Source organism: Sarcophilus harrisii, chromosome 4, assembly GCF_902635505.1.
Source record: "Sarcophilus harrisii chromosome 4, mSarHar1.11, whole genome shotgun sequence".
In the NCBI taxonomy this organism is placed as follows: Eukaryota; Metazoa; Chordata; class Mammalia; order Dasyuromorphia; family Dasyuridae; genus Sarcophilus; species Sarcophilus harrisii.
The window spans coordinates 254,014,532-254,084,925 of NC_045429.1; the positions used below are offsets into that span (position 1 = coordinate 254,014,532).

The 70,394-nt window shown below is 32.7% G+C and overlaps 1 protein-coding gene across 1 annotated transcript; it reads right to left on the reverse strand.

Moving 5' to 3' along the window:
- Positions 1 to 14,490: 14,490 nt before the first annotated feature.
- On the reverse strand, positions 14,491 to 55,563 carry GFRAL (GDNF family receptor alpha like). Its single transcript, XM_031968614.1, has 6 exons — positions 55,551 to 55,563; positions 53,832 to 53,960; positions 45,196 to 45,348; positions 33,790 to 33,846; positions 28,277 to 28,607; positions 14,491 to 14,770 (listed from the first exon to the last, which is right to left on the reverse strand). The coding sequence occupies exons 1-6, from the start codon at positions 55,561 to 55,563 to the stop codon at positions 14,491 to 14,493; spliced, it is 963 nt and encodes a 320-aa protein (XP_031824474.1).
- Positions 55,564 to 70,394: the final 14,831 nt, after the last annotated feature.

Sequence of the window (70,394 nt, forward strand, 5' to 3'; positions counted from 1 at the left end):
TTGGAGGGATATGGGAAAACTGGGACACTGATGCATTGTTGGTGGAGTTGTGAATGGATCCAACCATTCTGGAGAGCAATTTGGAACTATACTCAAAAAGTTACTAAACTGTGCATATCTTTTGATCCAGCAGTGTTACTACAGGGCTTATATCCCAAAGAGATATTAAAGAAGGGAAAGGGACTCATATGTGCAGAAATGTTTGTGGCAGCCCTTTTTGTAGTAGCTAGAAACTGGAAATTGAGGTGATACCATCAATTGGAGAATGGCTGAATAAATTGTGGTATGTGAATGTTATGGAATATTATTATTCTATAAGAAATGACTAGCAGGATGAATGCAGAGAGGCTTGGAGAGATATACATGAACTGATGCTAAGTGAAATGAGCAGAACCAGGAGATCATTATACATTTCAATAACAATACTATATGATGATCAATTCTGATGGATGTGGCTCTCTTCAAAAATGAGAGGATCCAAATTGGTTCCAATTTATCTGTAATGAACAGAACCAGCTACACTCAGAAAAAGAACACTGGGAAATGAGTATGGACCACAACATAACATTTCTACTCTTTTTATTACTATTTACTTGCATTTTTGTTTTTTTCTTCTCAGGTTATTTTTACCTTCTTTCTAAATCTGATCTTTCCTGTGCAACAAGATAACTGTATAAATACGTATACATATATTGTATTTAACATATACTTTAACATATTTAACATGTATGGGACTATCTGCCATCTAGGGGACAGGGTAGGGGAAAGGAGGGGAAAAGTTGGAACAGAAATTTTTGCAAAGGTCAATGTTGAAAAATTACCCATTCATATGTTTTGCATATAAAAAGCTATAATGAAAAGTAAAGTTTTAAAAATTATCAACTTGAGTACAATTTGCCATTCTTGGTTTTACTTTCAGACTTCCCAGTGAAAGACTTCATATGACTCAAAAAGAAAACTGAATATTGATGCCTTGGAAACATAGCACCCCTCTATTCATTTTCCTGATTCACAAACTAGATTTTCTGGAAATTCTTCACACTAACTTCCTGGTTATAACATTTTCTCTTTTCCACATTTGCTTAAATTTCTGTGTGGGAATTTAAGAAGACTGGGATAGAATTAGCTTCATTCTTTCCTGATCATATTTACAATAACCCACATCTAGAGTTTCTCATCTTTCTAAGGAAAGGGAAAGTTTTATCTTGATTTTAAGATTATGGTGATTGATATAGAAAGAACTACAAAACAAAAATGTATATACACATGATTATCTTTTTATCTTCTATGAGACTATGACAAGATAGATATATATTAGGTAGAGATTCTCTGCAGTATTTTTAAAGACACACATGTGCTAAATTATAGAGTGTGCTGTATGTTCAATAATTGACTGAAAAAATAATGTGTATATATATGTATATATACATATATTATATAATATATATATACACGCACATAATTAAGTTTATATTACTAGCATTTTCTCCATCATTTTCTTAAGTCTGGATAATCAACAAAACAATATATCTAATGCTGATTTAATAATAACAAATGCTGATTTCCCTGGTGTAAGTGCTCATGCTGAAAATTTAAAAATAATCTCTCCCAAGTCAGTATATTACAGTTCCAGCACTTGAAACCTTTCTATTATTCTGACTCTTTTCTCCATGTCTCTGGAAAATGTGGTAGGTGGAAGATAAAGGGTTTCATAAGATGAGATGTGTTGTTGTGTCAAATCTTTTGGAAAAATCCTAGGGAATAGAAATACTATGGGTAGAGGGGAATAGGAGGAGCATTAGGATTTGAGTGATACTTGATGTTTTTGCTGTCTGCTGCTTCCCCAAGGATCTGAAACTCTGTAACCTCTTCTGAGAGAGGAGCATATATGAGTTGCCTCTAATTTCAGCCAGCAGCAAGATTCCTCCCCCCATTAATTCTACCTACCTTTGACTATTGGAAATGAAAACAATCAACTTTCACTATCATTGTCACTCTCCACTTCTCTTCAGGTCATCTTTCATTTATTTATTAATTTTTAATTATTAAATTTGTTATGTTTAAAAATTATATTTATTTTCAAATATATTTGCCTTTCCCCTTCCCTTTCCAGCATTCTCTTTAAAAGAAAAGAACTAAAATGAGAGGAAAAGATAGTGCCACAAAATCAAACAAAACATTACCTGACTCTGACAGTATATGAAATATTCTATATCTACACTTCCTTACTTTTGCAAAAATAAAAAAAAATGTGGAGAGTTACATTTTCTTATAAAAGATGATCTCTTTAGGCATCATGTAACTTTTTGAAAAAATTCTTAGACTTCTAGCTTTGACATTAGGGCAAATGGTCAAGATTCAAGGAGACTGAAAAAATCTCTTGCTTATTTTGAATTTTCTGGAGAGAAGTTCCTTCAAATCTGTTGTAGCTATTAAACAATTTTTTAAAAGTGAAACGTCCCTTATTTTCCATGTTTTCCTCCAAAGCTTATATATCACTTTAGTTTCTGTGCATTTTTTATTCCCTCTCCTGCTGTCTTTCTATTGCTGCTATTTGTCATCCACTGATATTCCCTTTCCTTGTATGAGCTTTAGTGGCCACACACATGTCATAAAAGAAATATGCCAATAAATCAAGATACATAGGAAAAAGAAAATCCTACTTGGAGTTAAGGAAAGTACCCTTGGACTGGCATTTCATTCTAAGAGGAGAAATGTATGTGCTCAGGGAACTGACTTGGTAATAACCAACAGGCCCTCTATTTGTTCTGTGAAGCTGTTTAGATTATGAGACCAATTATTGTAAGTAATAAATCAGTTTTATCCTTGTATTTACATAATAGATGTGAGGTATTGAACATGGGTTATGGTTTGTTTAAATTTTTTGAAATCTGATAGTTGGTACTATGAAATATGAAGCAATTTTCTAAAAGTATTACTTAACATTTTGGGAGTCCCAATAGGACTAGTAGCTGAGTTTCCAGAGTAGAAGATGGTTAAAAAAACATGCTACCAAAAAGGAACCAATGCAATTTCTCCTTCTTTGTCTCCTCTTAGAATGCAAACTCATGAAATAAATTCCAAACATTAACTATAGAAGACTTGACATTAAAGAGCCCTAATATAATTAAAATGACAACATAAAATTATGTAATTAAAACTAAATACTCTGGGAAAGTTAGCTTGGTTACATAATAGGTCATGAAACAAATAGAATAGCAGTCTCTAAAGAGGATTTCTTGGAAAATGGGTCTCCTAAATAGATTTAAAGAAAATTATGACAGAATACAATTTCCTACTCTGGCATTTGCTCTCTCTTTATAAGTTTTATTTTCTATTTAGAGATTATATAGAGACTAAAGAAGTTAACTATATCCTCTTATATAGTATAACTGCAATCTAGGGAGCTACTACCATATGGGTGGTGCAGCTTTAAGGGTAACTCTTATCTGAATGCTCACTTCTTACTTTTTAATTTTATATATATATATATATACATATATATATGTATGTATAATAAATTTAACTTGGCTCAGTAATAGGATTTGAAGATTTAGAATTAAATATGGTTTAATAGATAATATATATAGTCTTGCCATTTTGATGTATAGTTGTAATGACTTGCCCAAGACTATACAAGTAGTGAGTAGTAGATCTGAGTCTTCTGACTCCAAATCTAAGGCATTTTTCATAATCTTACCTTTCAGAAGGGACTCACTTCTTTTTTCCCATTTTTTAAAATTATAAAACTTCAAACATAGTATACATAGTACATACACATTTCAATTTGATATGTTTCATACTTTACCTTGGACAAGGGATTTATCTCTAACTATAAAGCCTACTGATATTTGAATCCGATTATTCTTAGTTAGATTGGACCTTAGAAAACACTCATTCTATTCCTGGGACTATATTCACACAGTGGAAACAATTGGGTGAATGATACCCAGTGTCCAGACTGATACAAAGGTATATTCATGCCTCAAAAAATTTCTTTCTCTTCCTTTTTCTCTTTGTTTCTTTGACTCCATCTCTGTCTCTGTATACACACACAAATACATATGCATACATGTGTAGATTTCTAAATGTATGTTTTGGGCAAATGTATATTAACATGCATGTAAGACACACCTGCATATTATCTACATGTGTATATAAAAATGTATATATATGATAGAGAATATACAAGAAAAAATAATTGATCCCATAATTGGGCAGAGATAACAGGATTATCTGTGTGAAATGTCTTCAGTGTTTTAAATGGCACTAAACTTCTCCTTGAAATAAAGGCTCATCATATAATTTAACACCAATATTATGGTGGTAACCTATGACCTATAACTATCATATTTTACTTGGGTCTCTGAAGAATTAGTTACAGATCACCCAAAATCACACAGATAGTGTGAATAGTATGAAACACATTACCAATCAAGAAATATGCAAGGCAGGTAGTTTAAAAGAGAGAAAAGAGATTTAATTTGAACCTTAAGAAATGGGACAGTCATATATTTTGAGTGATAGCTAACTAATGAACCAATACATTTACCAAGCAATATCAAAAATACTTTAAGAAGACATCTCCCATCTCTGCACCCTGTTCATCTAAGGAGGTTCTATACATCATTCATGTCAGAAGGTAAGTAAGAATGTCATGGATAAGAGAGTTTCACAGAGTTACATTATTTATTGTTATACAAATGTCAACATTTATGGAATCACAAATACACTGAAATATCAATGTAAATAATTAAGAAAAATGCATTATTTCTTGACAGGAAGTGACTGCTTATTAGTTAAATACTCATTTACACATCAGTTATGCGTGTCTAACATGAACATTGTCTGGTAGAAAATAGATAAAAAAATACCTTTTGAGTTTAAGAGTGGAAAAGCTATTCTCTAGAATTAAATCATACTCAAGTCTGACACTTCTAAAAAATTGTCACTTAAAAGAAAAGAAAGGAAAGAAAATGGATATGGAAACAGATATCATAAGTTAAAGAAAGTTAAATAATTTCTTAAGGTAGGTTCTAGGAGAAGACTAAGACAACCTAGAAATCTCTAGTGCTAGCAACAAATTATGTGTTTTGCATCATCATTATCATTATCATCATCATTGTAGTATTTATACACCATTTAAGGTTTATAAAGTGCCTTACAAGTATTATATAATTCTATGCTCACAAAAGCCTTAGGATGTAGACACTATTATTACCCCTATTAATACAGATAAGGGGATGTAGGGAGACAAAGATTAAGTGATTATTTGATAGTCACATGACTAGTAAGTTTCTGAGGCTAGATTTAATAGTGCTGCATAAAACAGTTAAAATGGCATTAAAGGAAACAAATAGAAACGAGTCCAAGCTGGAGGTGACATAATTGGGAAGGTGTTAAAGTGTTCTTCTCATGATATCCAAAAGAGGAAATTGAACTAGATGCTGGGAAAATATCATAACATTTTTTACTACCACAAAAGAAAGACTGATGAATATCAATAGCAAAAAAAATATGTCTACTTTCTTATTTTGTAATCTTTAGGAAGTTTCACTTTGTAAACTTTCATCAAGGATTTCTGATGATTTATAAAACATAACCATAGAGAGTGGAGAACATTTCATTTTTCTTCTTTTCCTCCAAATATTCATTTGAACTTACAATTACTAGGTTGATTTCCTACCTTTTTTTTTTAGTAAAACAATATACAATATTAATAACTCATTAATCAATCAGTAAGTATTTATTAAACCTTTTCTATGTTCCAAGTTCTATGTTATGCACTAGAAATGAAGATAAAAAAACTGAAGTGTTCTCTACTCTTTAGGAGATTGTGTTTTATAAGTATCGAGTTTATTCTTGGGGAAAGTTTGAGAAGAGAATGGGATGGCTTTTACAAACAATATACTATAATTGGTCATAACTATATAGATATTCATTTAACTGAGAAATATACAGAATTATATCTCATAGTGTTTATTGTTTGTTGAATATCTTTTGGTCTCTCTATCTCTATTTCTGTCTCCATCTCTCTCTTTCTCTCTTTGATAAAATTTTTACCATAAAGAAAAGTGTACCTCAAAAACTGTCCTTCCAACACATATTAAAATTTAACATTGAACTGAAATATATGACAACAGAAATAGTTTTTCTCAGTGATTTTCTCAATATAAATATTAAGTGTTGCATGAAAGGGGGAAGCTTATCCTCCCTGCATTTTTTAGATACTGTTGTAGAGACTGCATAGTTCAGGAAAAAAATTGAAAAGATCTTCCAGAAGCTTGTGTGTGTGAACAACACTATTCTGATTGAATCCAGATTCAAATAATTACCAAATCTCATATACATATATGCATTTAATAGACACATAAACAGAAGGCATATATGACTCTAAATAAACATTAGAAAAAGTAAGGAAATAAAAATATCTTTTGCCAAGACTCTGCTAGGCATTTTGTATAGATAGGCCATAGAGATAATGTATATATAAATAAATAAACAAACAAACAAATAAATAAGCAGATAAATAAATGAATGAATGTATATCTCTCAGAAAATTTTTGTAGCTATACAGTAAAATGGCCTCAGAATGGAAATGAATGAAGATAGTGCTTTTCTTTGAAACAAAGATTCCTTTTTGTAAAACATAGTATTACAATTATGCTAAATTACTCCAAAAATATATATACTGTTTCAGAAATTTATATTGGGGAAAGGAAAAAGACCAGTCATGTTGTGTAAGAAAGAAAGCTTCCAATAGAAAGATTACATGCTTCTCCAGAATCTGTGCCATGTCAAGACCTAAAAGAAGGGACCTGACATATTGAACAGATGCCCTGTGGAGGCTTAATGGGAAGACATGACTTAGAATTACAAGAATAAAAAAAAAAAGGGGGGGTGGTTTGAGATCCACACCTTTGGAAACAAAAGATTCATTGCTGTATAAAACTACATTTTTATAATCCATCTTTTGCAATGCCAAAGAGTAATAACCAGAATGGGAATGGATGGGTATATGGACATCTTAACTAAGCATTCCTTGGGTTCTTGTTGGCTTGCTATTGGTTACCCAGAGTGCCCAAGTGCAGACAATATTGAAATATAGATGCCAATATGACAGTGAAATGGAATGGAAGGATCTTAACTACTCAGTGGGACATAAATATAATGAGATGAATAAGCTATGTATTTATAAAGTATCCTAATTATACATTGAATTCTAGTTAGCAACTTTTTTTGAGCACCTAATATGTGCAAGGCACTATTTTAGATTTATAATCCAGACAAGTAGGATGTGTTGTATCTGGAATGGTCCCTATTTCTTTAAATGATTAAAAAAAGACAGATAAATAAAAAATAAAGAAACAAACAGGTAAGGAATTTTGATTCAGATCACATAACTAATTAGTACAGAGAATTCTCTAGAACTCAGGTCTTCATTCCCAGAATAGCATCAATTCCATTTGCACTATCTTGTTTCCTTGGTTTCTGACAAGATTTTTATTTAAATATTAATTTCACTTGCATATTGAAATAATCCATTCTCAATATGATCCATAGAAATATTAAAGAAACATTGAAAAGGGATGTTCTATGTTTGGAATTTAATTCCATAAGAATTTTCATTACCAGAAAATTTAAGTTGCCTAATATTAAAATTTTAACATTGGAAAAAACATTTTTTAAAAGGGGAGCTTATTAATTTTGGGAGATGGAGTCAAAATGGCAGCCTGAAGTCAACCCTACCCCTAACCCTAAATTCACGCTCAAGCTTTCTTAGTGTCCCTTGAAAAACACATGAAAGCAAGCCTCTGAAAAGAGTTTGATGGAATGAAACCACTCTCCTGTTCAAGATAGAAGAATTTCAAGAAAGATTAGTCTCACCACAATGAAAAGGGTGTTTAGCCCCTGTCAGATGGTGTCCTGGAAAGCCAGTAAAATGGTCTTAATCAGAGCAGATCATCAACTGAGACCCTCATTGTCACTCCTATAGGACACCCTCCAATCCCAGAGCAGAAGGCAAATTACCAGCCCAGGAAATCAGGCTTTTGCCTAAATAGAAGAGATAGAAGCTATCACTTCTGTAAACAAAATGCCAAACACAAGGGACTTGTGCTCAAAGTCAAGGCTCAGAGCTGCACAAGATACTTGGGACAGTGTCTCCTGTATCTCAGGAGAAAAGGTTGATATTAAAAGTCATACAATAAGAAGGAAGGAAGGAAGGAAGGAAGGAAGGAAGGAAGGAAGGAAGGAAGGAAGGAAGGAAGAAAGAAAGAAAGAAAGAAAGAAAGAAAGAAAGAAAGAAAGAAAGAAAGAAAGAAAGAAAGAAAGAAAGAAAGAAAGAAAGAAAGAAAGAAAATAATCTTAACCAGAGAAAGCTACAATGGTGACAGGGAAGACCAAAACACCAATTTAGAAGAGGACAAAATGCCCACATGGGAAATCTCAAAGGGTGATATGAAAAAGATTTTAAAAAGGCAAATAAGAGAGGTAGAAGTAAAATTGGGAAAAGAAATGAAAGATATTCAAAAGAGAAACAACTTGGGAAAAAAGGACAAAAATGGACTGAAAAAAACCAATTTCTTAAAAAATACAATTGACCAAATGCAAAAAAAAAAAAAAAAAATCCAATGAGGAAAGCAATTCTTTGAAAAATTAGCCAAATTAAAAAATAAACACTGAAGAAAACTACAATTTGAGAAGTAGAATTGATGAAATGGGAAAATACATACAAAAGCTAACTGAAAAAAAATCATACATCAAAAACTAGAATTAGGTGAATGGAAGCTAATGATTATAAAAAATCAAAAATCAGTCAAATAAGAATGAAAAAATGGAAAAAAAATATAAAATACTCATTGTAAAAACAGTTGAAATCATAAATAGATCTAGGAGAGATAATGTAAAAATTATTGGTCTACCTGAAAGATGCCATGAAAAAAGGAGCTTGACCAGAGCATTCTTTAAGAGATCATCAAGGAAAACTGCCCTTATATAGTAGAACCAGAGGGGAAAATAGTAATTAAAAGAATCGATAATTCACCTCCAGAAAAAGATCCCTCAAAGAAAACATTGAGCAAAACTCCAGAACTATACTCAAAGAAATACTTGAAGCTTCCAGAAAAAAAAAAAAGCACAAAATAACATTAACAACAAGAAAAAAAATTTAAATATCCAAGAACCACGGTCAGGATTACTCAGGATCAGGCAGCTTGTACAATAAAAGATCAGAGTTGCTAGAATACCATATTCCAGAAGACAAAGGATTTAGGATTATAGCCAAGAAGCAATTATCCAGTGAGACTAAACATTTTTTAGAGGAAAAGATGAATCTTCAATGAACTAAAGAACTTTCAATCAATTCTATTGAAAAAAATAGAACTAAACAGAAAATGTGATCTTCAAACATAGAACTCAGAAGAAACATAGAAAGATAAACAGGAAAAAAAACCCATTATTTAAAGTTTAAACTGTTTACATCCCCAGATGGGGAAATTTTGTAATTCTTTGGAAGTGCACTTTTATAAGGACAGTTAGAGGGCATACATGGATAGTGGATGGATATAAATTGAGTCCGATGTGATGCTATTAAAGAAAAAGATATCAAGGGATTGTAAAAGGATTGTACTTGAAGAAAAGAAAAAGAAGATAAAATGGGATAAATTAGATCACACGAAGAGGCACAGAATGTTTAATACAATAAAGGGAAAGAAAGAAGGGGAAGAGTGAGAATTGTCTGAAGGTTAATTTCATCTGTTTTGACTCAAAGAGGGAATAACATAATCACTTAATTGGGTATCGAAATTTATCTTACCCTTTAAGGAAGTAGTTGGAGAAAGAATCAAGGAAGGGATTGGAGAGAAAAGGAGGCAGAAACATTAGAAGAAAGAGGTAAGAGGGATGATAGAAGGGAGGGCTGGTTTAATGCAGTGTGGGTTAGAAACAAAGCACTATTAAAGAGCGACAGAGTGGAAAGAGAACAGAAGTATATACATGGGAGAAAAAAGGATGGAGAGAAATACACAGCTGTTAGTCATAACTGTGAATGTGAATGGGATGAACTCTTCAATAAAACAGAAGAAGTGTGGGGCCTCAACTCCCCCTTCTCAGAATTAGATAAATCTAATCACAAAATAGTCAAGAAAGAAACTAGGGAAGTTAAGAGAATCTTAGATAATATAGATCTCAGGAAAACACTGAATAGGGATAGAAAGGAAAATACCTTTTTCTCTGCAGTATATCGCACTTACACAAAAATTGACCATATATTAGGGGATAAAAATCTCACAATCAAATGCAGAAAGGTAGAAATAGCAAATGCTTCCTTTAAATATCATGATACAATAAAAATTGCATTCATTTAAGGGCCAAAAGAAGAAAGACTAGAAACCAATTGGAAATTAAATAATCTAATTCTATAGAATGAGTGGGTCAAACAACAAATGATAGAAACAATAATTTCATCCAAGAAAATGACAATAATGAAACAACATGACAAAACCTTTGGGATGCAGCCAAAGTATTTCTTAAAGGAAATTTTATATTTCTAAATAGTTATGACTAAAATAAAGAAAAAAACAACAATGAATTACACATTTATTGTAAAGTAAAAAATCAAAAAAAGAAAAAATTAAAAGCCTCCAATTAAATGCTGAATTACAAATTTTGAAAATCAAAGGAGAGATTAACAAAATTGAAACTAGGAAAACTATTGAACTAATGAGCCAATAAGAGTTAGTTTTATTTAAAAAAAAACAAAATACATAAACTTTTGTTTAATATGATTAAAAAAAAAAGGCAAAAAGAAACCAAAAAATTTACCAGCATCAAAAATGAAAAAGGTTAACTTTCCACCAATCAAGAAGAAATTAGAGTAATAATTAGGAGGTATTTTGCCCAACTGTATGCTAACAATTCTGACAATTTAATTGAAATGGATAAATAAATATTTAAAAAATATAATTGCCAAGATTAACAAAAGAGGAAATAAACTAATTTAATAACTTTATTTTAGTAAAAGAAATTAAACAAACTATCAATGAACTCCTCAGAAATAATCTTCAGAACCAGATGGATTTCAAAGTGAATTCTACCAAACATTTAAAGAACAAATAATTCCAATACTATGTAAACTATTTGGAAAAATATGCAAAGGAATCCTTCCAAATTCCTTCTATGACCCAAATATGGTGCTGATACATAAACCAGAAAGACCTAAACAGAGAAAGTAAGCTACAGACCAATCTTCCAATATTGATGCAAAATTTTAAAATAAAATATTAGCAAAGAGATTACAATAATTTATCAGCAAGATAATATATTATGACCAAATGGGATTTATAACAGGAATATTAGGAAAATTATTGTCATAATTGATCATTTCAATAGTAAAACTAACAAATAATATATTCTCAATAGATGTAGAAAAAGTTTTTGACAAAATACAACATCCATTCCTGTTAAAAATACCAGAGAGCATAGTAATAAATGAAGTTTCATTTAAAATGATAAGCAGCATCTAACTAAAACCATCAGCAAGCATTAGTTGTAATGGGCAAAAGCTGGATACTTTCCCAATAAAATCAGGGCTGAAATAAGGATGCCCATTATCACCTCAGAAAGAAATTAAAGAAAATAGAATAGGCACCATTATTCAATGTTGTGTTAGCAATGTTGGCATTAGCAATAAGAAAAAGAAATGAAAGAACCTGGAAGAAGCTATGCAAGATATCAAATAAACCAATACAGATCATCAGCATGTCTACATTTCCTAACAAAACCCAACAAGAGATAGAAAGAAAAATTCCATATAAATTAGTTCAGACAAAATGAAATATTTGGGTGTCTACCTGCCAAGATAAACCCAGGAACTATATGAACACAATTACAAAATACTTTTCACACAAATAAAGTCAGATCTAAATAATTGGAAAAATATCAGTTGTTCATGGATAGGCCAAGCTAATATCACAAAAATCATAATTCCACTTAAATTGGTCTACTTGTTCAGTGCTATACCAATCAAACTGCCAAAAATTATTTGATAGAACTAGAAAAAATAATAACAAAATTTATCTGGAAGAAAAAAACCTCCAGAATTTGAATGGAATTAATGAAAAAAAAAATACCTAGAATGGTGGCTTAACAAAACTAGACCTAAAAATCTATCATAAAGCAGCAATCATCAAAACCATAGAAGGTGAAATAGAGGAGTAGATCAGTGGAATAGATTAGAAACACCTGACACAATAATCAATGACTACAGCAATTTAAAATTTGATAAACCCCCAACCTTCAGTTTCTGGATAAGAACTTTTTATTTCACAAAAATTGCTAGGAAAACTAGAAAATAATAAGTCAGAAATCAGCATAGACCTACATCTCATACCCCATATCAAAATAAGTTCAAAATCTATGCATTATTTAGGCATAAAGGGTGATAATATAAGCAAGGGATAATTTACCTATCAGACCTTTGGAGAAAAAAGATTTATGTCCAAGGAAGAACTAGATAACATTATGAAATGCAAAATGGTCAACTTTGATTACATCAAATTAAATTTTTTGCACAAACAAAACCAAAACAGCCAAGATTTGATGAGAAGTAGAACATTGGGGAAAAAAGAAAATTACAGTCAATTTTTTTTGATAAAAGTCTCTTTTCTAAAACATATAAAGAAGTCAATTTATAAGAACATGTCATTCCTCAGTTGATTAATGGTCAAACTATATGAACATTTCAGATGAGGAAATTAAATCCATCTGTAGTAATCTGAAAAGAATTTTTTAAATCACCAGTGATTAGAGAAATGCAAATTAGAACAAGTTTGAAGTAGCAACTCACACCTCTCAGATTGATTAAGACAGGAAAAAATAATGATAAATGTGGGGAAATTGGGACACTAATGCATTGTTGGTAGATTTGTGAACCAATCCAACCATTCTGGAGAGCAATTTGGAATGATGTCTAAAAGCCTACCCTTTGAACCAACAGTGCTATTACTATATCTGTATCCCAAAAGTATCATAAAGAAAAGGAACCATATGTGTAATAATGTTTGTGGCAGCTCTTCTTGTTGTGTGAAACAATTGGAAAATGAGTAGATGCCCATCAATTGGCTGAATAAATTATGGTATATGAAAGTAATGGAATATTATTGTTCTATAAAAATGATTAAGACACTGATTTTAGGAAGACCTAGAAAAATTTACATTAACTGATGCTGAGTGAAACAAGCAGAACCAGGAAAACATTGTACATAGCAACAGCAAGATTGTGTGATGAGCAACTATGATAGACATAGTTCTTCTCAGAGGCTCAGTGATCCAAGGCAATCCCAATAAACTTTAAATGGAAAATGCCATTCACATCCAGAGAGAACTATGGAGACCGAATAGAAATCAGCACATTCTATGTTCACTTTTGTTTATATTTCTTGTGTCTTTTTTTTTCCCTTGCTTTTCCATTTTTTCTGATTTTTCTCTCCCAACATGATTCATAAGAAATATATAATACAAAATGAATGTATACATATAATCAAAAAAATTTACATGTTATTTGAGAGAATTAAAAACAAAGATGGGCTTATTTTTCTACAAACCATCTTCTAAGTTCTGTGATGTAGATTACTTTGTAACATGAGAAATGTAATTTACTTTCCCTAAGCTTGATGGCTTTTTCACTTGTAAAATGATGAGAACAGGCTAGATTTGAGTGCCTCAGAGTGAGAGTGACTCAATTTCAAAAGTATTCTACTTTCTTTTTTATCTTTCTTTTTAGTTAAAACACTACAGAAAACTGACTTTTCAAAAAATCATTATAGCTAGGTCAACCCGCATTATAGAGTCGGGAAGATAAAATAGAGACAAATTTCACATAGGCATTGATGTTAATAAATACATTGAGGGTCCCTTTCAATTCTCAACCTGTATTTATGGCTCAAGCTAGACTGATAATTATTATTCTAGAATAATAACTGTGATCTCAACTAATAATTGATAATGGGATGATTTAACCAATGAATAATGACAATTTTTTCCCTCAGAAAAACGCAGTAATTAGATGTTTAACATTAAAAAAAATTAAGTAGGCATAAAGTTTTTATGTAAAATTAAGTAAATTAAAAATTAATTAATATAAAATAAATACATATAGAGATAGAAAGAGATAGAAATAAAGATGGAGATGAGATATAGGTGTAGGTATCTAATATATGGAAAGACACTTTACTGTATTAAAAATCAATGACTTAAAAATCCCATGACTTAAAAATCAATCATTCCCCATCCTTAAGGAGATCATGTTTTACTTAGTGAAACATGAATATAGATTTTTTTTCTCAGATATAACCTCTGATTTCATTGACACCGACAAGATGTCATTTTCCATGTTAATGCAGATATAAGTATAGCTATATTCAACTATCATGTACATGTATATACATATATACACATATACAGATCTAGTGCCATAAAATTGGACATTCTTTAAGGGTCATGTTGATCAGATAACTTACTGAAGCAGGACTTGCTCTGAAGCATGTGATAAAAAATCTCACATAATGGCTGTTCAGTGAATGGAATGGAACTGCAGGTGCATTGGACATGAAGGATGGTCCCCAGAGTATCAATATAAGCAGCTTTGCATGTATCATCTGCTGAGCAAGTTATATCTTCCTTATTGAAGGTATTAATGCAAGTCTCATCAAAATAGCATTTTTCAGTGACATGACGCCAACATTTTGACTGAAATGTTTCATAGTGGCTTCTGGTAAGAAAAAAAAAAAGTCAAGAATAATGTATTCACATAAATTCAATTCAATTCAACCAACCAATCAATAATAATTTCTTAAACATTTACTCTGTTATAAGTACTATGCTAATTAAAAGACAAACAAATAAACAATTAAATACCTATGTGAAAGGTACTGTTTTACATGCTGGTGATAAAAAAGCAGGAGAAATCAATATTCTTCATCCTCAAAGAATTCACATTCTATTTAGGTAAATAATTTATGTATAATTTTTCAAAAGAGGACTTTTGATTTCACTGGTGTAAGAAGATCATGCATTCATGTTCTCTACTAATGTAGATTAGTTGTTCAGTACTGCTGTTTGATTCTTCAAAAACTCAGTTGGGGTTTTCTTGGCCAAGATACTAAGATGGTTTGCTGTTTCTTTCTCTACATCATTTTACAAATGAGGCAAATAGGGTTGAGTGACTTTTTCAGGATCACATGGTTAGTTTCTAAGGTCAGATTTGATGTGTCTTCCTGGCTCCAGATATTGCACTCCACCCAAGCTCCCCAATCCAGATTAATACTTGTTCTTAATTAACCCTCTCAGAATTGCCAACATTAGAGAATTAAGTCTTTATATGCCCAGGCTCACACAACCAGGACGGAATAGAGCTACATATTTTTAACCTAGGTTTTCTTGACTCTAAGACCAGTCCTGTATCCACTAAGTTTTACTACCAAATAAGTTAAAATAAAATATATACAAAGAAGTTGCAAAGCAGATTTAAGTAGAAAGGGCACTAATAATTTGATAAGAAAAAGGGAATTAGAATGTTCCTCAAGTAGGAAGAAACATTTGAGCCGAACCTTGTGAAGGGAGTTTTCATGAAATATAAAGAAAGGAGAAACAAAAGAATTGCAGACATGGAAATTAACTGAAAATGAAATACTGGGCACAAGGAAGAATAAGTAAGTGGTCCAAGTTAGCTTGAATAAAGAATGCATCAAAAGATAATAAAAATCTTATTTTTGTACCACTAGGTTTGTGTCACCTTCATTTATTTTTCCTGAAAACTAATTTAAAATAGAATGCAAGGAACAGATAGGTGGCACAGTGGATAGAGTACCAGCCCTGAAGTCAGGAGGACCTGAGTTCAAATCTGGACTCAGACACTTAACACTTTCTAGCTGTGTGACCCTGGGCAAGTCACTTAACCCCAATCTTCAACGAAGAAAACAAATAGAATGCAGAATTCTAGGAACTTCTTACATTGTAAGTGGAAGGTAAACTTATATGGAAAATACCTCCAATAGAAAAAAGAAGAGATTCTGTTTTTGATTAAACATAGATATTAATTCTCTTTCATTTTTACTTCAATTGTGGGTTCAACTGGGGAAATGAAGATTTATAGTATGGCATTAAATACTTTTGATAACACTATTCTTATGGTAAGCAACCAGCCATTTTCATATTGAGTTTGGTCTAAGTCATTTAACCCAAATTTCTAGTAGAAAAAAAATGGACGGTTGCCAATTTCCTTCTCTTGGATCCCAATGTCTCAATTAAAATTTACAAAATATTTTTAAGATTCCTAATAGATTCTAACTAAAAGTAAACTTTGAAAAAATCACCAGAACAAAAGATTTTTAGCTGTTTGTTATGTTTGCTTTTAAATAAGTTGATAATCTATTATAAAGAATGTTTTGACAATATATTTGATCAATTTTATGGCTTTACTTCAATTTTTTGAAGCATTTAGGACAAAAGAATATAATTTTTGCAATTTCATCTGCAACATAGAGCTTTCTCTTTATATTTTTATCTACATTTTTAGTCTTTCTTTAATAAGTTACATCATGCCTCTTGTATATACAACTTTGGGTTATTTATCTTGATACTGCTGGCACACAAATTTAAAATATAACCTCTGAAATTCCCAAAGTATTCAATGCTGAAAGGCATATAGGTGGCATAGTGAATACAGTGACAGACCTTGAGTCTGGAAGACCCATATTCCTGAGTTTAAATCTGATTTTAGACACTTACTAGCTGTGTGACCCTTGGCAAGTAATTTAACTTTGTAAGCCTTAGTTTCTTCATTTATAAAATGACCTGTAGATGAACATGGTAAATCACTACAGTATCTTTGCCAAGAAAACTCCAAATGTGGTCTTGAAAAATGAGACATGTTTGCAATAACTAAACAACAATAAAATTCAGTGCTAAAGAACATGTTTAGACTATCTATTTTTTTATCTACCTATGCCATTTCAGAGTTGGTGAGTAAACTCTCCCTCTTCTCCCTTGCACTATACTTCTCAGCCCTCATCATCATGTCCCTCTTCTTCTTCACTCTCTGAATAATATGTGATCCTTTGTCTTTATTAGAGGACTTTTGATCCTATTCCCTCTCATCTTGTCCAGAGGTTTGAACATTTAATCATTTCTTTCTTTATTTTAGTTTCAATCCTTTATTTATTGCTTCTTTCTTTGATAGTTTCCTCCCTTCTTTAATCTTCATGTTTTTTCATCTACTGGTTCCTTACATCCTTCCTATAACTAAATGTATTTTTATTTACCTTTCCCCCTTTCTTTATGTCTAAGGCAATAGTAAGTTTTTAGGGGAGACTTGTTAATTCAAAATCAATTTTGAAAATAATAAAATGATTACAAAATGCTAAATGATATTCATACCATGTTTTATTTTAGATAGTTAAGTAAATCATGTTTTTAAAAATTTATATGGATGCAGTGAATTTCCTTTTTAAAAAAAAATACCATGTGTTGTTTATTACTTTGCCTCTATTTTGTTACAACAGAAACTTGATTCTTTCTACTTTGCCAGAAAAAAGTTCCAGCTTCCCTCAAAGTAGAATCAACCTGGCTTAAAGGAAAAAAATAAACTATGCTCAATTTAAAAGAAATATTAAGCTTTTTCAAGAGGCAACTGGATGTATTAATGGAGGTCTCATTTTAACTTGAAGTCTCAAGAGTTCTCTTGCACACATTATTCCTCTGACCATATATTCAGAAACAAAACGATTCTCTCCTTTAAGCAAGAATGATGCTCACTGGGGCAGCTAGGTGGCACAGTGGATAGAACACCAGTCCTGAAGTCAGGAGGACCTGAGTTCAAATTTGATCTTAGACACTTAACACTTTCTAGCTGTGTGACCCTGGGCAAGTCACTTAACCCAATTGCCTCAGGTCAGAAAACTTGCTTGTGTTTTTTCAACCTGTGAAAGATTTACTATCATAAGGGTTCCTGTGGAAGAAATATAATCAAAGAGTATTTTCCCACCTAGACCCTGAAAGGTGTTATACTCTCTCTTCATTTAAAAGGTCTCCTGTTACTGAGTCTGCAGTAGGAGTCCCAACTGCTGTTCTCATTCCCAGTTTCGTTTTAAAGGGACTAATTTTGTACTCATTAATTGAAAATATAGCATCCATATTGATGTATGGCTATTTGAGATACGAATTCAGGATTTCTTATAGCAATATAAGAGAGCTGAGGAACTGACATTTCATCTTATATAACTTTTTAAAAGTTATATATGTGCAATCATATCAGTCATAGTTCCACATTAGTCATTTGATAAAAGAAGAATCAGAACGAAAAGGAAATAGCATGAAAAGAAAAAAAAAAAAAAGAATAAAAAATAAAAGTGAAAATAGTATGCTTTAATCTGCATTCACACTTTGTAGTTCTTTCTCTGGATGTGGATAGTATTATTGTAATATATCCTAATAAAACTTATTTCACTTAATAACTGTTTGTTTCAGTCATTTCCTGCCCCACTGTAATTGAATCATAAAATATATCTGACAGTTTATCAAATTAATATATGTCTATTTATTTTCCTCTGGTGCAGTAAGGGTGAATTGATTCTGCTTATCTCTCCTTTTTTTCAGTATCCATTCAATATACCTTCTTCTAGTAAACATCTTGTATTGGGTCTTTTGGAGTCTAGGAAAGACACTCATATGTCTTTTTCATCTTCTTTCAATTTTCCACCTCCTTCCTTGGCAGCTGAACCAGATTAGGCAAATTAATCTGGAGTTTCTTCAAGATTCTCAATAGCTTTTCAGTGACAAGGATTAGGGGCAGAAGTGGCACCTTTTACTGAGACTTGAAACACAAGCAAGAATGGAGGAGGGGTCAACCCTGCCTCAGTAACTAAGGTGCATATTCCTATTATATTTACAAAATGTTTTCCTAGAATTAACCATGTGAAGTAGCTGATGCAAATTCCTATTTTATAAATAGATAAAAGTGAGGGAATTAGAGAGGAGAGGAAGAGAGATGTGAAGACAGTAGATCAGTATAAAAAAAAAAAAAGGGAGGGGAGGAAAGGGAAGAGTCATGGATATGAACGCTTCCTTCACTGATTTAAAAACTAAATTTTTGAAATCTTAATAGACAATGTTCATGAAAAAAAATTGCTAAGCTTTCAATCTTTTGGTAGAAAGAAATTTAATTTATACATAAATTAAGCAAACCAAATTTCTTATATGATTTGTGTATGTATGCTATATTATATTTATGTATGTATATATCTTGATAGTGGGCATATTATTAAGCAGTAAGTGGTAGGAGTTGTTTGCTTGGGCAACTGGGTCAATAGTCTTATTGTCAGTAGGAGAACATATCAAAATCTTTATATAAGATACTTTTAAGAGACTTGTAAAGTGACTGGAAATTTAGGGTAAACTTAAAATATAGATTAAAAGAAACAATTAATAAGGAATTAAAATGGAGAAGAAGGAGTTAATAAGGAATTAAATTGGGAGTGAAGAACTCAAATTTCAGTGCAATATCAAAGCCGTTATCCTAAAAGGCTAACATTCCTAAAAATTTCAAAAGTTGGAAAGATGGTTCATATTATTATTTGGTGAAGCAGGCAAAAGTCTTTCTGACTTTTAGGAGAATGATGCAACACAAAAAGACTACATTTAGACATTTTAAGGGAAGTGGTCTAGACATAAGATTTCACTGATCTAAGATAGTCCTGCTGTAGAAGTTCTGTCCACAGATGCAGATAGCAATTCCTATATAATTTAGAATCCTAGAGAATTGCCTGAGGACACGAAATAGTTAAGTGAGTTGGTTTGGGTCACAGACTTTTTATATGCTAAAAGCAGATTTCCTTAGTCTTAGGTCGCATCTCTATTTTTTAAGTTAGGTGTTCTTAAGAGTGTGTGTGTATGTGTGTGTGTGTGTGAAAAAGAGACACACAGAAACAGAGAAAGACAGAGACAGAGACAGAGAGATAGTCTGAAGATTATTGATACCTTTTCAGAATGTTTTTAACTATATACAATAAAATACATAGCATTACTAAAGAAAATGACTGTATAGAAAGATGTAATTTTTTCCATCCAAGTTTGTAGTCCCACTGAAAGCCTAGAAAGAGAATCCCTTTTTTTATGTTATTTGTTCTCTGTGTACATACAAGTAATACAGTCAAGAGAATACCAGAATGCACTTTTTTTTGAAGTTCAATAAGAACTAATAAATGGATAAATGAAAAGAGTCTTAGATTTGTAATCAGAGGACATGGATTCATATCTAGCCTATGTTAATTAATGTCTAGGTAACCTTGGATATTTACTTAACCTATCTTCAGCCTCAATTACCTAATTTATAAAACAAGATGATTGAATGAAATAACTTCCAGGATCCCTTCACCTATCATATTCTAATAATGAATAGCTTGATTTGCTTATTTTAAAATAGGTAGCATTTGATAGATGGCCAAAGATAAAACTATGGAGAAAAAAAGGAAGAATGAAGGTTATGGAAGTTGTGACAACTGCACTAGCACCCAGGATACCTTAGAATCAGCTGGAGTCAGGATAAGCAAAAGTCCTGAGTCTTTATTCTTGGTCTTTAGGAGTAGAAGTAAACAGGATGGAAGCAGAATCTCCACAACCACCTTCTTCCTTGTCTATCACCAAAGTATCTCTGGCTAGTCTTACTCCACCCCCTAGTCCCTCCTACAATCCTCTGTATACACCAGTCATAGAGCCAGCACAAGATAGTGGGAAGGACCATTTTCCAAGCATATGCTTATAGAGTATTGTCCAATTGGTAGTTAGCCTCAAGTGCTCAGCTGTCCTGACCTCATTGCATCAACTCAAGAGTTTCAGCCCTCTACAAGAAGTGATACACTGAATCAACTAAAATATTTTAGTTAAGACACTCCTAGAATTACTGAAAAGTGGAAATCCACATTAAATAACAAATTGCAACCAAATGAAGAAATGATTAAGTTGCAAAAGATTTCAAGAGTCTATGTTGGATATCTTAAAGAGGGGATGGGAAGCTATGTTCTTTGTGAGTGATCATAGAAAGATCAGCTTATGAGTCATGATAGAGGAGTGGGAAACAAAGGTGATTCAACTGTCTGGCAGAATGTCCTAGAAATGCAAGGTGTGTTCAATAGAGCCATTTTACAGGAGGAATGAATTTTCAGGCAACAGGAAAAGTCTTTGTGGCTTGTAAGGGAATAAGTATTAAAAAGAAACTATTAATGACTAAGAGAAAGTGAGCATTCCTATAGAATTGTAAAATAAATTCAAATAATATAAAAACACTCTTTTTTGAATTCTTGCTTTTTTTATCCAATCCATGTATTTCAGCAGAAATTGGAGTGCTAAACTCTATGTAACACTTATGTCACTTTAACTTAGAACTATAATAATCCTTTTCTTTCCCTGACCCCCATATGTGTCTAATTTAATTAGACTTCTTTGAAAAATGTATTAAAAATTTAAAAAGTCTTGTTTTCTCTACTGTTTTCAAATTGAAGATTTTGGTGATAATGGATGAATAAAGGTATAAATCTAAAATGAAATTTGTTTTTCCAAGTGTTCAGCCCCTCAGGGCGAATATATATCATTTTAAGCTTTCAAATGACTTGACAATGCCCATGGCAACAATTATGACTTGGCATTGAGAATCACAAGCAATGAGAATGAAAAAATGATTTTATAACTTTTAAATGAGTTTGTAACCTAAGGAGTTCTATTCTTCCCAATTAATAGAAAAAACTGTACAGCCAATAATAATAGCAGCCACACAAGTTTAAAGATGCTTATTAATCTCAGGAAGCAGATTAACAAAATAAAGAATATTAGATGGCACTGATAAAGAGTCAAATTTTCATCAGCTCTAAAGAATCAGTGTATCACCATGACACCTGTTTAATTTATAAAAATTAGGTGTCATTAAGTTTTATTCCACTTTCCCTTACATACCACTGACAGAATCAAATCTAATACTAGATGTGTAGCCTCAATAGGGGTACTTAAATTTAATAATTTATCCTGATTAATATGAACAAAAGGCTAGGATTAAATCAGGCTGCATGGTTGGAGTAAGTCAGAGATGTGAAACACTTGCTCTCAGGACCCAAACTAGATTAAAAGGCAATTATGAAAAATTTAACAAATTAAATATAAATACAATACAACATAGTTATCTTTTAAAACTAAGTTAATATGTAGCTTGTAGAGATCCATAGTTAGAATTTAGTGTTCCCCATTTCTATGTAAATTTTACACTGCTAGAATTAGGGGCAGAGATATTGTTCATCCTTCATTTTTAAAGAGGACCAATAGCATCATGAGTGATGTGTGACTTGTTTGTGAATTGGACTTAAGTTAAGGAGAGTTGTGTAAAGGTCAGCCTTATTCTCTCTTCTTGAATCATCAAAGGCCAATGGCAGGACAACAGTAAAGATTACTGCAAATGACCCAGGATGTAATGATTGATCTTGGTGTCTGATGCCTGTGGAAATTCTAAATACTCCACAGCACTTACTTTAGATGTCAAAAATAAACGAGCAGCCTTAAAAACAGCTGGGCAAGTCCTTATACCAGAGATGTTATCCTCTGAGCAATACAGAGATGTGTTTGGCTAGGAAGAGGATTTACTAAAGGAATTACCTCCCTTAGGCCTAAACAACAAGAAACATGAAAGGTAGGGGTTTCTCAGGTTGGGAAGAGGGGATAGGCAGCAAAAATATGGAGGGCACATTCTCTATATACCTGTGAAACTATTAATGACTTAGTGCCCTTTTAATTTTATTCCCTGAATTGTGTTAGAAGTTAGACAATGACTTCCAAGTCTGAAATTAATTATATGTCATAAGTACCCATTGTAATATTTGCCTTTTATTATTCAGAGGACATGATTTAACTCATAGCAAAAACATTTATGGGGGAAGCAACATACTTTCAGCATCTATAAAATATTGTTCCATAAATCTAGGGTGTATTCTCCCAAAAATACATTCAATGTTAATAAAAAGAATAAGCATGGAGATATAGTATAAAAGAAAAGTACACCCTTCAGGACCATAGTGATGCAGGTAGCTAACCACTAATGTTTTAAGTCCTCAATGACTTTTCTCTTCTAATGTGTGTCTTCTCTTTACGCTTAGCATAAAAAGCTGGAACATAGCAGCTGCTAAATAAATGTTTATGGACTTCCAAACAGGTCACATCTCTGGCTCCCAGGTTCTGCTGAAGCAAAATTCCAAAATAACTGAGTTACTTCTCTCTTTTCTCTATTCATAGATGTCACACTTTTCAGAATTATCTTCTTCTTAACTGCTGCCCTTGTTGGATGAGTTCTCTCATTTTCCAGTTATGACCAATAGGCAAGAAGTGTAGTAAGGAGTGAGACTCCTTCCCTCCAGAATTGAGAATCTACTCTAAAGTGCCAGTTTCATCCATAACCAATTCCTCTATGCTATTAGAGTCACATTCCACAGAGCTATCTGTTTTCTAACAACTCCTTAAGGATTACCTTGGATATATGTAGAGGGCTAAAACTCCAAAAAGGTATGCTTGAATCAGACAAGGAAACACTTAAAGCTAATTCAATGTGAAACAATGACTCTTACAAAAGAAACTCAAGGCTTTGAGAGAAGTTGAACTGGTTTTATCCAATGTGGTTGAAAGAATCACTCAAAAACCCTTGGAAATATCAGTTTTTGCTACACAAGAAGCACCCAAAGTAGTCCTTCATCAAGGAGACAGTGTGATAGAGTGGGAGAACATCCCAGCGCAGCCAGACCAAAGCCTTACTCCTTATCCAGTGCTTCTGGCTAGAATTTTATTAAAGGCCATTAAGTGAGCAGTATAATTATCTGGGATAAGACCTAACAAGATATACACCTTTTATACCAATGCACAAATTAATGTTTGCTGTGAAACCATCCCAGAGTGGCAAATGTTATTGGCCACAGCTCCAAATTTTACACATGGGTCTCCATTAAAGATAACCAGACTATTGCATAATTGGCAATCTATTCTTGAAGAAAAGGTTTCTAAAGTTCCTCTTAAAGGACCAACTATCTTTACAGATTCATCCAAACATAATATTTGTGCTGTATACTCTCGTGACAACTATAAAGAGAGTAGTCACAACTCCTTTTCAGTCCACTCAGCAGAATGAATTGTATGCAATCATTTTAGCTCTTATTATCCAGGAGATATAAATATAATATCTGATTCGACCTATTCAATAGGTGTGGTACAAAGAATTGCCACAGCCCAAATAAAATTGGTAGCTTCCAATATGTATCAGCTTTTTAAGGAACCTCAAGAGCAAGTGAGAAAGTATCTAAGTAAGATTTATATTTTGCATGTCCACTATCATAGTGGATTTCTAGGTCCTATTTTTGATGGAAATTCAAAGACATAGCCTTCTAACCATGTTATCCAATACTCCTTTATTTCAGGTAGCCCAAGAATCTCATTCTAAATATCATCAGGCTGCTTGAGCTTTAGGTTTACAATTTGGGATAACAAGAGAGGAAGCTAGGAGCATAGTAAAAGCCCGTATAGCTTGCCTTCCTTTCTATGCTCCTACACTCCCTTCAGGGAAGAACCCTTGTGGTTTGAGACTCAATGAAATCTGGCAACTGGATGTGACCCATTATAAATCTTCTGGTTGACTGTCTTTTATCCATGTTGTGGTAGACACCTTTTCAAGATTCATTTTTGCAATACCAGCAGCATAAGAGACAGCCTGAGTGGTCACTGAATTCCTTATACAAGCCTTTGCAATTATGGATGTGCCACAAGCAATTTGCATACTTTTGTGCACAGTATAAGGTTTTACACACCATTTGACAGGCAATAGTAGAGAGGAGAAACAGAGACGTCAAGACGTTACTTGAAAAAGAAAAGAAAGGGGGATCCACAGGTAACCCCAGAGAACTTCTAAATTTAGTTCTCTATACAATTAACTTCTTGCTTTTTGACAAAGATGCACTGACTCCAGCAAACAGGTTTTATAATCCACCAGAAGGGCAGTGTCCTGTGTGAGCAGCTCTATATTTAGATAATCACCAGGTGATGTGGAGAGATCCAGAAAGTGGTGAATGGAAGAGACCAGATAGGTTAACTGCTTGGGGGAGAGAGTTTGCTTGTATCTGTACAGATGGAGAAGGAACTAGATGGGTGTTAATGAGCTATATTCTCCTTGTCCATTGGAGAGAGATGGAGCAGACCTTTGAAACAAAGGAGAAGACCCAAGAAACACCAGGTGGTCCCAACACTAATTGTGCCCACCCCTGAAAAAGCATGGCAGTTATGGCAATTGACTCATGGACATCAAAAATTATTAATGAGACTGATTAAGAACTTCAAAACCCTCAGGAATCATTGGAATCCCCTGAGACATGATGAGACTGTTGCAAGACAAAATCTGAAAGAATCATTGGATTCCCTAACAAATAAAAAGACCATTGCAGGACTTCAAAAACTTTTAGAGATCATTGGATTCCCTGACACATGGACAATAGATTGTTTTTGGACTATTTCTTGGTTGCGGAAGGAGCACATGTGTGATTGTTATTTACCTACCCTCCTTCTAGATCTTCTGGAAATTTTACAATACCATGTTGATTCATATTGTTATATTACATCTTGCATGTACAATTCATGTTTGTTACATCACCTTGAGCCTGCACTGGCTGTGGGGAGAGTCATCCCTATTAGTCTGTGCTTTATTGCTATATGCTTGTGTAATACCTCCCATGCTGATGGGTTTGTGTATATCTGTTCCTAGTAAGACCCTTCAGCCTTGAAACCCACCAACAATATTTGGCTTGACTCCCCACTTCTCTGTGGTGTTTTTCATCTCCCTTCCTGAGAAGTCAGGGAGGGCATGATCATCTCCTTTTTAGTGTTTTCACCTCCTTTCCTGAAAAGTCAGAGAAGGAATGATCACCTCCTTTTTGTGGGTTTTACCTCCCTGAGAAGTCAGGGAGGGCATGACCACCTGTGTTCTAAAACAAAAGAAAGTGGGAGATGTAGACCCACTCCAAAACTCCAAAAAAGTATGCTTGAATCAGGCAACCAAGGACTAAGGCTAATTACCTATTTGACAATGATTCTACTAGCATATGTTTGAATAACATATTCAATATTGAATTGAATTGAATTCAATATTCTCACCATTGGTGCTTCCTAAATGTTTGGTGTTAAGATAATCATAGGCAAGGATTGGAGGGCAATGGCAGAAGGGCCAGAGAGGCACTTGGTGGCAGGACGAGGAAGAGAAAAGTTGGTGACTCTGGACTCCAGGATCCAGGAGACATCTTTGGCAAGCCTTGTGGAAGTTTTGCCTCCTTCACTTCTCCCCTAAAAACCAAGGTCTTTGATTTATCCTAACTGTGGCTGACCCTAAAGCCCTCTAGGGAGCTAGCCCATACTCTACAAGTATAGACAATTTTTTATTAGCAACTGTCTTGCTGTTCACTTATTCTATCAATTGATCAGAAAACTTCACACATCATAAAGGGATAGCAAAACCTCTTTGTATTTTTTTAAGACCTAACACATTACTGTCCTTGTTACTCGCTCCTTAATTTTTAGTTTTCTCAACTTTGTTGTATGGAAATCAAATGATTAAAAGGATTCTAGGCAATTTCCTCAATTTCTACTCTTTATCTCCTAAGCAGGTAGTGGATGGCTACAGTACTATACTTGGAGTCAAGAAGATCTGAATTCAAACCCAGTCTTAGGCATTTAGTATATATGTGGTCCAGGACAAGTCATTTAATGTGTTTGCCCCATTTCTCATTTATAAAAATGTGAATAATACTATTGTTTACCTTTGAGGGTTGTTAAAAGAATGAATAGAACAATAATTGCAAAACTCTTTGAAAACTTTACAATGCTATATAAATTCTACTAAGTATTGTTCTTATACTGATAATTCAAATGTATTGATTATAAAATTTAGAGCTAAAAAGTACTTTTAAATTATTTAATTTAACTCTCATTATTTTCATGAAACACATAGAATTCTACATCTATAGATTTTAAGTTGAAAGGAACTAGTCAATTTAATCAACTAACAATCATTTCTTTAGTATCTACTATGTTACAGACAGCTTGATAAGTAATGGGGGTATAGAAGCAATAATGAAATACTATTAGTTTTCAGGGAATTTATAATTCACTAAGATGGAATGTTCATATAAAGTACATAGAAAATGAGTACCAGAGTATTTTGGTTGGGGTACTACCTACTTAGACCATTACCAAATGTTTCAACATATTATCTAAGTTTTGAATTAATTTTGGCATTCTAAGAGGTGAAGATGAGACATTCTATGAAGGAAGGACAATTTATTCAAAATTACAGAGACAAGAACTAGAATGTCATATATGAGGAAGAACAATTTGGCTAGCATGTGCGTGAAAGGAGTAATGCACACCAAATTATTAGGAACAGAAAATGTAACATTAATAAAACTAGTTATTTACTACTAAATTTTTTTTTACATGTTAAATAGCATTTTGCAAAGCACTATGTATCCTCATTTGAATAAATAAAAATATTCATACATACACTCATGTATATGTTATATATTCACATCATATATTTATGCATAACATATACTTAGATATACTTATGGGGCAGCTAGATGATATAATGGATAGAGAAGTAAGCCTTGAGTCAGGGAAGACTCATTGTCATGAATTCAAATTTGGTATCAGACACTTATTTGCTGAGTAAACTAGGTAAATCACTTAATACTGTTTACCTCAATGGCCTTATTTGTAAAATGAGCTGGAGAAGGAAATGGCAAACTATTCTAGTACTTTTGCAAAGAAAACCCCAAACTGGTCAATGAAGAGATGGATATAACTAAAGTTGACAAAACAATAACATATGCTTACATACATATATGCATATTTATGTAATATATAAAATGTCTCTATATGAATGTGTGTATGTATGCATATACTAATATATATGTGTTTTGTATATATCTCCATATACACAAATGTATATAAATAGAAACCCTATAAATTATGTATATGGATTCAGATTTCCCATAAAATTAGTCTAGTTATAATTATAGCATTTTGGTGTCTTTTTCTTTTGTTTTTATCTTTTCTTTAGAAATACTGTGATGGGGGTTAATCTGATCAAATGTTAAAATTGAACAATAACATGTAAAGTGCCAAAGTAAGAAAATTAGGAAAGCATGCTTTTAGTTACCTGCATATTTCATCATCTTGGCAGCTGTGAATTATATCAAGGCATGATGGAGGTGGAACTACATTCCCAGCACACGAGTTGTTATGAAGCACATCTTTGGACTTCTGACAAGGTATATCGGCTGGAGCACAGTCACACAAAGCCAACATCTGGCCAATGTTAAAAGGCATGTTTTGATAGAAGAAGCGGATGGCTGCTTGGCACTGTGTCAGATTGCATGGTCTTCCAGTTGCTGAACAAGCCTTAATGTACAGAGCCAACTGTTTGTTACACGTTACATCTCCAACACAAATCTGTGCTGCTTCCAAACAGGACCAGATCCCTTGGAATCCTAAAAGCAGAAATATGTTGAGATTGCAGGAAAATAAGTAAGCATCTACACATGGAACACCTAAAAAATACCGTGAGAAGTCTATACCTGAAATACTAGTGCTTTCTAATTTGTTGGATTTCAGCAACTATTATGTATTTTAAAGAATAAAAGAATTTGTTGTGAAAGGCAGCACAATGTAGAAGAGAATGGGTCAGTTTTGAAGTCAGAAAGAGTCAAATTCCAGTTCCATCTCAAACTATTATTGTTGTTTGTCCTTCAGTTTCAAAGATAATGATTACATGAGGGACATGATGTTATAACATGCAAGTGAATTAGATTCAAAGGAGAGAGTGTTGTGCAAAGTCACCAGTCTCATTTCTCCTCTAGAGCTATCTACATCCATTGGCCAGATATAGATGAGGTCAACTGGAGATGGTTCTGAATATAGTAAAAAACCTTTGACTTTTTACAAGCTAAGGTCTTTAATAGGTCTCACTTTGACTGAGGTGAGCACCTAGTTAGTGAGTAAGGCTAGGTGAGAAGGAAATGAGACAAAAAATAGTCTTTTTTTTTTAAACCTATTTTTAAAAAAATCAACTTTGGAAGGGAAGACTCTCAGGATTTCTATCCAAAACAGAAAAAAAAAGTAGTAGAATGCCATATAGCATTCACTCTGAAATAATCATGTCCCAAACAAAGATAAGAGTGTGTAGCTTGACTTGTGATCTTTTATTGGCCAATTAATGAGACCTAGAGTTATCTGGGTTTAAGATGGTTCTTTTTTTTTTAAATAATAACTTTTTATTGACAGAACCCATGCCAGGATAATTTTTTACAACATTATCCCTTGCACTCACTTCTGTTCCGATTTTTCCCCTCTCTCCCTCCACCGCCACCCCTAGATGGCAAGCAGTCCTATATATGTTGAATATGTTGCAGTAGATCCTAGATGCAATATATGTGTGCAAAACTGAATAGTTTTCTTATTGCACAGGGAGAATTGGATTCAGAAGGTAAAAATAACCTGGGAAAAAAAACAAAAATGCAAACAGTTTACATGCATTTCCCAGTGTTCTTTCTTTGGGTGTAGCTGCTTCTGTCCATCATTGATCAATTGAAACTGAATTAGGTCTCTTTGCCAAAGAAATCCACTTCCATCAGAACACATCTTCATATAGTATCATTGTAGAAGTAAATAATGATCTTCTGGTTCTGCTCATTTCACTTAGCATCAGTTCATGTAAGTCTCTCCAGAGAAGCTAAAAACAGCAGGGGTGAAGAATACAACCCCAAACAGCTGGAGTCTCTCCGGACCTGGCCACCACTCCCCCACAGCATCTCAGCATGCTCTCAGAGTCTCGGAGCGCAGGCGCAGCACAGTCTTGCTAGTACCTCGCTGCTGCCCCCCACAGTCTGTAGAGGAAGGTCGGTAACACCACCCAGACCCTCCCCCCAAAAAAGCAGATTCCATTTGGGGTTTTTTTCTTTTTTTCTTTCCTAGTTTGTCTCTGATTCTTCTCTGACAAAATGAGCAAAAAATTAAAAAGGATCTTAACAATTGACAGCTTTTATACGGACAGAGAGCAGACTCTAAACCCTAAGGAGATGAAAAACAGACTGTCTCCAGGTGAATCTCCACAGGAGGAGATTATCTGTTCCTCAGCACAGATGAATCTCATAGAAGAAATTAAAAAGGCTCTCACAAGAGAGCTAGAAGAAAAATGGGAAAAGGAGAGGGAGGTTTGGCAAGAGAGTCTGAAGAAGTCATCCCACTCGCCTAAAGACAGAATGGATAAAGAAACAAAATCCTTGAAAAACAGGATTAGTGAACTGGAAACAGAAAATAGTTCTCTAAAAAATAAAATTGGTGAAATGGGAAAAAATTCCATAGAACAAAACAACACGATTGGACAATTAGAAAAAGGTATAAAAAAAGTGAAGAAAACACTTCATTGAAAATCAGAATAGAACAAATGGAATTGAATGACTTGAGGAGACAACAAGAATCAGTCAAGCAAAACTAAAAAAAATCAAACAATGGAGAAAAATGTGAAATGCCTTCTTGGGAAAACAACAGACCTGGAAAATAGGTCTAGGAGAGACAATCTGAGAATTATTGGACTCTTAGAAAAATATGATGAAAAAAAGAGCCTGGACATTATTTTCTAGGAAATTATCAAAGAGAACTGCCCAGAAGTCATAGAAACAGAGGGTAAAATAGACATTGAAAGAACTCATTGATCACCTACTGAAAGGGATCCTAAAATCAAAACACCAAGAAATATAGTAGCCAAATGCCAGAACCCTCAAACAAAGGAAAAAATACTCCAAGTGGCTAGAAAAACCCAGTTCAAATATAGAGGAGCCACAATAAAGATCATCTAGGATCTTGCAGCATCCACATTAAAAGATCGAAGGGCCTGGAATATGATATTCCAAAAGGATAAGGGACGTGGTATGCAGCCAAAAATAACTTACCCAGCCAGAATGAGCATCTTTTTCCAGGGAAGAAGATGGTCATTCAATGAAATAAGTGAATTTCACCTATTTTTGATGAAAAAAACAGAACTTACCAAAAAGTTTGATCTACAAATATAGAACTCAAGAGAAACCTAAAAAGGTAAAAAGAAATCTTGGGAACTATATTTCTGCTGTAAAGATGTATAAAGAATACATGTATACCTTGTTCTAGAAATTAGAGGTGGAAAGGACATTGTACCTGAAAAGGGGTAAATTGGGGGTACTACATCTCACAAAGAGGCAAAGGAAACCTATTACATCTGAGACAAGAATGGAGGGGGATGAATATAGTGGGTATCTTACTGCTATCAGAATTGGCGTTAAGAGAAAAATTGTAGACATATTCAATTTATGGTGAAACTTCTCCCACCTCATTGAAAAGTGAGAAGGGAAAAGTGAAAAGAGAAGGAATAAGCTAAGCAGAAGGGAATATGGAAACTGTGAGGGAAAGGAGTAAGATAGGGGGAGGAACTCAAAGGAGGGGGGAGAGGGATACTAAAAAGGGAGGGCTGTGAGAAGCAAATGGTGCTCACAAGTTTAATACTGGGAAGGGGGGGAAGGGGGAAAGAAGGGAGAAAAGCATAAACAGGGGTTGACAAGATGGCAAGTAATACAGAATTGGTAATTTTAACCATAAATGTGAATGGGGTAACTCCCCCATAAAGATGAAGCGGTTAGCAGAACAGATTAAAAGCCAGCATCCTACAATATGTTGTTTACAGGAAACACACCTGAAGCATGGAGATACATGCAGAGTAAAGATAAAAGGTTGGAGTAAAATCTACTGTGCTTCAGGTGAAGTAAAAAAAACAGGGGTAGCCATCCTGATCTCAGATCAAGCAAAAACAAAAATTGATCTAATTAAAAGAGATAAGGAAAGGCACTATATCTTGCTAAAGGGTACCATAGATAATGAAACATTATCAATATTAAACATATATGCACAAGTGGTGCAGCATCTAAATTCTTAAAAGAGAAATTAAGAGAGCTGCAAGAAGAAATAGACAGCAAAACTATAATAGTGGGAGATCTCAACCTTGCACTCTCAGAATTAGATAAATCAAACCACAAAATAAATAAGAAAGAAGTTAGAGGTAAATAGAATACTAAAAAAGTTAGGTATGATAGATCTTTGGAGAAAACTAAATGGAGGCAGAAAGGAGTACACTTTTTTCTCAGCAGTTCATGGAACCCATACAAAAATTGACCCTGTATTAGGACATAAAAACCTCAAACTCAAATGCAGTAAGGCAGAAATAGTAAATGCATCCTTTTCAGACCACGATGAAATAAAAATTATATTCAACAAAAAGCCAGGGGAAAGTAGACGAAAAAATAATTGGAAACTAAATAATCTCATACTAAAAAATGATTGGATGAAACAGCAAATCATAGAAGTTATTAATTACCTCACCCAAGAAAACGACAATAATGAGACATCATACCAAAATGTGTGGGATACAGTCAAAGCAGTAATAAGGGGAAATTTCATATCTCTAGAGGCCTACTTGCATAAAATAGAGAAAGAGAAGGTTAACTAATTGGGCTTGCAACTAAAAATGATAGAAAAGATGGTTTTTAAGAAAGAAATCTAGTGTATGAATCCCAAGACACTTTGCAGTCAAAATTTACATTCCTTTGGGCAAAGTTGTATAACTTAAAGTAAGAGACTTAACCTCTCAATGCTTCAGACATCATTTTTAGGCTCTACATTAAAGAAAATACACTTGTACAGGGAGTTTTCTTGATGGAGTTTACAAAACACTGAAATAACATTTATAGTAACAACAATAATAACAGTAATGAATTGCTGTCACTCATCAATTTTATTTATTTTTTATTTTCATTTTTGTTATTTATTTTATTATAAATATATATTATACTTATATATAATAAATATATATTTGTAAATATAAATATATACATAATAAATAAATAGATTTATTTTGTTATATAAAATAAAATATTATTTTAATATTTATTTTCTGTTTACTTTGCTTTTGGAGGCATACAAGAGGAGAGGAATAAGAATAGTTCTGCATTTAATTAAACATCCCAGAACATAAATTTCTCAGAAGAATGACAAACGACAAGGAACCATTACATTGTTTTTTGAGAATTTAATAATAAGAATAAATTGGACTTTTGTGCTTGTAAAATATTTTACATATAGTATTTCTTTGCTCATATTAGTATCATATGATCTTCTACTGGAAGAGATCTCTAAGACTATCTAATTCAATATCTTCATTTTATAGCTAAAGAAAGGGAAGTTAAGAGATTCACTCAAGGTCAAACAGATAGTAAATTTCAGAATGATTATTTGAATCCAGGTCCTTTGAACCCAATTTCAGAACTTTTCCACATCTACCACAGAGGTATCATTTCAATTTATTGATGATAGATAGAACTGAGGTTTGAATAACAAAGTATAGAAAGTTAATGTATTTGAATATATACATATATACATATATTTTGATATTTTATATATAGACATATATTTACTTGTATGTATGTGTGTTCATATATATACATTTGGAGAGAGGAAGAGAAAAATGTACATGTTTAAATGTACATGATTAAAATATTTAGTTTATATGTTGAAAATATTATTTTCAATAATAAAAATATCAAATAACTATAGAATGTAGTATGTGATGTTAACTCTCATAATGCTTACCATAGTGAGGAAGAGTAGTTTTATCCCATTGTAATTTAATCAGCTTATTAATATAATCTAGAAGAAAAGAAACCAGGTGATTACTGAAAACTTCCCTATATATAATTGGCACATATGGGCCAGAATCATTATCACGTACAATTTAAAATGGTTAACAATGAGCAAAAGTAGAAACAGTAAGAAATCAGTTTTTAAACCTACAAATCCAGAATTTGATTTGAGCAAGGAAATGAGCAGGTGGAGGACTTTGGGCTATATTCTAAGTGACTTCACTATCTTTGCCTACACTTAAACAAAGGAACAATTGTTAGTGACTGAGCCTTATATTTCTATATAAACAATGATTCATTTGGTTTTTCTGAACCAAATTCATCTTACCTTTAAGGTTTAAATTGTCTAGAAATGTAATTTAGACAATATTGACTTCTTATTTATTTTTGTCTAAAACAAGGTCTTATTCATCAAAGTAATGGTATGTTAGAATCTCAGAGCTAAAAAGCATCTCAAATGATTTAGTCTATCCAATCTTTCTCACAATATGACTACACCCTATATAATATTCCTCTCAAGGTGGCATGTTGTAGGGAAAAGAATATTTGATTTATAATCAAAAGACCAGGGCTCTCATTTATTGCCATGATTGTTGTCATTATCATCAGCATCATGATATTAATATTAATATTGTTAATATTATTATTCTTCTTCTGATACTCAGTTACTATGTTACCTTGGGCATTTTACCTTGATGGGAAACAGTTTATTCATTTACAAAATGAAAAGATTTGTACTAAATGGGTGTGCATGTATATATACATTTATTAATATGCCTATGCTTAACTATAACTTTCTTGGTGGAGGTTGGGTGAAATAAAGGGAGGGGAAAGAATAAAATAAAAAGTGCATAGCAGAGAGCAAAAGAAAATCTCCAAGGAAACAAAGAAAAAATTGGACAGCTTTTGATGAAGTCCTAGGCCATTAAGTAGGTTTGGCAAAGAAAGACTGAAATACTGATAAGATTATTACCTGAGGCAAACAGGAAGGACATTGATGTAGAGAGTTCAAATTTGTAGACCCAATCTGAAGATCTAAGTGATCTTCACAATATACGTTCTTGTTTCAAATTCTATGCAATGTACATTTAGTGATGAAGAGCTCATTGTCTCATAAAATAATTTATTTCATTTTTGAACAGCCAAAACTATTGGAAAGTTCCTAAGTTGAAAACTGAGTTCCTTATACTGAGCTGAAATCTCCCAGGCATTATTACTAGTTATAAGCTTATACTTGTATTGTCCCTTTTCTAAACATTTGATAAATTGCCAAATATTCAAAGATAGCTATTTATCATGTGCTTCATCAGTTTTCTCTTTTCCCCAGTCTTCTCAAATGTTACCCATATAATTTTTTTTCAAGACTTCTTAACATTCTCTCTAGCTTTAGCTGGACATTCTCTAATTTCTTTTCTTTCTTTTTTTCTTTACATGTATTTATTTATTTAAAACTTAAAAATAAAATAGAAAAGTAAAGAAAAACATTGTCATGTGCACAGCGACGCAAAGGAGAACATTCAAAGTATGAAATAATACATTTTCATTTCTAGAAAGTGCATATAATAAATTCTAGACATTGTTGTAGAATATTGTAGAGAACTTCAGAACTGATGAAGAAAGGGGTTTTTAAAAATTAATAATGGAAAAGACTTGTTCCCTAGTGGAACTAACAAATAACCAGGAGAAAGAGAATACTCTACAATGTGGGAGTAAACTACTGACTGGCAGATTAAGTTCATAGAAGAGTTTGGCACCCTATATTTGTTATAATAAGGAAAAACATACCATAAGGCATGGGGGAGGGGTTATGAGAAAGATACTATAAAACAGAGCAGCAATGTAGGCTAATCCAAAAAAAGGATTTTGTAAAGATGGTGTGGGCCATCTTTACAATTTAATTTAAACTCAGAGGTTTGACATCTGATTGGATACAGTAAGGTGGGGTTACCCAAGACCTCAAAAGTGGATGGGCCTGCAAAGTTGACCTGATCCCCATCAGTGTCCTTCCCTGATTGCCTTAGGGAAGAATCTTATCAATACGTCAGGCTTTCTCTGCCAATTCCACCTAGTGATGCAGGACTTCATCAAAACCTGTCCCATTTTTTCTTTTCTTCCTTGCAGATTTTCTTTTGTTCTCTCTCTGCTGCGCACTTTCTATTTTATTCTTTTTTTCCCCTTTTCTCCTACCTGAAAGTTACAATTAAGCATGAGTATATTAATATGTACACATATACATGAAAATATAATATATATACATATACACATACATGTACATATACAAAGATATCTATAATCATATACACACACATATACATTCATATATATCTGTATAAGGTTGTTTTATGCTTTTCATCCTCTACTTTTTTGAAGGTGAATAACCTTATACTTCTTAGATCCAAGTCTTTCCGTAATTTTTCTAATTCTATCAACTCATCATTTCTTATAACACAGCAATATTCTAATCTTATACTTTAAGTAATTTAAATAGTTTTAAATAGTCTAAAACAATATTGATTAATATGGCTAACATACAGTTTAATTTCCATATTTTTCTCTTTTTAGTAAATCTATTTTAACTTTAACTTTGTCTGAAATTACTGATCACTACCCTGCTTTTTTTATCTAATAAATTCTATTACTGATCATTATTACTATTTCCTATTCCCCCTGACTCCTCCCTTTTCTTTTCTTTTTAGGTAATAAAACAATAATATAATAAATAATCATTGCACATAAAATTGCAAATCTAATATATAAAACTTTCTATTCCTTTTAAATATAAAGTAATTGTGTCCATTTTTTTCCTGCTTTTTTTATCTAATAAATTCTACTACTGATCATTATTACTATTTCCTATTCCCCCTGACTCCTCTATTTTACTTTTAGTGGTATCTTGCCTTGTTACTACTTAATTTCCCCCCAGGATCCCTCTCTTATTTTCCCCCAACTCTTTCCTTTCACCTTTTTTCTTTCCTCTTTATCCCTTTCCCATTAATTTTTATACCTTATCTCATATCTATTAGACTATACCTTCTGTACTCCCTTTTATGGTATTCTCTTCCTCTCTTATGTCTTAATAAATTCAGAAGACTTCTATACCCTTCTTTCTAGATATCTATATCTATCTAGATATCTATCTATATCTATATATTTGCATTGTTAATGCATTCCTGATGTTAGCAGAATTCCAGAACTGTTGATGTTTTTCTCTTCTTTAAAATAATAAGATGGTGGTTCTCTCTGGGAGAGAGGGTTTCTCGGCGAGGTTTTCTGGAGGCAGCCTTAATTTCAGTTACAAGTAAATAATTACTCCAAAATTGCAGCCAGCTGATAAAAGTTCAGATCTTTTATTGTGTCCTTCAATATAGCCGGGTTAGCTCAGGCCTATCTCTCTGCTTGGTTCCAAGAGCTCCCTCTGAATGTTTCCAAATCCAAAGTTTTGTCCTTCAGCCTCCAGCCAGCACCAAGGTGGAAAATGCAATGAATCTCTCTTGCCTTCCAGAGAGGGCTTGTAGGCTTTCTTCCAGAGTGCTCCTCTCGGACTTGGGAATGTTCCCAAGTAAAAATCTCCCAAGTGGCTCACTGGAGCTGTATTTATGCTGCTTTTCCGAGAGTGGGATTGTGAGATATCTCCCAGCATGCTCTCTGGCCCTAAGAACTTCAAGGGAGGTGTGAATTCAGATCTCTTTCTAAACCCTGAAATCCCCCAAACATATGAACTTCAATGAGTACTTAAATATTTCTTGCTTCTATGAGCTCTCTAAAGGTGTGAACACAAGCATCGTTTTTCTATTAGTTGTACTTAGTACCTTGTTTCAAGTTCTGGCCCAAAATATCTCTTTCTAAGACCAAATCAATTATATTGAATCATGCTAAATAGATAATTATTGTCTCTATCAATTCTAATGGCTTAACACTGTAAAGATTCCAACACAGAACTACCAGCCCTCCTCTCCCATCTAATTCCTTTGTGTCAATCCTTGCTATTGTATCTGATTCATATAATTACTTGTTTTTACCTTTTCCTATACAGTTTTATTGTTCAGCTCTATCTCAATGTCTCTTTTGAATTACCCATTGACAAATGATGATATTAGATAATCTAGGTTTATATTCCTGCTTATAAAACATAGACAATTTGTTCTTATTGAATCCCTTGAAATTAATCTTTGTTTGTCTAGTATTTCTCTTGGATCTTATCAGTCAAATTTTCTATGTTCTTTTTGCGACAAAATTTTGAGCATCTTATAATTCATTGAATGTCTGTTTTTGGTTTTGTTTATTATTATTATTAATTTTGCTGGGTGTAATATTTTTGGTCACAACCTTGGTTCTTGTGCTTTTTATCTGTAAAGTAGTTACTGCTAGATCTTATGTGATTCTAATTGTAGCTCCATTGTATTCAATTTTTTTTCCCCTTGTTGCTCATAATATTTTCTCCTTGATCTGGGGATTTCAAAATTTAGCTATAATGTTCCTCTAGGTTTTCCTTATAGGATCTCTTTCAGGTGGTGAATGGTGATTTTTTTTTTTCCTATTTCTACTTTCCCCTCTTGTTCTAACAGTTCAGGACAAATTTTTTTATTTCTTTTATTATTATATCAAGGTTCTGTTTTTGGTTATTGATTCTAGGTAGTCCAGTTATTCTTGTATTTTTTTCTTCTTGATCTGTTGTCTGGTTCTGTTTCTTTTCTTATGAGATGTCTCACATTCTTTTCTGCTTTTTTTCATTTTTTATATGTTATTTTATTATTTCTTGATCTCTTACAACTTCTCTGTTGTCCCCTTTACTAATTCTTGTTTTCAAGGAGTCATTTTCTTCCTTAAGATTCTGGATCTCCTTTTGTGGTTGGTTAATTTTCTTGAGATAATATATATAGAGAGAGAGACTGAAGAGAAACTATATATATATATATATATATATATATATATATATATATATATATATATGTATATATATATTTAGTCTCTTTCATTTGATTTTTAATGTCTTTTGTGAGTTCTTTTATGAATTCTTTTTGATGAAGTGATCATTTGATGGTATTCTTTGGGGTAAGAAAGTTTTTTTGGTGTTTGATTTTTGTTTAATTTCAGTATTTTCCTTTGAAGATGAATCCTGGTCTTCCCAATTCCCATAATAACTTTTTATGGTTTGCTTCTTTGTTTTTTGCCTGCTAATTTTATAGCAGATCATTGATATAATCAACTCTATTCCTGGGTTGTGGTGAGTGGTACTTCTGGTCTTAAGTTCTTCTTCAATTTTCTCTCTGGTCTGGAACCCCAAACCAAGGACTCCACCCTTCTGTAAATTCCTGCAGGCAGCAACATCCCTGACACACTGCTTCTGCATTTACTAAAGTTTTCTGGTTCCTTCTCAGTCAGAGTTGAGATTCAGTAGCATAGCTGGACCTAGCATTCCTTGTCAGCAGAGGTACCATCACTATTACTCAATTCAAATGCCAACCCCCGCTCCCTCACTAGGAGATGAAAATTCCTATGATTGGTGCTAAGGCAACATCTCACCCAGGCTCTCACTTCAGTGCTTGCTGCTTGCTGTTTCAGTGGAACTAGCCTGGAGATGTTTATAATTTACAAAGCCCATATTTCAGTCCTGCTTTCTTTCTTTGGATCTTCTCCAATTGTCCAAGTACAACTGTTCTGCCCCAGTTCTTATTTGATTTTAACTGTTCTGTGTTCACCCTGAAGTGCATATTTGTATTCTTTGGGGAAAATCTGGAGAATTTGAAATTTTCTTACTTGCTCCATCATCTTCATAGAATCCTCTCTTTTGTTTTCTTTTTAGGTAATAAAACAATAATAGAATAAATAATCATTGCACATAAAATTGCAAATCTAAAATGTAAAACTTTCTATTCCTTTTAAATATAAAGTAATTGTGTAATTTTTTTCCCATTTTTTTCTCTTCCCCAATCATGTTTTATATGTGATACTCAGAATTGGAAATAATAACTAATAATTTGATTTGCTTATTAATTCAACACAGTTTGAGATTACATTGGATGTTATATTGACTATGTCATCTTTTATTATTATTGAATTGTCAACCCAAATCCACATTATTTTCCCACAAAATGATGTCAAACTAAGTATAAATCATCCCATTCATATGCAATGGATAATTTGAATTGAAATTTACAATTTCACATTTTCTTCTCTTAAAATTAATTTGTTACTTTTTAAGGAGGCTACTGTTCCAAACTATTAAAATCTTTCTATTAACAGAATTCTGAATTTTAGAGACATCATGGTTTTCTTCTTTGTTATTCTAATTATCTGTCTGGTCCTTCTCAATCTTCTTTTCTGGGTCATCAGCTAGATCACATCCAAGGTTCTGTCCCAACATCTCTTATTTCTTGATACTCACTTTTTTTTTTTTTTTAGCTCCCATGGGTTAAAACATCATCTCTATGCAGACAATTCCTAAATCTTTGAAAAACTTAAACCCCTATACAAACAGCATCATTATCACCATCTCCATCATCATTGTCTAAAACTAAAAATCATATATTTTCAATTTGGTGTACTCTCAAATTCACCAAGTTTAAAATATAACTCAGCAAATTTTTCCAATTAGGCCACCATTTTTCAGAATTCTTCTTTGGATAATGACAGCATCCTTACAGTCACCTATATTTGTCACCTCATTCATGATTCATTCATTAATGTTCTTTTTTTTCTGTAACATGTGTCCAAACACTTTCCAAATTTCATTGTTTGCACTTCTGAAATCTTTAATATCAAACTTTTTCTCTCTAAACACATGAACATCACATTAATTTAGATCCCTATCAGCTTTCACTTAGACAAGTAAATAATCTCTTCATTGATCTTCCTACCTTATGTCTCTAACCTCTGCATCCTTCCACAAAACTGCCAAAAAGGTATTCTTAAAATTCAGGTGCTTGACTATTTGACTCTCCTGCTCAGTTAGCTCCAATGGGTCCCTATTACATATAGATTCGAATTAAAACAAAATTCTTCTGTTTGTCATTTAAGGTTTTTAAACCACTTGGCTCTAAGTTACCTTTCTAGTTTGAATATGCCTTACTCTCCCTTATACACTTTATAACTTGGCCAAGTTTACCTTATTGCTTTTTCTCAATACCATATATCTGCTGTTTCTGGGCCTTCAGATGTGCTGTTGTCTATGCCTAGAACATGTTTTCTTCTCACCTCTATATGATACAAAGTAAATACTTTATAAATATGTAGACTGATTATTTCTCAGAATTCCTCATTTCTTCCAAAGCTCACTTTAAGTATCATTTTTACACTTTTCAATTCACATAACTGCTAGCACCCTCCACTCATTTCCTTGTATTTATGTATTTATTATATGTGCACATGAATATATTGTTTCATTCAACAAAATATACATTTTTAAAAGGCTGGAACTACTTTCTTTTTCTTTTTCTTCTTAGTTTCTAGCATAATATATGACCCATAGTAATCACTTAATGAATATTTGTTGAATGAATGAATTATTGAGTAAAAAAGTGTAGTAGTATAACAACATAATAACAAAAGGATAGGTAGGATCCCAAGACAATGGAAAGTTAATGATGTTTTAATCGACACAGAGAGAAATGAGAACCTAAGTTTTTAGTTCTTTTTTTCAGTAACTTCTAGAATAGGGATTTTTAAGCAGAAGTTTATAGATACATTTTGGGGGAGCCAGGTGACATGGTGGATAAAGATCTGAGTTCAAATTCAGCCCCAGACATTTACTAGCTGTGACCCTGGGCAAGTCACCTAATGCTGTTTATCTTTGTTTCCCATCTGTAAAAGGAACTGGAGAAGGAAATGGAAAATTCCATATGATATCACAAAGAGTAAGACATGCCTGAAATGACTCTATAACAAGTAAATCAATTTCAGGTTGACCATAAACTCGAATATACAAAAATTATATTTTTATTTTCATGATTTTTAACTGACATTTAGCATTTTTCCAAATGTGAATTCAAGAAATAAATAATCTAATAAGAACCCTCCCTCCCTCCCTTCCTCTCTCTCTCTCTCTCTCTCTCTCTCTCTCTGTGTGTGTGTGTATATATATATATATATATATATATATATATATATATATATATTTCTCTCTTTCTACTCCATCTGTCTTACATACTGAGGATTATGGACCCAATCTCTGAAATGGTAGAGCGCTTGTATGTATTACTTTTGAAAGCTCTTTAATAAATACCAACCTGTATCCATGTCCTCCTGAACATATTCATCTTCATTTTCTTCACTAATGACTGTCACATGGCTTCCTTGAGCATGCTGTAAACAAGGGCTTTCAAATATATTTTTCCAAATTTGAATACAGTCTTTATTCAATGGTTCCATACAGTTGCAGTCCCATAGCACACTTTCTTTTAATTTTTCTCTTAATGCAATGCACAGATGTCCTGCTGCATCATCATTGCTGCAGCTTTCTACCCCTGAACCACATGTTTCTTTAAAATTCTCATAGATCATGAAGCAATATTCAGATGCTTCACAAGCCTGCATGGCCACACTGCAGTCATTGTCTGTTTCAGTCCCTTGTACTCTCTGTTCTGACATGGTCCATTGAATGACATCTGATTGAATAACTTTGGCTGAGGGAAGCTCCAAATGCTCTATAAAAATGAATACAAGGATATGAAACAATTAATCAATAAACAATTATTAAGCTACCTTCTAGACAAATGGATACCTATAACCTATATTTCTGCCCCTTGCAACATCATTGTCTATTTTCCCTTAAACTTATTTTATTCATTTATTTAGATTTTGACTTTTTGTGATATCTAACTTGTGAGTCTGAGATGCTTACTATGTCTAATGTCTTATGTTCTATAATATTTTGTCCAATAGAACTTTTAGAAGATGGAATTAGATTTGTGATTTAATTGGTACAAGGAACTCCCTACAAGAAAACTCCCTAAATCAATGAAGATCTACACCTATTCAACTTAGAATCTTAGACAGTTGCTTAGAAGAACTGTATGGTCATGGGTCACATTGTCAATATATTTTGGCTTTATTCTGACTTTAACATTATCTATCTCTCACCTACAGTCTTCTGTCTTTCTTTTGTATTTTTATTTCCAGGGACAATTCATTACATATAGTAGATATTTAAGTGCTTTATTATTATTTCATTCATTCCACTTTAATATTTCACATGTTAAACAATTTCTTTTCTTGCTTAAAACTCTTCTGAAATTTTCTCTGTGCTGAGATATATACCTCTAAGCTAAAGCCAATTTGATTTTCTTTTAAGTCCCTTATGTAGAATTAACAGATAACAATATCAAACCAACAGCCCAGAGTTATACAAAAATCAAAGACATGACTCAAGACTATGTAAGACTTTGGTAGAAAATTGTTCCCTATTTTATATAATTAAAAAGTGAAAACAGATTTCCATTTTGAAGAAAAATTGAAGCCCCAAAAAGACTTCTTAGTAAGTAAGAAGGGCAGAACAAAACATCTTATTAACCCTTCTTTATTTGTATAATGAGTATATTAAGATAGTCTTAGGTTCTTATATCAGTTTACATTAATGTAAACAATTTAAGTCTTTCTATAAATTGTCAGGATATAATCCCATATCTCTGGAAGATAATATTATTGGGCTCACCTACTTTTGAATACAAATAGATATAGTGGGAAATTTTCAATAATTTATATACATATATACATATGTGTCTGTATATATATATATATATATATATAGATAGATAGATAGATAGATATCATTGAATTCAGCATAGTTCTTTGATTTTAAAGCTTAGTTTTAAAAAAGTATAATTTCAGACATAAATTATAATAGTTATAACGACAGAAGAGATCAATCTATCATGAACCATGGAGGACATGGTGATAGGAAACAATAATACCTCTTCTTAGCCCATATACTTATTCAAACAATGGGAATCTAAAGCATCAGCAAAGTACAAAGTATTCACCTTTGGTCAAAAAAAGGGTAAGATCTCTATTTCAATCTGTCATTGGTTATTTGTTTAATTATGCAAGGTATCTTTTCTTTTTTTCTATATAACAATTATTTTTTAATTAATTGAAGCTTTTTATTTTCAAAATATATGCATGGATAATTTTTCAACATTGACCCTTACAAAATCCTGCGTTCCAATTTCCCCCTCCTTCCCTCCACCTAGATGGCAAGTAATGCAATATACATTAAACATGGTAAAATATTAAAAAAACATGGTAAAATAAATCCAATATATAATAGTTTATACAATTATCTTGCTACACAAGAAAAATGAGATAAGTAAAAAAATGAGAAAGAAAATAAAATGCAAGCAAACAACAATAAAAAGAGTGAAAATGCTATGTTGTGATCCATGCTCAGTTTCCATAAATCTTTTTCTGAGGGTAGATGGCTCTCTTCATCACAAAATCTTTGGAACTAGCCTGAATCATCTCATTGTTGAAAAGAGCCACATCCATCAGAATTGATCATCATATAATCTTGTTGCCATGTATGATATGATGGTATAATTATCTCCTGGTTCTGCTCATTTTACTTAGCGTCACTTCATGTCTTCACTTAGCATCAGTTCATATAAGTTTCTTCAGGCGTCTTGAAATAATCCTGCTGTTTGTTTCTTATGGAACAATAATATTCCATAATATTCAGAAACCATAATTTATTCAGCCATTCTCCAACTGATGGACATCCATTTAATTTCCAATTTCTTACCACCAAAAAAGACTGCCATAGACATTTATGCAAGATATTTTTTAAGGAACCAATGTATTTTGAGCAATGAATCTATGATTAAAGGTCATAAAGATACATGTTATGTTAAATTATTAATTCAGTCCTTTTACAACACAATTTCCATATATATTAATTTACAAATATATAATCTACAATTAACAATGCATTTCAGTAAAATTTGATATATGAAATATATTAGAAGTTACAGAGTATATAATTGGGCTGAATAAATTACCTCTACAGCTGTTTCAGGAAGTTAGATGACTCAGTGTACAGAGCACTGGGCCTGGAGTCAGGAAGATCTGAATTCAAATTGATCCCAAAACCCTGACTATATATAACCCTGGGCAATTCACTTGATCCCTGTTTGTTATAATCTACTGGAGAAGGAAATGGCAAACCCCAAAGTTATTGATATTTAAAGAAAAATAAAAGCTATGGCTCATGAAGAATCTAACATAACTGAACAACAATAGCAGATGATTGAAATTTCCATACACTTAGGAAATCTATATACTCAATTACATAACATCTATTTTGTTGCTGGTAGGAATCTGTGTTTCTCTCCTGATCATTTCTTATATTTGAGGATCTTATTACCTGTTTTACTGGAACATTGTTTCCCAAGCAACTTGTTAACACTACAATAAATATCTTCAGTACAGAAGCAATTTTTAAAATTGGGATATAGATCTTTCAGGGACTGGATGCTTAAGTTGCAGCTCAATGAATCTTTCATCTTGCAGTCATTACCTGTATTTTAATAGACAAATATATAATATTGCATACATTAATTTGAATTTCTCAAAAGAGCTTAATTAATATATTTTTTATTAAAAAAAACATGTAATTGTTAAAACATATTTTGAATAGCTCATCAACTTAGTAGTACCAAAGATTTATGACTTGGGTAGTTAAGGAGAATCTCTGCAGAATGAATTTTATTTTCCTATATATAAAATTAATTCTACACACATGCACACAAACATGTATGTATATATTCTGCACATATATGTGTAGTATATATATATAGTATGCATATATATGTAATGTAGTATATATTTCTATGTGTGTGTGTGTGTGTAGATATGTATATATTTGTACCTTAAATTTTTTAAGTACAAAAATGTACTGTATTTTTAAAAATATAGAATGGAAATTATATTCAATATAGCAGAGGGAATTTTTTCATTTGTTTTTGTAATTATATTTCAAGGGAAGAGAGTTTTAGCATATAATAAAATAATGAAATAATGTTTCATTAGCTTAATTTCTTTATAGTCATAATCTAGATGGAAAGGAATCTTCTCTTAGAAAATGATTTATTGTTGAAATCTAATAGAAGCTTTAGGAAATTAAAATTAAATTATTTTCAACATTACCATAACAATAAATATTTATATAATGTTTTAAGTGTAAAAGTAAAACATTTTACAAATATGATCTCATTCAATTCTCACAACAGTCTTGAAAAGTGTTATTTACAGATTTACAGATGCAATCTTTAGATGAGGGAACTGGGGCACATAATAATTAAGTGGCCCAGGATTACACAGCTAATAAGGGACAGTCGTTATAATATCAAGTCTAATGAAAAGGTGCCAATCTTAACTGGTAGGAGGAATTTCTTCATTCAGCCCTTACCCTATAATAATTAAATCACAGGTGTAATTCTTATTTGTATCTTATTTTTATTCATTTTAACTGATCTAACTTTTTGTGCAATTTGTTATCCTGAAAGGGGAAACAAAATAAGTCCTCTAATGCTTTTACCAAAAGACACTTGCTTGATACATGAGCACATTTCTACTTGGAGACTAACAAAGAGGCAATTATATAGTATATAGTATAGTAAATACTAAAAAGTATTTCCCTTTTTGCCATTTTGGGATCAGAGGACTTGGGCTCAAATTCTGACTCTGGAATTTAGTGAATGACTTTGGATAATCCATTTAATGTTTTTGAACATCAAGCTTCCTTATTCATAAAATCAAGGAAGAGGAGATCACTGCTTCTTAACATATGGATTTGCAACACCATATGAAATTACATAACTGAATGTGGGGGTTGCAAAAAAAATTTGATAACAGTACATGAGGGGTCATGAGTGGAAAAAGTTTAAGATGCCTTGGAGTAGATGATCTCTAAGACCCCTTTCAGCTGTGTCTAGGATCATATGATTAGATGATGTTTTCAGAGTATAAATAGTAAATAGTAAATAAATAGTATTGGTGCAACAAAGTTGCTTTTATAAAGTATTTAGAATTTTTTTTTCTGCTCAAAGTAGTTTTTTTTAATGCTTTACATTCTTCATTTAACTCATCTGTGAATTTATTTGTGAGAATTTTATTTAAATGATCAATTTCAGTTTCTGTTTATATAAAGTAAAATTGGAATAGTTGGAGTAGATGGAGGTAGCACCATGGATGCTTCCAACTAGGATTCTGTTGCTCTAGAAGTTGAGAGGGCATGGGTTTTGTACATCTGTCTGCCCAAATAGTTTGTTTCACCTCATACTCCTACATACATACTGTCATGCTTACACATATACATGTCAATCCCTTTAGGGTAAGGATGGATTACAGTCAGAGAAAATGAGGTAAATAAAAAAATAAATTTAAATATCACTTTGACAGGTAGGGAGTACAGTGACTAGAATGTCAAGCTTGGAGTCATTAAGACAAGTTCAAATCCACCCTCTGACACTTACTGTGTGACCTTGGATAAGTCATTTAACCCTCTTTGCCTCAGTTTCCTCATTTGTGAAATTAGCCAGAAAAGAAAATGCAGACCAGTATCTTTGCCAAGAAAACTCCAAATGGGGTCGGGTCACAGAATCAGATAAAACTGAATGACTAAACAACAGATATTTCTCTGTCTTCAAAAAATTTTCCCTACATTATCTTATTTTAGCCTTGTAACAATCCTATGCAGTAGGTTTTATAAATCTTCTTTACAGATGAGGAAACTCAAGGACACAATAGGTCGTTGAGGAAGGATCTTATTGCTTCATGTCTAGCACCCATTCCACTAAACCAGCCTTTCTGTTAGAAATTATTATAGGTAGATGTGGTTGCTGTCTCTTGACTAAACTAGTCCATAGCTGTTGGGGAGCTACAAGGATATATTAATTTTTGAGATATGTGAGCCATTAGATGTAATAACTATAGGATTCAGGTATGATATCCAAGAAAGTTCATATTAAAAAGAAGAAGGAATTCATTTTTTCTATTTTCTTTACATTTACTTGGACTGGGGATGGAAAGGTCTGAGAGTGGGGTAACTAAGTTATGCTGCTTAGTATTTCTAAAGCATCATAGTATTTATAATCTATTTGAACAAAATGCCATCTTAGGCGTGGACTTCTTTAATTATATATATATATATATATATATATATATATATATATATATATATTATCTTTATATTTCCTTGATTAATTTATTATAAGATTAATTTATTATAATAACACATTATCCATGAGTTTAGCCTCACTTTTCGGTTGACTTAGTGATTATGTAAATATTGTATTTATTCAGCTGTCTGATTAAAAAAAAGAGTATAGTTTACAAAACTATTATTATTTCTTTAATGATTATCATCTGATCTACCTCCAGCAAAACTGTGCAGAAAAGATGACTGACTAAAAGCATATATCTCAATAAAAGGCTATTTGATTCAAATCAAATGTGATCGAAAAAATGACTATGATGAAAGATCATAAAGCAGTATGAAATTTATGTGTACTATAGAGTTTTGAATTCTGAAAATGTTATTTTGAAAATGTGTTACCATGGCAATGTGCATTCCTAAAGTGAATCATTTCTTTATTTGAAAATTAGTTGATGTATTACTGAGATATAGTCATTTTGATTACAACATTATTTTATTATGGCATTACATACTATAGTTCTCTGTTTTCTTTTTGCAAATACAAATAAAATAATGAACATCACTTTATACAAATACATGCATTTCTGAAAATAACAGTATAAATTGGATAAGGTTAGGAATTGAGTCTGTGAATGGGATGTTATGTTATGAATGGGAAATTTCCACTACTAATAAAGAGAGATTTATCCCTTTATATTCTTGGATAATTGAACAATTGTATTAAACACTAGTCTATTGTATTAAACAATAGACATGGACCAATAATCATAAGGGACCTAAAAAGGTCTCTGAGTATATTGACAGCTTTAAATTGTAATAATACCTATGTTTTTATTATATTTTATATATCACTAAAATTTTTCCAAATACATTTTAATTTGGTATGAGGCCACATTTGAGAGTATTGTGGGAATGTCTGCTGCCCTGCCTCAGTGTCCTACAATTTGCAATGTAAATCTGCTTCCTATATTTTCTGCTTATCAAGTTCATAATTTTAAATTAGTCAAACTAGAGATGAGAGGCAGGTTAGCTTCTGGGATTGAGAGTTAACCTAGAGTGATGCATTGTTAGTGACAATTGCATTCAAGTATGGCTTCTTACACATATTGGTAAAATAATCCTGAATAAATCACTTAATCTCTCAGAGTATTAATCCAATCTTTAAAATAAGAAGGAGCTAACCTTTCTTATTCTGGAATTCTCTTTAACAAGGAAATCACAAATCCAATAATGATTCACATCCACACAAGAATTATTGGGGGGTTGAGACATAACATAATCTATGTTATATTTATCACTTTGGTAGAACACTAGATTTTGATTCATGAGTAAGTCAATTTACCTTGCTGGCCTCAGTTTCCACATGTATACAGTTAGACTTCCATTGTTTTTCAGGTGAGGAAATGGAGAATCAGTAAGATAAAATGATTTGCTCAAGGTTACATGGATAGTAAGCATTAAAATCAGGATTTATTCACATGTCCTTAGACTCCAGTGCCTGTCTACATGAACTGTTACTTTTCAGATCTAGTTCCTACCTCTAGCACTGTGAGAATCTCTTATTTTTCAAGGAAGGTTTATGAATTTAGGAATTATTGATTTATATTATATATAATCTATATAATTAATTGTGAATTTATTAATCCAGTGTTAAAATGAGTTTAAAACTGATCATAAATTTAAAGAAGAAAATTTTTTTTAAAAGCTAAGCTTATCTATATGCATGTGTGTGTATGCTTACATAAAATACTTATTTTTATTTATTTAAATATGATTTTATACACATATGCTTATTTGTTTTTTAGAGGCAGAGAACTTGGGTTCAAATTCTTTTTCTGGCATTATCAATTTGACCTCTCTTTCAAATCACTGAACTTCCCTCAATCTCAGTTTCTTCTGCAAAAAATGAGGGTATTAGATTAAATGGATTTAAATGGACAATCCAATATAGGCTTTTTGACCTGAACATAGAGCTTTGCTAGGACTGATTCTTTCCAATCTATAAATGAGGGGATTGTCTCTGACATTCCATTCTTTCCCTCATTCTAAGATCCTATGTTCACAAGCATCAACAAGTTCTACAAACCTGGAGAGAAAGGGGCTTGGAAACTGATTCTATGTCTCTCTAAAGCTCAGTCTCACAAAGTACGAGAATCCTCATCAGATGAAAGTAACAATGCAGTTATGACTACTTTCAGCCATTTTCATTCATTTACTCATTGTTCATAGATCATCTACTTAAGGCAAAGGAGAATTGTGAAATTCAATTAGGAGTAAGTGAAAATGAAATCACAGGTCTTTGAAATATCAAAGGATATGTATATGTGCATACACATGTGTGTGTATGTATATCCATTACAAGGCCATAGTTTATGAATAATATGATTTCATAGAATTGTTTCTAACAAGTATAAGTTACTTTATACACTTGAGGATCCCCATAAATTTTATCTTTGGGTCAAAGAAAATCAATTTCAGATCACAAACCCAACAGTCCTTTTAGTCAAATTCCAATTGCCTGGGTCAGTGACTTCTTGAGTGTCCCAGGAGAATTCTGTCTTGGCAGAAACAAAAAACAGGACCCCAGCAAAATTCCAGAGTTTCAGTCTAATTGCTCTGTTCATTCCTCTCTCCACCATGTGAGCCCAGGTGCTTTAGAGAATTTGGGAAGGATAGAGAGAGGACTTCATTTCATTTTTTCTTCACTGAAAATATTTTCTCACCCTTTAATGTATAACTGAGAGAAATGAGCACTTTTTTTTTCCCCAAAGGAAAAGAGCTTTATTTCAGGGACTACTTTCAAACTTTTATATACTTAGGTTTCATCCCATGTAATCATCTTAATAACTGAGACTTCTTTTTTATGAAATTCTTTCAGTGTCACCAATTAAGAAAGTTGAAAGGGAGAACAAAGGAGAACTAGTATGACGTAATAATAAAATAAAATCAATAAATAAATACTGGATACATTCTTTCAGTGTGCCAGGCATTGAACCAAATCCTAGGAAAACAAAAAGAGGCAAAAAAAAAAAAAAGAGCTTTTTTTTTTTCCAATGGAGGAGAAAATATGCAAACAAAAATATACAAAGTAAGCTATGTTAAATGAGAAGTACAAAATAATTAAGAGAAAGATGTCCCTGAAATTAAGAAGGATTGAAAAAGTTTTCATGTAAAAGATGGAATTTTATTTGGGGCTTAAAATAAATTAGGGAAGCCAGTGAGTGGAGATGAGGAAGGATAATATTCTAGGAATGGAGGAGAGACAGAGAAACCAAGCAAGAGAGTGTCTTTTTCATGGAATAGTAAGGACACTTTCAGTGTATTAAGGATGAGAAGTAAGGTAAAAGAAAACTAGAAAGATAGGCAAGATAGAAGGGGGTTTTGAAAACCCCCAAATAGTATTTCGTATTTGATCCTGAATGTGTTGGGATGAGAGTAGGGATGGTTACAGTATGACATGAAGGTGAAACTGCATCTTCAGAAAATCACTTTAGGGGTTGAATGAAGGATGCCTTGGAATAGAGAAAGACTTGAACCTTCTGCAGGGTATTCCATTAGTTCAGGTGAGGTGATGAGGGTCTGCATTAGAGTAGTGAGAAAAGAGGATATATCCAAGAGATGTTGTAAAGGTTAAGTTCATAGGTCTTGGCAAGAGAATGGATTTGGGGGTAAGAGGGAATAAGTAATCCAGTATGACTTATCCAGTTGAAATTATAAGGAACTAGAAGTATAGTTTGGGTCTCTGCAATAATAATGATAAGTGGTAAGTGGATGAGGGTTAAGGAGGAAAGAAAACTGAGTTCTGTTGAGTTTAAGATGTCTAGTTGACATCTGAAAAGCAGTTGGAGATGTGAGATTGGAGGTGAAAAGAGAGGTTGGAGTAGGATATTATGGATTTGAGAATCATCAACATAGTTATTAAATTCATGGAAGCTGATGAGAAAAAAAAACACCAAATGAGATAGGATAAAGGAGAAGAAAAGAGGGTCAAAGAAAGAACTTTGTGGATTAATTTATATTAAGTGTAATCTAGAAGAGGACCTATCAAAAGAAGCTCAGTTAAATGTGTTTAACTAGTAGACAAAGAAAGATTGTAAACAAGTGATAAACTGTGGATGATTGAAAGGATAGTGGGTTGGAGGAGAAAGAAGGGAATGAGATTGATTGAATAGACAAAGGATTTAGCCTAAGTAAGGAGTAAAGCCACTTTATCATATGAGACAGGATTAAAGGTGAAGATTTCAGTGGAGGGAATCTGAATGATTTGAGATGAGGAAGAAGAGAGAAAAAGGAATCTACAATAAATGATTACAATAAGTGATCCTTTGACTGTTTTAATTTAAAAAGAGTAACCCAGCTGAAAGGTATTAGAGCATTCTACTTAAAATACTGAGTCAAATGAAGATATTTTATTTCAATTCACAAAATCAAAAACAACATTGAAATGAAAGTCATGTAGTTATCTATTTCTTTCTTTATAGTTTATGACACTCGAGCTATCCTTTTATTCTTCTGTAAAATAATATTGCTTAATCATGGCAGTGAGGGTAAAGGTGATGCACCCAGTTGAGGCCCAGGTGAGGTTGTAAAACATAAATTTGTAGTGGGCACAGTTAAAAAAATATATTATAAGAGCTTACATTTATATAATGCTTTGTTTATGAAGCTTTTCAGAAAAACCTAAGAGGCAAGTCATAAAGATATAATCATCCTCATTTTATATATGGTAAAACAGATTATGATACTTGACAATGGCCACACAGCTAGTAAGTGGATCAATCTAGATTTCCTGATGCCAAATATATTTCTATTTTTCCAATACCTGTTACCTCCAAGCATATTTCAGAACACTTGAGATTTAACTTCAGATTTGCAGAACTTCTCAAAGCTGTGTAAGGTAATGTATATAAATTCTTCTGTGAATGTAAACAATTCTAGATTTCTTATTATTATTGTTTTCATTTTTTGCATCTTTTATTTGGATTAATTAAGAAAGAAAAAGTCCTGGGGAAAGTTGTTTTTGTGCTATTTTGAAATTTTATATTTGATTTTTGTTAGGCTATTTTGTAGCTGGATAAAACACATTTTGTAAGAAAACAAAAGGATTGGGATGCCAATTGTCATCTTCATTATCACACTTGCTGTCATTATGATTGTTGTTGGAGATGAAGCAGTGCCGAAGGAGAGTTTTAGAGTAAAGGATTTGTTGTTGTTGAGTCATTTTCAATTATGTCTAACTCTGAGATCCCTTTTGAGGTTTTCTTTGCAAAGACATGAGTGGTTTGCCATTTCCTTCTCCAGATTAATTTACAGATGAGGAAACTAAAGCAAGCAGGGTTAAGTGACTTGCCCAGGGTCACATAGCTAGTAAGTATCTGAAGCCAGATTTAAACTCATGAAGATTAGTCTTCTTGACTCTAGCTCTAGAATCCCTCATCCTTAGAGTAAGGAATGCTTAGGTTCACGTGATGTATGAGACAGAATTGACTTGCAGCTGTAACATATCACAACTTTTGAGTGTTCCTCTTAATCCTCTTCCCCTATGAGTTATAGACTTTTTTTCTGATCTATATTGATGGAGAGCATTTTTATACCATTATCTTCCAAACCAATGTAATCAAAACTCTTCCCTTTGTATAACAATACATGTTTTGTATATATGCAAACATATATGATCAATTTATATAACATTTTAAACTATATATTATTAAATGGCTTGTATAATATACACATACATCAATATACATGGAGGAAAAATACAATTTTGTGTGTGTGTGTGTATATGTGTGAGAAACCTTCAGAAAAATAAATCATGCCACATATTTTCTAAAGGATTATTTTACCTGAAACATTGCAGACATCTTCAAGGACTGCCCAGACAAGGTCACATCCATTTGTGCCATTTTTACATTGTTCTTTCAAAAGTGTACAGTCAGTGATCTGGGTGGTAGATTTCTTTTCTAGGCACAGTACTAAAACTTTAAAAGCAAATATTACTGACCCAATGAAACAATACATGCATATAAGCATTCTGCAAATCCAAATTTTTCTTACCCTCTCAAAAAATCTATCTTCTGGAAAGTGTGATGAACCTTATCATTAGCAGCAACAGACCTATTATAAAATATCTATTACTGTATTAAAAATAATTCAGTTTAGTCACAGGAATAGATCTTCACAATAGGGAAAAAAAGAGGAAAAGTATTCATGCATAGAAATATGACTTTACTAATTAGATACCACATTCTTTTGACCCTTTTCTTTTGGGTAGATAACTTAAATTTACACACAGGTAAAACAAACAGAAAAGAAAAACACAAAAACTAGCACACTTTCAATCAGGTTATAAAAAACTAAGGAAAACACAATGGACTTGTTAATACTAAAATCCTTTGACTGTGTTTTAATTTAAAAAGTAACCCAGCTTAAAGGTATTAGAGCATTCTACTTAAAATACTAAGTCATATGAAGACATTATATTTCAATTCATAAAATCAAAAATAAGATGGAAATGAAAATCATGTATTTATCTATTTCTTTCTTTGTAATTTATGGCACTCTAGCTATCCTTTTTATCTCCCTCCCACAGAATTTTTAATTCTGCTCCAAAGATTCTGGGTAGTGGTAAGTGATCTTTTTCCTTATCTTGTCCTAAATCAGTCCTCCACATTACTTTGTACCCATTTCTATTCCAAGTTGCCTACATCGTTTTGATTGAATCCTAGACTTTACCCTTGAAATCCCAGACTCAGAAAAGTCAATTATTCAATCAAGGAGTATTTACTAACTACTTGGAATGTGTCAAGTCATCTCCTGTCAGAAAAAAAAAAAAAAGACAATAAAGACAAAAAGCAAACAGAAAGTCTCCAATCTTAAGAAGATCACATTCACTCATGAGAGACTAAATCATACATGATTTATACAAAATAGATGGAAAATAATCACATATAAATGTCCTACTGACTCAGTTTAGGTGAGCTACATGTAAGCTGTTAAAACCTCAAAGTCATCTCTATTTTTTCCCTTTTAAAAGTTAATGCCATGTTTTTCATATGCCAAATATAATTTTTGGGCTAATTACTAGAAAACATTTTCTCTTATGTATATGATCAGCTGGAGAATTACCTTGAAGGATTTCATAATAAGGAGTTCATGAGATTTTACTCCCCAAAACTCTCATTATGGTAATTGAATCCAAGAAAACAATGATTGGAAGAGGGTGATGATTAGAAAGCTTATTAACTTTTAGAATCTAGAGACAGGATATAGGGGTTCACAATGCCACTCCAAAAAAAAAGACACACTTGCAAAAAAAAAAAATGTACTGTAATAGCTCTAAGAATCTACAGATATGCATTTTGAGCAGTCTGATGTGTTACTTTAACATCTTTTTTTATAAAAAAAGACTGGTGAATTTATCCTCTATTCTTACATAGATAGGGAACCTCCACCTTAGTTCCCCACCCCACATTGCAGTGGCTGAACTTAGCTCTCAAGTATGTTAAGTACACTACCTTAAGGTGATATACTGTATTACTGTTATCAATAATTTACTAACTTACCCTTTCTGGACATGCCCACAAAAATAAAAAAAAAAATTATGTAAATAATGGTAATAATAATAAAAGCAAATGGGGAGTAGGGAGACAAAATAATTGGAGGAAATAATGAACTTGGGGTTGAGTTCCAGGGGTGGAGCCAAAATAGGTATGAAAAATGTCAAGAAATGTCAGTCTCACTGGGGTAAAAAGAGTGTTCAGCCCAGCTCAGAAAGACTCTGGGAAAGCCTGGGAAGAGTGTCATAATCACAGCACATCAGCAACTGAGACTTTTGATCTTGGCTCAATAGCAGGGCAAACCAGTAGGGTAATTCCCTTTTGGGTGGTTTCCAGAAAAGAGCCCTTGTAAACACAAGGGGCCTCTGTATTCAAAGCCTCAGAGCTGCAGACAGGAAGCTTGGGACATCATGTTTCCCCATGAGCATAGCTTCACCTTAAAAGTAAAAAAGTGGGAAATACCAAAAGAAAAGGAAAGAAAATGAGCAAGAAACAAAAATTTTGACCCTAGAAAGCTACTATGGTGACAAGGCAGACCAAAACACAAACTCAAAAGATGACAGAATGTCCACAGAAGAAATTTCAAAAAATGAGATAAATTGCTCTCAAGCCCAAAGAGGCTTCTTGGAAATGCTCATAAAAGACTTTAAAAGACAAAAAAGGAAGAAAGAAGGAAAAAAACCTGACAAGAAATGAGAGGTATGCATTAGAAAATCAACAGTATGGAAACGGAAGGGGGAAAATTGTCTGAAGAAAACAATTCTTTAAATAGAATAAATCAAATAGAAAAAGTGATACAAAAGATAATTGAATCAAATCATACCTTAAAAACTAGAACAGGGCAAATGGAAGCTAATGACCTTGTGAGACAGCAAGAATCAGTCAAACTAAAGAGAATGAAAAAGTGGAAAAAAATGTAAAAGACCTCATTGGAAAAATAGCCACCCTGGAAAATAAATCCAGAAGAGACAATTTAAAAATTATAGGCCTGCCTGAAGGCCACGACCAAAAAAAGAGCCCAGATAGTATAATACAAGAGATTGTTAAGGAAAACTACCCCAATATTCTAGAAACTGAGGGGGATATAACTCATTGAAAGAATTCAATCAATCACCTCAGCAAAGAGATCTCACAAGGAAAACCCCAGGAACATAAGTTGCAAACTTCCAAAACCATAACCTCAGGGAAAAAATACTTCAAGCTGTCAGACAAAAACTTTTCAAATATCAAGGAGAAACAATAAGGATTTCCCAGGATCTGGCAGCTTCTACAATAAAGGTTAAGAGGGCCTGGAATGTCATATTCAGGAAGGCAAAGGACTTGGGGTTATAAGCAAGAATTAAGCAAGAATCAGCATGATATTTCAGGGGAGGAGCTTCAATGAAGTAAGAGATTTTCAATTGTTTCTATTGAAAAAACCAGAACTAAATAGGAAATTTAATCTACAAACAGAGGACATAAAAGAACCATAAAAAATAATCAGGGGAAACATATATATTTAAAGGTTAAATTGTTAATATTTCTAGATAGGAAAACAATATCTGTGCCTCTTGAGAACTGTCTGTTACTGGAGCAGACAGACAGGGGCATCACATGGACTGAGGATATGGTTGTGAATGGAGCCTGATATGATAACATCAAAGAAAAATACATTAAAGGGTGGGGAAAGATCTGTACTGGAAAAAGAGGAAAGGGGAGGTGTGATGGGATAATTAGTTCACATGAAGAGGTGCAAAAGACCTATTACAAACAAGGGAAAGAAGGGAGGGAGAACTGTCTATAGTTTGAGCTCATCAGTTTTGGCTTTAAGAAGGAATAACTTAATCATTCAGTGTAGACATTTATCTAACCCTATAAAGAATCAGGAGGAGAAAGAGGAAAGTAAAGGAAGGGACAAGACAGAAGAGAGGGCAGAAACACTGGGGGAAAAGGTAAGAGAAGGAGAGAAGAGTGGATAGAAGATAAAGTAATAGGTGGAGTGTGTTAAAAGAAAGAATAAACTTGGATTTAAAAAAGTAAAAAATATTTTTAAAATTTTATTACCAAACTTACTTTATATATTATTCTCCTTTAGGTGTGAAAAAAGCATAAAAACAAAATCCTCAGTAACTCAGTTCTTGTTATGCTGCTTTCTTTTTCCCTATAGCCGTTAAACACCTGCTTGCTTAAAGAAGGCAAACAATTTACCATTCTTAATGAGTAAATTAACAATGACCAGCCACATGTGAGGAAAAGCAGGTCTTCCTCAATTTAATGTATAATTTGTTCAAATTACAAGAACAAGCATTTGAACAAGTTTTTTTTGTTTTTTTTTTTTTTTAATACTATATACAACAAAGCAAATCACTCAGGATTGAACTTTAGGATAAAGTGAACATCTGTTTACCCATGTGTTACTCAGAGTATATTAAGAGCAAATAACAATTAAATAAGTGATCTCTAGATTTTGAAACAAATCAGATATGTGAAATAGCTCACAGTTCTGTCAAAAATCACTTAATCTACCATGTTGAATATGCATATATATTGAAAATTAAAATAATGATATTTAAAAATATTTGATAGGATAAGAATAAATTAATATTATTTAAATTATATTACAGCTTATAATCACAAAATAAATTTTTATGATTAATAGCCTATAGCATATGGCTATATACCATATATTCAATCTCATATATTTATTGGATAATTTTTATCATAGATTGTATTACTAAATACCTAGAAAAAATGGTTAAGGTTAAAGATACATTTTAATTAATGTGAAAGTGAGGTAATTTATAGGATATTAGCAAAAGGATTGCACAATACTCTAAATAAGGACAAGATTTATATTCTTTTGGTGGGAGATAAAATTGAGAATTTGATAATTGTTATAATTACTACACAAAAGTATCAATTTATAGATTGTTATAGCCTGCATAATCTACACAATTCAGAAAGTTGAAAACACTTACCTAGGAAAATGATGAATAGCATTCTATGAGATTTGACCATATCAATATGAGAGTAGTATAACCACAGGTCTCTTGCTCAAAGGAGCTATCCAGAATAAGGTTTCAGCACTGTTCAGAGCTGAACAGTTCCCTGCTTACACACAGCTGATTGGACAGCTGATTTCAGATGTCACCACTCACTCACCAATGCAATAACCCAATGTACACTTTTCTATTTGAAGATGTTCCTTGTTCCTAATTTTATACTTCAGAAACATTCTAACAAGGAGGTACATAGGTCTTTACTGATATCTTTGCTGTGAGTTCTGACTCTAAGCATTTTCATTAGCTGCCTGCCATCCCAAAATTATTTCTGCTGCTCTCCACCTCTTGGAACAACAAATTTATGTCAGAAGTGTCATGTCTGTATATATCTGTCCCTTTCTGAACTTATCATCCTTCACCTCTTCACCAAGAAATATGAGTTATTTTTATTCATTAATTCTTCTAAAGTCATAAGCAATTAGTCCTTATTTTGATCAGAATTCTTAAAGATTATATATAAATGTATCTTTACATATATATGTATATGTATGCATATAAATATTTAGGAAATTTAACAAATATTTAACAAAGGTGTTGAATTTGGTCTCAAATCATAAATGATTCACAAATCTCCCTACTTGAACTATATTAAAATGTAATTGGGAAATGCATTATAAAATAAAAATCCAATTGATATTAAATTTAATCAGTGATTTTTAAAATAAATATGAACTATGCAGAAATCCATTTCTATTTGAGTTTGTCATCATTGCTTTATAATTTTACCTTCATTGTATTGGAAGTTTTCCTTCATAAATATATGGTCTCTGGATACTTACTCCCTTTTCCATCACTTTAATATGCAGTACACATTTTCTTATATTCACAATGTATTCTGAGTTATGAATTTTTTTTTAAATCCCATCACCATGTCCTAATTTTGGCTCATTTTGACTTTTTCTTCCCAAGAATAGCAATCCTGTCCCTAATTACTTTTCAATCTAATCCATTTCATTCTGTATTCCCTAAATTCCTATTGTGTGCTAAATTGCTGGGTATACTAAAAAAAATATTACAATTACTGCCCCAAGTTTGCAAGAAACTGGTAGTGATTTGAAGTAGACCTTGGAAAACTCATTTAGAAATTAGCAAGGATTTAATTTCCCTATGGCATGAAAGACTGTTTCTTGAAAGCTTTGAGATAAGAGTATGTATTGCTATATTATAAAATCTTTGGAATTTGGAGTTGCTAATCTTAGTTTTATTATATAATTTTCATGTAATTCTGTATCATTTTCTTTTAGGACAAGTTAAAAATACATTTGCCAAATTGTATTTCAAAATTGAAAGGCAAAATCTACCATGTTAGTGTAGGCTCTTATTATCTCATGTCAGAGCTATTTTAAGGACCTTCTAGTTTAAAGATTGAACAAGCCAGTTTGATAGGATTTCTAAGAGACAAGTCTAGAAAAAATTTTAAAAATACTTTAAAGCTAATAGGCAGTTACCAGGTAGATTGAAATGCTACTGAAGACACACACACACACACAAACAAACACACATACACACACACACAAATACACTCATAGACACAGGGTTTTATATAACTTTAAGGTAGTCAGAAAAGAAAGCCTATCAGATGGGTTTACCCAGTTACTTTGCTTATTTGCAAGACTAAGTAGGGACAGGATGCCTAGTGATTTGAGGGGAATGGAGATGTGGAGGAAACCTTTACCTTGGGCTGTAACTTACTAACTGAAGATCAGATCTGTTCCAATGGCAGTATTTTCTGGTGGATAAATTCATCAGCCCATTTTGTCGGTCAAGAAGAGCTAGTTTGTTTCATTAGAATGTCTAAATGGGATATCAGAGAGGTAGTACCATGATATGCAAGAAAATTGGTTTTAAGTGGGGGAGGATTGTGCAAAGTTACCAGCATTTCTTTCTTTTCTTCAGTCATCTGAGTCTAGTGGTAAGATATGGAATAACTTGAGATGGCCCTAACTGCAGTAGGAGACCTTGACTTTTGGGCTTCAATATTTCCCAAATCAGGGTCTTTTCCAAAGAGTTCCATTTTCTTGTTATGTAGCTAAAGTATTTAAACTTCAGGTTCCATATTTGACTTTCCAGTGAATACTCTGAATTAATGTTTTAAGCATTGACTCATTTGATCTCTTTACTATCCAAGGGATTCTGAAAAGTCTTTCAATACCACAATTCAAAAGCATAGATTCTCTGGTGCTCAACTTTCCTTATAATCCAATTGTCACAGCCATACATTGCTACTGGAAAAACCATAGTTTTGACTATATATACTTTTGTTTGAATGGTGATTTCTCTGCTTTTTAGTATTCTGTACAGATGTTCCATAGCTTTCCTTTTTTCTTTTTTTTTTTCATGTTAAACTTCAAGACAACTTTTTCATTCTCCTCTTTCACCTTCATCTTTTTAATTCTTTTTTAATTCTTTAACTACACTCCACTTTCTGCTATCAGAGTGGTATCATCAGTATATATAAGATTGTAAATATTTCCTCTGGTAATCTTAATTCCAATTTTTAATTCATGCAGTCTGGCATTTCTTTGCTTGTAAGATCTGCAGGAAATAAAATATATTATTATTCTGAATTTTACAAATGAGAAAATAAAAGCAGATAGAAATTAAGTGACTTGCTCTTATCTTTTACATCTTGTAAATATCTTAAAACTGGATTTGGACTTCAGTTATTCTGACTTTATGCAATGTTCCATCTACCTGCCTCATACAGTCTGGAAGAAAGGAAATTAAAAGTATGTGATATCCTTTTAAGAGTATTGGATTTGTAAAAGAAAGAATGATTTCAATTATTTGAGGTATTTACTTATATTCTCAAGTATTTATGATAAGTAATAATTTATCATAGTAGTAGCAACCTTATATTTATAATGGTAATAGTAGCCTTAAAGATCAAGATCAGATTTAAAAATGTGGATTTAAAAATTTTTATTTTAATGCACATTGTTTTATGAATTATGTTGGGAAACAAAAATCAGAATAAAAGGGAAAGACAATGGGAGAGGAAAAAAAACAGAAAGAAGTGAACATTACATGTGTTGATTTACATTCAAACTCCATAGCTCTTTTTATGGATGCAGATGGCATTATCTGTCCAAAGTCTATTGGGATTATTTTGGATCACTGAATTTCTGAGAAGAACCAAGTCTTTCATAATTGATCCTCGCACATTCTTGCTGTTATTGTGTACAATGTATTTCAAGTTTTGCTAGTTTCACTCAGCATCAGTTTGTGTAAATCTTTCCAGGACTTGCTAAAATCAGCTTGTTTATTATTTTTATAGCACAACAATATTGCATTACCTTCCTATACCACAACTTATTTATCAATTCCTCAATGGATGGGTATCTACTCATTTTCCAATCCTTTTCTACCACAAAAAGAGCGGTTACAAACATTTTTGTAAATGTGGGTCCTTTTCCCTTCTTTATTATTTCCTTGGGATACAGACCCAGTAGTGTCATTGCTGGGTCAAAGAGTAGTTTCAGATTGCTCTCCAGAATGATTGGGACACTTCACAACTCCACCAAGAATGCATTTGTGTACCAGTTTTCCCAATCCACTCCAACAGTTATCATCATCTTTTCCTATCATTTTAGCCAGCCTGAGAGGGATGAGGTGGTATCTCAGAGTTATTTTGATTTTTATTTCTCTAATCATGATTGATTTATAACATTTTTTAATATGACTATAGATGATTTTAATTTCATCATCTGAAAATTGTCTGTTCATATCTTTTGACCATTTATCAGTTGGGGAATGACTTGTATGCTTATAAATTTGACACAATTGTTTATGTATTTTAGAAACTAGATCTTTATCAGAAATACTGACTATAAAGAAAAGTTAGCGACTACAAATTTTATTTGGGTTATGGCAATTCTTTGTACCACACTTACCGAATAAGCCAAATCAGATATTTACCTCTTCTGGATAATAAGTAAGAACTAGCATAATTGCATATAACTCATTCTGCTAAGTGGACTGAAAGGAAGTTCTGACTACTCTTTTTATAACTAAGTAAGGAGACTATACAACATAAATGTTATGTTTGGATGCATAAAGATGGTTGGTCCTTTAAGAGGAACTTTAGAACTCTTTTCTTTAAAAATCCATGGCCAATTATGTAATAGCTGAGTTATCTTTAAGGAGGACCTCTGAGTAAAATTTGGAGCTGTGGCCAATATAATTTGCTACTCTGGAATAGTTTCACAGCATACATTAATCTGTGCATCAGTATAAAAGGTGCATATCTTGTCAGGTCTTATCCTAGATAATTGTACTGCTCTCTTAATGGCCTTTAATAAAATTCTAACCACAAGCACTGGGTAAGGAGTAAGGCTTTGTTCTGGTTGTGCTGGAGGTTCGCCCACTCTATCACACTGTCTCCTTGATGAAGGACTTCTGTGGGTGCCTCTTTTGTAGCAAAAACTGACATTTCCAAGGGTTTTTGAGTGACTCTTTCAACCACATTGGATAATGCCAGTTCAACTTCTCTCAAAACCTCTTGAGCTTCTTTTGTAAGCTGGCATGGTGAGTTTAAAGCACTGTCTTCCCTTAAAATGTCATATAATGGTTGCAATTTTAGCTGAAAAAATGTAGTTTACCCCTTACCAAATCTTCCTGCTTGACTATTTTTTATACATACCCTATTCCCAGATCAGGGGGATCCTCTGCTGAACTCATTAATCACATCAGTGCTGCTATGTACCTTACTTTGTAGGGCCCCACATTTAGGCACCAAATGTGTGCTTCCTAGAGCCCCAGAGTTGGGGTGCCAAAATGTACTATGCTTTCTAGAGCCCCCACACTGGGGTGCCAAAATATACCATCTGAACTAGCTTTCTGGAGGATCTTGGAATCAGCCCGAGTTCTTGGTCTTAGTGGAGGAATGATGAAGCAGAGACCCATGAGGATGTCAAGACATGGAGTCCATTTATTCCAGATTCTCTCACCCTAATATACACTAATACTCTTATATAACCAAAGCAACACTGTATATGCACTAACTATATAACTTTTGATATACTGAGTGCATGCAGGACCACATAAACAACTTGCTATTGTATGTAATTGACTCTTTGCCACTTACTATCACTCTGCTTCAACTACAACACATGTTGACTTCTCAGAAAGGCTGAGAGCCCTTGGGGAAATGGGGTGCCAAACCAGATGTTGTTATCTGGTTCTCTTTGGGTTGAAGGGTCTTATACCTCCCCCAGAGTTTCCCCACTATCTGTGGCCCTCTAAAAACACCCAAATATTTTACTTTATCTATAGTTAGATTAAATGGAATTTCCCTTTCTATCTCTTGCTAACGAGCTTTATCAGTAATATATAGAAATGCTGATGATTTGTGAAGGTTTATTTTCAATTCTACAACATTGCTAAAACTGTGAATTGTTTCCAGGAGGTTTTTTGGATGATTTCTAGGATTCTCTAAGTGTATCATTATATCCTCTACAAAGAGAAATGCTTTTATTTCCACCTTGCATTTTCTAATTCCTTTATTTTTATTTTCTTTTCTTATTGCAAAACCAACATTTGTAATACAATGTTGAATACTAGTGGTGATAATGGGCATCCTTTCCACTTCTGAACTTATTGGGAATATGTCCAGCTTCTCTCTATTACAAATAATGCTTGTTGTTGGTTTTAAATAGATACTGCTTATTATTTAAGGGAAAATTTAATTTACCCGTATGATTTTTAGTGTTTTTAGTAGGAATGGGTGCTGTATTTTGTCAAAAGCTTTTCTTCATCTATTGAGATTATCATATAATGTCTATCAATTTTATTATTGACGTGATTGATTATGGTAATAGTTTTCTTGATATTAAACCAGTGCTGCATTCCTGGTATAAATCACATTTGATAATAGTGTATTATTTTGTTGATAAGTTAGTGTAATTTATTTACTAATATTTTATATAAAATTTTTGCATCAATATTCATTAGAGAGATGGCTCTTCCTGGTTTAAATATCAGTACCATATTTGTGTCATGGAAAAAATTTGGCAGGACTCTTTCTTTACCTATTTTTTCCAAATACTTTACATGGTATTAGAATTAAATGTTCTTTAAATGTTTGTAGAATTCACTTGTGAATCCATCTGGCTCTGGAGATTTGTTTCTTAGGGAATTTATTAATGACTTGTTTAATTTTTTTTCTAAATTGGGACTATTTAAGTAATGTATTTCCTCTTCTGTTAACCTAAGCAATTTATATTTTTGTAAATATTCATCCATTCTAGTTAGGTTGTTGGACTTGTTGCCATATAATTGGGCAAAATAGCTCCTATTTATTGCTTTAATTTCTTTTTCATTCGTGATAAGTCGACCTTATTAATTTTCAAAACTGGTGATTTGTTTTTTTTTCTTTCCTTTTTTGTAACAAATTAACCAAAGGTTTATCTATTTTGTTAAGTTTTTCATAAAAATCAACTCTTTATCAATTTGTTCAATAATTTGTTTAGTATCAATCTTATCAATCTTTCCTTTGAGTTTCAGAATTTCTAATATGGTATTTAAATGGAGGTTTTTAATTTTTTCATTTTCTAGCTTTTTTAGTTGTATGCCCAATTCATTGATCTTTTTCTCTATTTTATTCATGTAGGCATTTAGAAATATAAAATTTCCTCCAGGAAATACTTTTGGCTTCATTTGATAGGTTTTGGTATGTTGTCTCATTATTGTCATTCTCTTGGAAGACATTATGTATTTTTTTCTGTGATTTGTTTTGTGCCACGCTCATTTGTATATACATTTAGTATAATTACTATTTTATTGTTTATATAGTAGCCTTTATCAAGATGTACTTTCCTTTTTTAGTTCTTTTGCTAAGATCTATTTTTACTTTTGCTTTAGCTGAGATCAGAATTACTATTCCTGTTTTTTTTTTTTTACTTCCACTGAAAATTCTGTCCCAGCCTTTCACCTTTACTCTGTATTTGTCTCTATGTGTCAAATGTGTTTCTTGTAAATTAAATATTGTAGGATTCTGTTTTTTGTTTTTAATTCACTCTGCTTTTCCCTTCCATTTTTATGGGAGAGTTCATCACATTCACATTCACATTCACAGCTTTGATTACCAGCTTTATAGTTCCCTCAATTCTATTTTCTCCTTTGTATATACTTTTGTTCTTTCTTTCCACCCTGTCCTTTGTATTGTTTTTGTTTACCCACTCCATGCACTACTTCCTATTATCCCTTCCCTCTTTTCTTAGTAGGTTTTTAAATCCACTTCACTCACTATTTTATCTTCTGTCCTCCCACCTTCTTTTAGCATTTCCCCCTTAGTGTTTCTGTCCTCTTTTCTTTCCAGCCTCTTCCCTTTCTTTCCTCTTTTCCCTCCAGCTTCTTTATAGGCCTAGTTAAATTTCTATACCCAACTGAATAAGTCATTACCTCTTAGAGCTAAACCTGATGAGATAAGCTTCACACAATGTATATCCCCCTCCTTTCTTTCTCTTGATAGTTATCTAATTTTTCTTTTTATATCTGTCCTTTCCTCTTTATCCAGTACTAACCTTTTCTCATCTCTTAAAGTCTTTTTCTTTGAGATCATCACAGCTGTGTTCATTCACAACTACATCCTCTGTCCATGTCATGCCCCCCTCTGTCTATCCCAGTCACAAATACAGTTCTCAAGAATTACAGATATCATTTTCCCATCTAAAGATGTAAATAGTATAACTTTTAAATAATATGTATTTCCCATAGTTATTTTTCTATGCTTCTCCTGAGTTCTGTGTTTGTTTATTTTTCTGTTTAGTTCTCTTTTTAAAATAAAAATAATTACAAATCTCTTACTTCATTGAAGATCCATCACCTCCCCTGAATGATGATGATAAATCTCACTGGGGTAGTTAATTCTTGATTGTAACCCCAGGTCCTTTGCCTGCTGGGATATCGTATTCCTCACCATCTGATCCTTTATTGTAAAAGCTGCCAGATCCTGGGGAATCTTGACTGTTGTTCCTTGATTTTGGAATAATTCCCCCTCCTCCCCACCTTGGCAGCTTGCAGTACTTTTTCCTTGAGATTGTAGGTCTGGAGTTTTGCAACAATGTTTCTTGGGGTTTTCCTTGTGGCATCTGTTTCCAATGGTTATCAGTGGATACTTTCAATGAGTATTTCCCCCTCTGTTTCTATAATATTGGGGCAGGGCTTTTTTTTTTTTTTTTTAAATATATGGAGTGGGAAGAAGAGTGGGAAGAGGAATAGGAAGAGGAGTGGGGAGAAAAGCAGGGAAGTTTTCCTTGATGATTTCTTGAAAAATGTATCCAAACTATTTTCTTTGGTCATGGCCTTCAGCTAGACCAATAATTTTTAAATTATCTCTTCTGTGCAGGGGTCCAGCCTCTGCAGAGGTTCCAGGGCGCTGAGCAGGAGGAATAGGGCTGGCATCAAAGGAAGACAGGAGTCATGGGGTAGTTTGAGTGAGGAACTGATGGAAATGATACTCTCATTTCTCTCAGGCTCCTTCAGGCTTTATTTTTATACTATGTCATGATCATATACTTTTCTTTAGGTCAACATAGTCTTCAGACATGTGCCTGACTTATTGATCTTTATATGTTACTGCATTTGACATTTAAAATTTGAGTAAGCTTTTTATGGTTAAGTGTTAATTATTGATTCCATTATGTGAAGCTAATAATGAAAAAGTAAATGTTATACAAGGTTAAATGTCAGTGAATTTTGTTAGTTTACTTATGTCTTCTTTGTCAGTTCTATGGATTGTTTGATTCCTCTATTTCCCTGCCTTGGAACCGTGTATATAGGCATTTAGGGCAATGCCTAGTTATGTTTTAACCATCTTTGGTTCTTAGATATGCTGATCTTTTCTGAGTCTAAATAGATAAACATTATTTCCTAGACCTTTGGATTCTCTCCCATAGTGACAATGCTTTCCATGGTGTTCTCTCCTTTATCATTTGTCTCAGTGAGAGATTAGTTTTATTAGGACAGAATATGCATGTGGAATCATTTCTAGTTAACTTTCCCAAAGTCCCCTTGTCACCAGATTTTTTTAAGATAATGTTTAGTACTGTAATCAAGCCAATTATAAATAATATAGGAAATAGTAGTCCACTAATGAGAATCATAGAAGGAACTGTTGTTCCTGCATGAATGCTATGTACATTTGATTCCAATGCTGGGCTTTGCCGATCACCTTAGAGATTGCAGCTGCCAACACTTCTGGATCTATCAAGTCAACTATTTTTCTAATGAGGCATTTCATATTTTCTTCCATTTTTATTCTTTTAGTTTGCTTTACTGATTCTTCATGTCTGAAAGAGTCATTAGCTTCCATTTGCCATGTTCAAGTTTTTAATGTATGATTTTCTTCAGTTAGCATTTGTATCTCTTTTTCCAATTAGTTCATTCTATTTTTGCAATTTTGTTTTGATTGCATTTGGCCAATTGTAATTTTTTAAGGAATTGCCCTCCCTTTCAAAACTTTTGACTCTCTCTTGCATACTTCTCATTTCTTTCCTCGTTTTTTTTTCTTCTACTTCTCTTATTTCCCTTTTAAAGTCTTTTATCAGCACCTCCAAGAAGTCTCTTTGGGCTTGAGATAAATTCAAATTACTCTTTGAGATTTTCTTTATGGTCATTTTGTCCTTGTCTGAGTTAGTGTTCTAGTCTTCCCTCTCAGCATAATAACTTTGTATAGTCATAGTTATTTTTTATTTCTTAATCATTTTCTTTCCTTTTCTTTTGGTATTTCCTCTTATTTTACTTTTATAGTCAAACTCTGTTCCTGGGGTAAAGGTGGCACTGTCCCAAGCTTTCTTTGCAGTTCTGAGACTTAGATTTGAACACAGGGGCCCCTTATGTTTTCAGGGGATAGTTTTGCCTGCTCTTTTATAGAAGTAGCCTGGTTTCTTGGAGGTTGCTTCCTGAGCTTGGATTGCCCGACTGGTTTGACCTATTACTGAGCCAGGTTGAAGATCTCAGTTGCTTATGTTCTGTGATTTTGACCCTTTTACCAGATTTTCCAGAGTCTTTCTGAGCTGGGCTAAACAAGCCTTTCACTCCTGTGAAACTGACCTATCTTGAAGCTTTTCCAATCTACCTTGAAATGGAGAGTGGTTTTGTTTTGTCAGATTCAGTTCAGAGTCTTTTTTCATGTGCTTTTCAAGTTGGAGAGCTCAAGCAACTTCCTAGCTTCACTTTGTCATGTTGGCTACACCCTTAGAAGCTCAAAAATATTGATTTTCTTGAAATTTTCCTTTATCTGTATGTGTATATATGAGTGCATGTAGATAAAACTATAACTAAAGGGAGAGTGATTTGGAATTTTCGTTGAGCAGGAAAATTTTAAAGATACTAACCACATTGTCCTGGGAATATTTACTCCCTGGTCCAATTTTCACCCTCAGAAATAGTGGTCATTTCAGTGTGCTTCTTCATCATTCTGCAATTTAGAAGACTTTGAGTGAATAAGTTATTTTGATTAATATAAATACCCAAATTAACTATAAAGAACAAATGAAGAAAGTTGTTATTTGCATCTAGAAAAAAGAATTAAAAAGTAGAAGTATCTATGGAATAATTTTGCACATATATATACATATATATATACATTCCTACATACTCATGTGTGCATATTATATGCATACATATATGTATGTGTATATTGTGTTTATATGCATTCTTTTTTCTAGATGCAACTTTGTGGATTAAATCCAATTCACCCATGAGACATCATTCAATGATGTTTTGGGTTTTTTTTAAAAGTGAAGGATAAAAAACTATATAGAAAACATGCTGAGGACTGGAATATGAAGAAAGGTCAAATACCTAAATGATATAAAAATCTAATTGGGGTGAGAACTAGAAAAACAAATCTATGCAAATGTAAAAGTAGTAGACAGTCAATGAAAATGTCCAAGGTCAGGAAGTTTCAGTTTCAGAAGTCAGAATGTCCAGTATGATTGAATCAAAGAGTATAAATCTATGGAGTAAGGGTACTAGAAAGATAGTGTGGGTAAGTCTATGAAGGACTTTGAATGTCAAAAAGAGAATTTTGTATTTGATTCTTTTTTTTTTTGTATTTGATTCTGAATTTGATAGCAGTCACTAGTTTGTTTCATGTGGAGGTGACATTGTGACATTAGAGTATGGTCACTTTAGGACCTGCACCTTAGGAAAATTACTTTGCCAGATGAATGAAGGATGGATTAGACAAAAGGCAAAAGACTTTCAGCAAGCAGATCAACAAACAAGCCACTTCAAATGATAATCATATCTATCAAACAATCAAAATTCTGGTAGCTGTTGTCTATAGACCTCCCATATTCATCCCCTTCCTCCCTGTAGTTCATAATTTTTCTTCCTCCTTAATTTCCTCCCTCATATTATGGGACTTCAACATGCTTATAGGCTCTCCCTCAAATGCTATAACCACTCAGTACCTTAACCTACTCATTTTCCACTTGTCCTCCATCTCAGCCACATACAAAGATATTCTTTATCTTACTTTCACCTACAAATATATTACCTTTGTGTTAATGAATTCTAAAATCTCCTTACCGGGACCATAATCTATTTGCTTTTAACTTCTCTCCCTGCCTTTTCTTGTAATATCCCTCATCTGCATTATCATCTGTAATCTCTTATCCCTTCAATTCTCTCCTAGGCTATCTCCTTATCACTCATCATGCTCTCATGTTTTCTCAATTGTAATCATTTTATAGAACAATTCAGCACTAGTGAGTTTCCTCATGTCATGTCATTGGGTGTTTTCTACCACTATCTCTTTCTTCAAGAACTCTGTCTTACATGATAAAGTTGTCTTACTCCT

Bases quoted from the DNA above. Each gene is read 5' to 3' on its own strand.
- GFRAL (XM_031968614.1), bottom strand. The intron at 45,349-53,831 runs GTAAAATAATCC...ATTAAAATACAG, and splicing joins AGATGTCTGCAATGTTTCAG to GTAATGACTGCAAGATGAAA. The intron at 28,608-33,789 runs GTAAGCATTATG...TTCTGCTTTTAG, and splicing joins AACTACTCTTCCTCACTATG to GATTCCAAGGGATCTGGTCC.